We start from the raw sequence: 72,089 nt of genomic DNA, 5'->3' as shown, positions 1-72,089 counted from the left end.
TGGGATTTATAGAGCGTATAATCACGGGCAGGTGTCTTAGCGTTAAGAGAGAGTAGCTATGTACCTCCTCAATGGCTAACTGTTAGTACCCCGGTCAAAGGGTGTTGTGCCCAGGCCTCTGTGAAGACTGAGGGTCTTCAGTTTTTTTTCTGAATGGGAGAAGGGCTGTTTCCTTATGTAGGTTTTCTGGTAGCTTGTTCCAAAACTGCGGGATCAAGACAGAGAAGGCTTGACCCACTTTAGTCATTGTGTTGAACCGTGGACAGGCCAGCCGGCCTGCATCGCATGACCGAAGGGTACGTCCTGGGACATATCTCCCCAGGCGTTTCTTAATATATGTGGAGCATATCCATGAAGGGCTTTGTGGGCGATGCAAAAGCCTTTGAACCTGGCTCGCCGTTTGACGGGGAGCCAGTGCAGCTGCTACAACGAAGATGTGGCTTGTGCGTATCTTGGGAGCATGAAGATCAGCCTGGCTGCATCGTTCATAGATACTTGCAACTTTCCAGGAAACCCAATATACAGAGCATTGCTGTAGTCCAGACGGGACACAATCAACGCAAACACCACCATCCGCAGAGTGGAGAATGAGGATACAGTTTCCTCAGTTGCCTCAGAAGGCCCACGCAGGTCCCAAACACAGTGGACACTTGGTTAGACAAGGCATCTATTTTGATGCTTAGGCTCTTTACAACTGGAAGTAGTGTGGGTGTGGCGCCCATCTCTTGTGGCCAAATGAGGTCAGTCCACGGGTTTCTTCCCGTGGTGATGACTAGGACCTCTGTTTGTCAGGATTGACTTTGAGCGAGTTAGCTGTCATCCAGTTGACGGTGTATCTGAGGATGTTTTGCACGCGTGAGTGGGCTTGAAGGATTAATTGTGTGTCATCTGCGTAGTTGAACACCTGGAAATCCATGCGGGCCAGGGCTGGCACCAGTGGCCGGAGATAGATGTTGAAGAGAAGCGAAGATAGTGCGACCCTTGTGGGACTCTGCAGGTTAGTGCCCCTTTATTGCACATAAATAAAAAAAAAAAGATCTGAAGATTACTCACCCAGGAAGTTCTGATTCAGGTGACTCTTGCCATAGTTATGTCCCATATCGACTATGCTAATTCGCTGTACTTTGGCATCCCCTTATACCTATCAAAATGTCTGCAGCTGGTACAGAACCAAGCCATGAGCTTGATTTTCCATCAACCGAGTATCCATCATGTCACTCCACTCCTGAGGAAGCTATATTGGCTCCCGATTACTCAACTATGTGCCTTCAAGGTTTGCTGTCTCATTCTTAAACCTCTAAATGGAAGAAGTCCTAAATTTCTGAACAGCCTGATCAAACAGCATGCAGCCTACACGCAATCTACTCTCGGCCCACGAGCAATTCTTGTCCACTCCCTAATTTAAATTGAAGCGTTTAGGTGGTGCGAGGTTTGCTATCCTAGCCCCTAAACTCTGGAACTCCCTTCCTTCTGAAATTCGTTTTTGCACCGATCTCCTAGGTTTTAGGAGACTCCTTAAAACCTGGCTGTTTCGACAGGCTATGAGTAATTCCTTAGGGGAGAGGTATCTATTAAAGTAGTGCCATGAAACCATCCCGGTGTATGTGCACTATACAAATCCTTTTTAACATAACATAACATAACGTAACATAACCTTGATCCTGGGGCCCATGTGCCACCTGAGGCGGGTAATCACCGAGCAAGGGCCCTCCTCGCCCCCCCAGCTACAGCAGCAGATGTCTATCGTGGCCTCACCAATGAGGGAAACGTGTAGCACAGCTCAGTGGAGGCTCCTTGCAGCATCCCTTGCCCACGGGCATGCAGGAAGATCTGGGCAACGCAGGGGTTCCTTTCCCTCTGTGGCCTATACCCCATCCCGCACACGCCGCCTCTCACCTTGGGACCCTGGTTCATCAGATCTCCAGGAAAGGCCTCAGTCAGGCAGGTGCTGTGCACCTTGGTTCCATAGGCGCCAATAGCAGGCTGGTTACTTTTCCCATTGGCAGGGCCAAAAGGGTGCCCACTCCTGTGGACCGGCAGGGGCAAGGCCGAAAGTGTGCCTCCAACTGTGGACCGGCAGGGGCAAGGCCGGGGAGGCGGGCCCCAGTCCCGCACGGCCTCGGTGGGACCACGAGCCCTGGCGTGTCCTGCCCGGCAACGATCAAGGGCCTCTCACCCATACATGGTGTGGGCCGAGGTCATTCCTCCCTATTTTCCCACCCCTTTTAAAGAAAGACAGGGAGTCTCAACGTCTTCTGAGGGCCCGTAATCTAACTGGTCACTCCATTCTGCGCAGTCTCTCCTCGGCACCTCAAACACGGCTCTGGCGTTGCAGGCGGGGGGCATCACTCCTGGGCCCCTGGCACCAGGATCTTCACCTCTCTAACGCGTGGGCCTCGGGGGACGTTGCAGTCCGATGTTGCTGTGCAGCTGTCAGCATGCGGGGGCCCGTCCACCAATGCTCTCACAGGCAGCCCCAAGATGGTCTCTGCTCAATTTTGGGCAGCTCCGCCATGCCTTCAGTCCCTGCGCTGTCTATGGGTGCACAGCTCTGCTGGGTTTGGTCATGGCCAATCCTAATATGTCGAAGCACAGGCTGTGGCCCAACAGTGACAACATGCATTCTTATGCCATCATTCTGCCAGTTTTTAGGCACAGATGGCTGCTGATTGTTGGCCTGGCTAGTGGAGCACTACGGAGTTACGTCCACCATCTTGGCTGGCTTAGCCAGGCCCATTGTTGAGTTCCATCTGGTGATGTTTATCTTCCAGTGATTCTGAAGGACATGGCTCTTGTATGGCAGTCATGATGTCCCTCTGCGGGCAGGATTTTTGCAGTTGAACGACAGTGGTAGTGTAGCCCAAGCTGGAGTGGAGCACAGGAAGAGTGCTCACTTGGCAGCCCTACAATAGGTTTCAGCCACAAATTCACCCATTTACTGGAGATGCTGAATGTAAAGTCAATACTGTTAATTTTGTGCCCATTGACTTCTTCCATATTTTTGTGGATGACATGTATCTTATGAAAATTGTGCATCAAACGAAATTTTGAGCCACACAGTTTCGAAGGGAGTTTGATCACTCATTCTAGGGCATATCTGTGCACTCCCACTTCAATTGGGGAGCCAAAAAAGATTTTGACCCTTACAATGCTCATGGGAATAATGAACAAACCAAAAGTACAATCTTACTGGTCATCTCATTACAGTTTAGGCAACACCCAGCTTTCATTGATAATGACCAGAGATTGTGTATTGATTATGCAGACTATGCTAAGTCTGCAGTCTAGCAACAGAACCATCCAGACCACAATAGGCTGTTCAAAAATGTAACACGTTGTGGAACTTTTTTCTGCCAAGTTACAGGATCAACCTACTCATATTGTGCGAGAGATCCTCCGGTTATGTAAACGGCCTGAGAGTGTATACTGGGAAGGGCTCCAGCATAAATCCTGCAGGTTCCCCGTCTGCGTTAAGAATTAGTAAAAACCTTGTATGGTACTTAGCACATTCCCTCCTTCATAAAGGTTACAACTTTTAAGTGAACAGTTTCCACACAGGACTCCCGCATGTACAGTGAGCTGTACAACACTGTGGCTGTGGCTTGATTTACAATTTAAAATTTTCAAATAGGCAAGAAGTAAATGTGCTCACTACAATTCGCAATTAGATCACTTCTCCTGCCATGTTTTGGTCAGTTTGCAGAAGTGCACAACACCAGCTGTATACATGATTACAACAAGTACATGGGGAGAGTGGATAAAAATAACCAGTTACTTCAAAAAAGTAATGCCACTCATAAAACTAGCACATGGAATAAGAAGTTGCCTATCCACCTTATCCAGTTGACAGCATACAATGGTTATGTTGTCTTTTGTCAGACTACTACAGGAAGACTGATGTCCTTCCTTGATTTTGACTTACCGGTTATTGATATTCTTACGGCTGTAAAAGTCGTAGCCATTAGTTCATCTGTTGTGGAGGATAATGAAAGGCTGAGGATCTGCACTTTGCCGATCACATTCCTGCAACAGAGAAAAAAAGTCAACCATGTCGTTGTTGGTGTAGTAACTTTCTTCGGAAGCATAAAAAACATCCATAAAAGCATAGCACAGAAAATCCATCAATATAAAATTCATACCATGTCACCAATACAGAGTTTTTGCTCAGCAAGGAAAGAGACAGGAGTATAGATATTACTGTCTCCAGTGTCCTGGCTGAAGAGGGGTGTAACCCTGAAACCGGTCCTAGGATTCTTGTTTTCAGTCCAGGGAGGACCTGGCTTGGCAGTTAGGGCTGGACTGTTCCCATGAGGCACAGGGCCAAGACTGATTTACATATGGCCAGGTCTAAACTGGAGTGGCATGGTGAGCAAAAGAATGATGGATTTGTTATGTTATGTTATGTTAAAATAAATGTACAAAGCACACATACACCGGGGAGGTTTAATGGCGCTGCTATGCTTAGATCCCAAGTCCAGATGCGCAATTAGAAAGCCTGATGAAATAGCCAAGTTTTAAGACAACTTCTAAAACTGAGGAGAGTTGTAGAGAGGCTTATTTTGGAGGGAAGAGAGTTCCAAACATGGGGGCCAGAATAGTAAACCTGGTACCGCCAGTACGCTTTAATCTGAAGGAGGGAGTAGACAGAAGTAGCTTGTGTGCTGAGCGAAGATTTTCGCGTAGGAACATGCTTGTGAATCAAATTGTTCACAAATTTAGGGCTTTTCCCGTTGAGGGACTTAAAAATGAGGCACCCAACATTGAAGGCGCAACGCTGGATTACTGGAAGCCAATGGAGTTGCTTCAGGAGGGGAGTGACATGAAGATGTCTGGGTTGGTGAACAAGCAAACGGGCCGCCTGGTTTTGAACCAACTGTAAACTTTTGGAAAGATAGAGGGGAATACCAAAGTAAAGTGAATTGGCGTAGTCAATGTGAGACATAACCATAGCAAGAATCACCTGAATCCGAGATTCATGGGTAAGAAACCTACAGATTTTTTTTTATTTTCCTGAGTTGGAAGAAGCAGGTAGAAATCACTCACCATATCTGAGGCTTCATCGTGAGGTCCTGGCTAATGATGACCCCCAGGCTCTTGGCCGAATTCGATGGCGAGGGAGATTGGCGTAATTCCCTGGTCCAAAAACGAGGACCCCATGGATTCTTAGTGATGCTGCCAGTGAGGACTAACTCCGTCTTGTCCGTATTGAGTTTAAGATGATTGCTGTTCATCGGATCACTGACATAATATCGACAGACAAAATTTCGACCTACCAAAGTATCGAGGTAAAAATATAGAATGCCAGAATATCGATTGCCTATCTACAAACAGGTAAGTACAAAAATATCAACTCCAAAATATCGATTGTAAAAAAATATAGACTGTCAAAATATCGAATTTTTTAAATGTCTTAACATTAATTTAAAAGTAATATAATAATAAATATAATTAATTTAAACATACTTAAAATAATAATAAAATAAATGTAAAATCATTAAATAATTAATGTAACTTTAAAATACAATTTTTTTAAATATATATATATATATATACACATATTATTAACAAAACATATACAATATTTTTACCGTAGGATAGCGAGAGGGTTAAATTTAATATAACCACCCCAGTGAGTGCAACAGTAGGGAAAACATTGGATAGCGTAGAGGTAAAAATTACTATTCCAACTCCAAAGAGCGCAACAGTAGGGAAAACGTTGGATAGCGTAGGGGTAAAAATTACCATTCCCACTCCAAAGAGTGCAACAGTAGGGAAAGCATTGGATAGCGTAGGGGTAAAAATTACTATTCCCACTCCAGTGAGTACAACCGTAGGGAAAGGGTTAGATATCGTAGGGGTAAAAATTACTATTCCCACTCCAGTGAGTACAACATTAGGGAAAGTGGTGGATAGCGTAGGGGTAAAAATTACTATTCCAACTCCAGAGAGTGCAACAGTAGGGAAAGCGTTGGATAGTGGAAGGGTAAAAATTACTATTCCTACTCCAGAGAGCGCAACAGTAGGGAAAGCGTTGGATAGCGTAGGGGTAAAAATTACTATTCCCACTCCAGAGAGTGCAACAGAAGGGAAAGCGTTGGATAGTGGGAGGTTAAAAATTACTATTCCCACTCCAGAGAGTGCAACAGTAGGGAAAGCGTTGGATAGCGTAGGGGTAATAAATATTATTCCCACTCCAGAGAATGCAACAGTAGGGAAAGCGTTGGATAGCGTAGGGGTAAAAATTACTATTCCCACTCCAGAGAGTGCAACAGTAGGGAAAAGGTTGGATAGCATAGGGGTAAAAATTACTATTCCCACTCCAGTGAGTACAACAGTAGGGAAACTGTTGGATAGCGTAGGGGTAAAAATTACTATTCCAACTCAAGAGAGTGCAACAGTAGGGAAAGCGTTTGATAGTGGGAGGGTAAAAATTACAATTCCCACTCCAGAGAGCGCAACAGTAGGGAAAGCGTTGGATAGCGTAGGCAAAAAAATTACTATTCCCACTCCAGAGAATGCAACAGTAGGGAAAGCGTTGGATAGTGGGAGGTTAAAAATTACTATTCCCACTCCAGAGAGTGCAACAGTAGGGAAAGCGTTGAATAGCGAAGGGGTAAAAATTACTATTCCCACTCCAGAGAGTGCAACAGTAGGGAAAGCGTTGGATAGAGTAGGAGTAAAAATTACTATTCCCACTCCAGAGAGTGCAACAGTAGAGAAAGCGTTGGATAGTGGGAGGTTAAAAATTACTATTCCCACTCCAGAGAGTGCAACAGTAGGGAAAGCGTTGGATAGCGAAGGGGTAAAAATTACTATTCCCACTCCAGAGAGTGCAACAGTAGGGAAAGAGTTGGATAGTGGGAGGGTAAAAATTACTATTCCTACTCCAGAGAGTGCAATAGTAGGGAAAGCGTTGGATAGCGTAGGAGTAAAAATTACTATTCCCACTCCAGTGAGTACAACCGTAGGGAAAGGGTTAGATATCGTAGGGGTAAAAATTACTATTCCCACTCCAGTGAGTACAACATTAGGGAAAGTGGTGGATAGCGTAGGGGTAAAAATTACTATTCCAACTCCAGAGAGTGCAACAGTAGGGAAAGCGTTGGATAGTGGGAGGGTAAAAATTACTATTCCCACTCCAGAGAGCGCAACAGTAGGGAAAGCGTTGGATAGCGTAGGGGTAAAAATTACTATTCCCACTCCAGAGAGTGCAACAGAAGGGAAAGCGTTGGATAGTGGGAGGTTAAAAATTACTATTCCCACTCCAGAGAGTGCAACAGTAGGGAAAGCGTTGGATAGCGTAGGGGTAATAAATATTATTCCCACTCCAGAGAATGCAACAGTAGGGAAAGCGTTGGATAGCGTAGGGGTAAAAATTACTATTCCCACTCCAGAGAGTGCAACAGTAGGGAAAAGGTTGGATAGCGTAGGGGTAAAAATTACTATTCCCACTCCAGTGAGTACAACAGTAGGGAAACTGTTGGATAGCGTAGGGGTAAAAATTACTATTCCAACTCAAGAGAGTGCAACAGTAGGGAAAGCGTTTGATAGTGGGAGGGTAAAAATTACAATTCCCACTCCAGAGAGCGCAACAGTAGGGAAAGCGTTGGATAGCGTAGGCAAAAAATTTACTATTCCCACTCCAGAGAATGCAACAGTAGGGAAAGCGTTGGATAGTGGGAGGTTAAAAATTACTATTCCCACTCCAGAGAGTGCAACAGTAGGGAAAGCGTTGGATAGCGAAGGGGTAAAAATTACTATTCCCACTCCAGAGAGTGCAACAGTAGGGAAAGCGTTGGATAGAGTAGGAGTAAAAATTACTATTCCCACTCCAGAGAGTGCAACAGTAGAGAAAGCGTTGGATAGTGGGAGGTTAAAAATTACTATTCCCACTCCAGAGAGTGCAACAGTAGGGAAAGCGTTGGATAGCGAAGGGGTAAAAATTACTATTCCCACTCCAGAGAGTGCATTAGTAGGGAAAGAGTTGGATAGCGGGAGGGTAAAAATGGCTATTCCTACTCCAGAGAGTGCAATAGTAGGGAAAGCGTTGGATAGCGTAGGAGTAAAAATTACTATTCCCACTCCAGAGAGTGCAACAGTAGAGAAAACGTTGGATAGCGTGGGGGTAAAAATTACTATTCCCACTCCAGCGAGTACAACAGTAGGGAAAGTGTTGGATAGCGTAGGGGTAAAAATTACTTTTCCAACTCCAGAGAGTGCAACAGTAGGGAAAGTAAATACTTCATATATATTTGAAAATAATTTAAATATTAATACCAATTACAAATTAATTACAATTAATTCCCAATTTAAGATATTATAATAATTATTCAATTTAAGATATTACAATTAATTTAATTACTAAAAAATAATTACCTATTAATACAATATATTTACAAATAACAATTAATTATTAAAACATTTAAAAATAATTAACAATTAATTCAAAATAATACCAATTTATATATTAATAAATGTAATTAATTACAATTAAATGACTTCCCACCCAATTCCCCTATAAACCCACAACCCACTACAAACATTATACACATAAAATTAACAAAATTATCAATTAATCAATTATTAACAATTAATTACCAATTCAAATTAAATATTACCAATTACAAATTAAATTACAATTAAATCTAAATAAATAACTATACAAAAAAATTATTAAATTATTTATAATTAAATTACTTCCCACCCTATTCCCCTATAAACCCACAACCCACTCCAGAAAATAAATGAATACAATTAACATAATTATCAATTAATAAAAATTAATTACCAATTATTTTTTAATTAATTGCCAATTAAAAAATAATAAACAATTAATTGTAAATAAATACAAATACATTAATATATTTATTTAATTATATTTAAATTACTTCCCACCCTATTCCCCTATAAACCCACAACCCGACCAGAAAATAAATAAATAAAATTCACATAATTATCAATTAATCAATTAATAAATATTAATTACCAATTATATTTTAATTAATTTCCAATCAATAATTAATTACCAATTAATTATACATAAATACCAATAAATTAAAATATTTAATTAAATATAATTAAATTACTTCCCACCCTTTTCCCCTATAAACCCACAACCCGCTCCAGAAAACAAATAAATAAAATTCACATAATTATCAATTAATCAATTAATAAAAATGTATTACCAATTATATTTTAATTAATTTCCAATCAATAATTAATTAACAATTAATAGTACATAAATACCAATAACTTTAAATATTTAATTAATTATAATTAAAAGAAATTCCACCCTATTCCCCTATAAACCCACAACCCGCTCCAGAAAATAAATAAATAAAAATCACATAATTATCAATTAATCAATTAATAAAAAATAATTACCAATTATATTTTAATTAATTGCCAATTAATATAAATTAACAATTAATTGTACATAAATACCAATAAATTAAAATATTTAAATAAATATAATTAAATTACTTCCCACCCTATTCCCCTATAAACCCCCAACCCGCTCCAGAATTATATTACGCAAAAATTAAATACCATAAATTGACTTAGTTACTTACCTAAAATACGATATTTTTGTTGTCTATATTCTGTCCCTCGATATTTCTGTTGTCGATATTCTGTCCATTCGATATTCTGTCCATTCTATATTTTTGATTCGATATTATTGTCCTTCTATTCGATATTTTTGTAGTCTATATTCTGTCTTATCGATATTCTGTCTACTCGATATTTTAAACTTGATATTTAACTACCTCGATATTTTTGTTGTCGATATTATGTCTGTATACCCTGCTCATCCACTGACTAATGAACAGCATGGTGGACTGGAAAGTGTGGACCGACTCCGGGGAATTACTGATAGGGAAGAAGAGTTGAAAGTCGTCTGCATAGTTGAAAGTGCAGACTTTGCGTTTTTTAAGGGCTCGGACAAGGCGGGGGAGGTACAAATTAAATAAAAGAGGGGAAATGCTTAGCGATGAACGGCCCTGTACTAACTGCTTGCGACCGGTTCTCCAAAAAGGAGATGATCCAGCCAAGGGCAGGTCCCGTGATTCCAGCGTCTCTGACACGATCGACCAAAAGATTATGGTTGACCGTGTCAAAGGCCGCAGAGAGATCAAGCAGGACAAGAGCCTGCGGAGAACCACCATCTACCTTTTCACGGAGAGTGTCTAGAACTGTGAGAATCACTGCCGCGGTGGAGTGAGCCGGGTGGAACCCTGCCTTATTAGAATCAAGGAATTCAGATTCTTCCAAGAAGTCCGTAAGGCATCTCGTGACATAGGTTTCTAGGACCTTTGCAAGGTAAGGAAGAAGCGAGATTGGGCGATAATTCGTTAACAATTGAGGATCAGCCCCCGACTTCTTCAAGAGGGGAATGACAATGGCCTCCTTGTAGGTGGCGGGGACAGTGCCCTGGAATAATGACTGTTTCAGGAGATGAAGTGCAGGACTGGGAAGGATAGTAAAAATGTCTTACAAAATGCTAAGAGGACAGCAGTCGGTGGTAAAGCCCATTTTGACCTTAGAGAGCAAGTCCGCAAAAGTAGGCTTGTGATTCTAGAGAATTGCGTAAAAGTGCTGTGATTTTGGGTGGAGGTCAGGCTAAACGGCAGATCATTACAAACTGGAATGCTGGCCTTTAATATTGCAATTTTATCAATGAAGAAAGAGTTCAGAGAATTACAAAAATTTGGAGAAGGGTCGGATTTAATAGATATTCTGTCAGGATTGGACAGCTCATTTACTATGGAAAAGATCTCTTTTGTACGATTAGTAGTAGACAACATTTTTGAGGAGAAGTATGCTGCTTTGGCGGTCAAGATGGATTTAACCCAGATCCCTTGACTGGGGGTGAATGTATTGATTGGTTCTGCATTTCCGTCCATCAATTGTGTGTCTTTTGCTTTCTCGCCTTAGGTAGGGATGAGGCAGATGGTCAAGGTAGAAGTGACACACAGATCACTGCACTCTAGGCACCCTTGCATCCCTGTGCAAGGGTGCATGCATCATTATCAGGATTGCTTTGTGTAGGAAGGCAAACTTTCCAGCACAAAAACAATCCCCTGAGGCAGTTCCCTCATTCTATGTGTGCTGCGGAATAAACCACACATAGAAAGAGGAAACAATTAGGAGAAATAAACATATTTCTCCTTGTTACGCCTCCAGTTTTATGGTTTTCCAGGTCTACCACTTATAGTAAATCTGAAAATGCACCAAAATCCATGGGTTTTGTGGGAGAACACCCACGCACCACCCGTGGAACACCTCCCTGGGGCAGAGCAATGCAACGCACTGTCAGTGCACCTCCTGAGGGCTTCTTTGCCTCTGCATCAATGTCGGTAATACGGCACGGCCGCAGAGGAAAAGGGATTCACTCATTTGCATGGGGCAACTCCATGCAAATGAGGGAACTCCCCCTTGAAGATAACGCTGGCGCTTTATGTGCGCCAGAACTATTGTTATTACAGAAGGGACTGCACAAGCATCTGCAGCCTCTTCTGTAATAGCTAAGTGCCCCGGGGGCACGCAAAGTGGGAGCAAACACCTGTTGCACCCCAGGGCACTTTATGTTATACGGCCCCAGACGTCCGCTGGACAGGGCTTTCAATGGGCCAATTCTTGACAGTACTCACACCTTGCAGTAATTTAAAACGGAGTATATTCATGTCCTTAATTTTACCGGCAAAACACTATTTGAATTTTCAACAATGACTGCTAAAACCCTTAAGGCAACCCATGCCAGTCATCCAGTCTCTATTTACATTTCCCCTTTTTTATGCTTCATCTTCTATTTCCTTTTCCAAATTTGTTGGTAAGTCTTGAAGGGCAACTATTGAGACTTCTGGAGCTGAGGATCAAGGCTGTCTGAGTTTCTCACAGTGCCTGTCAGTGGGTCATAACATGTTTAGGCTACATGCTCATAAAATCTTTGTTCTCCCTGAAGAGCACACAGAATGATGGCCAATTTGTATAACAGTTTTATGTGAAAGTATGTGAACAATGTATAGAAAGAAATTGAGCTATTGGCAGAGCGTATGGAAAAGAAAATGCTGTGTTTACAGATGAGAAAACAGAGAGAGGTGGAGGGGGGAGAGAGAGAGGGGAAGAAAAAGGGCGGGGGGAGAGAGAGAGTTGTTTGTGTGTTATATGAGAGAGAGAAATTTAAGCAAGAAAGTATATCCAGAGGGAGATAGTGAAAAGATAGTGAAGAAGAGTAAGAAGATAACTTGTCAGATATGCAGATGGAGAATTTCAGAGAGATGCTTGGAGAATAAGGGTGTGAGTGTTTAACAAAATGACAGACTCAACAGGAAAGTGGTGAGAAGAAGAGAATAGGAATGATCAGGCACCCCAAAGACCCCCAACCCCTCAACAGCTCTTACTAATGTTTTAATCACAGTTTCACAGTTTCAGAATTCAAACATTTTCAACTCTGATCATCACTGTTGTTACTACTGGATCGTACAAGCATTGGCAAAACCAACAGGTCTGGCTTGCTTTTTGTGTATGCTTCTTGTGTGATATGTCTGGATGCAAGAACAGAAAACTCTCAGAGGGGCACTCCAACACTGCTCAGATGGCACCGGATTCTAGATCACAGGTTTTAAGCCACACCCTTAATGACATAGGTCATGTCACTCGGAATGGAGTCTTATTTATCCTTCTTTGCACTCTCTCCTCAAAGACTACCCTGTTTTTTATCCCACTTACAGCACCGCCGGGGGATTGATTCTTTTCTGGTTCCTATTCGGTGGTGAGTTGGTTGTGCGTGGTTTTGACAAATGGTCAGTGAGTGTGAACCGTGAGAAAAGCAAGCAGGCTGCGGGAAATTCGTTTCGTCAAAAGGCATAAATAACACTTTCTTTGAAGGAACAATTGGACCCCACTCACTCACAACTCTGCGTTGCTCTTCCCAGCTGTTAAGACAAAAAACACGAGCTTTAAAGGATGCCTCAAAGGAATTGAACACAGAAATGTACCAGCTAACCGTCTAACAAAGCCCATCCCTGTTTTTGGTTTGCATTCATTCTTTAAAAAAACTACAATAGTTCTTTTGCCAGATGTGTCTGTTGGGGGAGATATTTCACGCTGAATTATGGAGTGTTGCTGTAAGGAGCGTTCACAGGCACAGAAAGTTTCCCACATCTGGAACCCATTAGCATCGTCTGCTTTCAGCTCATATCCTATGTATGAAACAAGATCAGCCTTTGAAAAATGACGCGGTGCTGGCTCCGTCTGCCCTGTTTCTTCCCGCCAAGACATGTTTTGTCGTCGTTATAAAACCTCAGAATCCAGCTGCGTCCATTCGCCTTTGTACGTCATAGTAAAATATTTCTTGAAAATTTGACCTTATGACCTTCTCGGACGAAACTTCTGTTCTTCGTTGCGTAGAAAGATGCACTCGACTCGTAAATACTGAGGGGCAGATTTACAATTACTGGCACATTCCTGCAAATTAGCAGGGATGCGCCAGGAATTGTGCGCCGCAGCTCTGCCACCCATGATGCGCCGCATTTACAATGCGGTGCACCATGGGGCCAAAACGGCACAGATGCGTCACGCAACTGTGCCGTAAAAGCGGCTCATTGCTGGAGTTGCGTCTCAAGCGCGACGCAGCTCCAGCAATGCTCTGGGGGGCCCTATTCTTTCAATGCTGCCTCAAGCCTTACGCCTGCTTCAAGCAGGCGCAGGGTTTTGACGCAGCATTGGCCTAAAAGTGACTGAGTGAAATCTTGTAGATTTCACTCAGCCACTTTTAGGAGGCGTTCCTGCGTCGGAACGCCCCCACTGCGCAGGAACACCTCCTTATGGCGCAGGGCTTTACAACGTGACGCATCTCCCAGATGCGTCACGTTGTTAATACCCCGCACCATGGCGCATCTTTTGCGCCGCCGCTGCGTCACAAAAGAGACGCAACGACGGCGCAAAAGAGGCATAAGGGGCTTGTAAATCTGCCCCTGAGTGTTATTGCAGGCTGTACTTTCTTCTCGTCACAGCCCACCAGGGCATGGACATGGACGAAGACAGCCCTATGATAACGTCCATGTGCACAGAAGGCGGGTGGCAGAGAGGGGAGATCCCGCCTCTCTTGCATGTTATAGGAATGCACATGGTTTCATGACAGATGAGCTGAATCCATTTTTGGTTCTCTAATGTGTGCAAATGTTACCGCTAACTTGAATAATATAGTGCCCGATACACAAAGCTTTTTCCTATGTGTCTTATTCCTCACCAGACTTACTCCTAAATGTCTAGGTGCAAGTCACACCTACGCGTTGAAAAAGCTTTGCGAATCAACTGCGAGCCATGCTTTGGTGACTTCGCTGAGAGATGGTCCTTCATTGTGGCGCTTGGTTTTATCACAGTCACCTGTGCACAGCAGAAGGCTTCGCAATTGGGGCCTTATTATCAGGGATTTATGGCATGAACGCTGAAGGAGAAAGATTGGCTGTGATTGGAAGACGTCTCACTTAACTTGGAAGTCTTGCATTGGGTGGACCTCTGGGCCCAACCTTTACCGTGTAGATGCCTGCACCTGAGAGCGACATCCTTTACCTACTCCCAAGCCATTCCCATGTGGCTAGGCAGTGGGAGAGGACAGCTTGCATTGGACACCTAGAGGGTCTTTCTCTGTGAAGAGCACAATGATTCTGGAAGGTCCACCACCACAGTAATAATGCAAGTTGTACACTAAAGTGCAATCACTATTGACATACAGCTGAGTGTCCTGATGATGTCATTACCCATGCATGGAGAAATCTTCAAAATCAGAAACTCTACTTATTTTCTCCTGGGATGGGGACCCCTGGTGGCTTGAATCTCCAGAAATGATCTCTTGAAATAAGGTGATCATTCATGCCTGATTTTTGATTACAGTCCCATATGCATTGTCCCTGATTGACCTTCTCCCTAAAATTGTCCACAATTCTGGAAACAAGCTTTGGAGAGTGCCAGTGCTTCATCTGTAACAACATTGATGTCATATGTCATTCGTGTCAGGGCTCTTATGAGGAGGCTACTGTAGTTTGCACCACACATTGCCTCTGTTATTTTGCCAATAATAGTAAAAACTATTATTCATCACACTTCTACAAGCATGACAATTCAGACTATTCCAGGCCAACAAAGCTATAAGATTGGCTTGGGCGGCAGGAAATAGTCATTTATATGTATATTGAATTAATAATTAACTGTTGTTGTGGTCATCTCTAAATCAGCCAGAGAGCGCCACCTTGTGGCAGACTGTCACAAGCGCCGCTGATGACAGTTAAGTGCCAGTGCGGAGAACCGAAAACCACTGGCTCAAATTAAGCAATGGAGTTTTCATATAAAAAATGGTATAATGCACAGTAACTTGTAATGTCCTTCAGCATTTTGAGTTCACAGGCAATGATAGAGGCGTGCTACCCAGGAACACGCTCCGTCCGGGCGCCTGAGTATGAATGCGAAAGCTGGAGCCTCGTCAGGTTCCCCAACCCAGGACCCACAGCATTTAGACAGTCAGTGAACTTCAAACATTTTCATCCATTTGAATCGAATTGATTCCAAGTAATCAATAGTAATCCATGAGCACATCCAAACATTTTCAGACCCCAGTCTTTCCATAAGTTTAATGAGTTCATGTACATGGTTTACTCATAGACACATAGAGGTTCAAGATTCCTCCTAATCCAACGTGTAAATTGTAATCCCAAAGCATTTCAGGCACAAACTGCCCTTCCTCAGGGGTAACTGTGTTGGAAAAACCAACATGAAGTTACGTGTTACCAGTGCAACCTTAAAAGGTTTTCGATCGTTTTCCATTTTTGCCAGATGCCATAAGCGCCTGATTTTAAGTATAAAAAATGCTCTAGTGCTGAAGAAAACATGGTGTGCACCATCAAGTGGTATGGGCCATGTAAGCTAGCTTAATATTCATGGTAGGCGTGTTTTACAACTCTATAAATACAATTTTCTAGAGCTGTCCAGGGCCATTGAAAGCACAGGGTTTGACTCATAATTCCCCTTGCTTATGACAGCCCCCCTCACTAGGGCATAAATACGCACCTGTCTGGAAAAGGTAACTGGGGACTTGGAAAACTGTGAACACATTGCTTTAGATTTACACTAACAAAGGAGTAGCACTACCCCACTACGATCCAGAAATTCATTTTGGGAAAACTCAGAATAAAATAAAACATTGTTCATGGATAATGTGCCTACAATAAAGTAATTTCTTTTAACGTCAATGTGAGGTGAAAAAAGCACAAGCCCTTTCACAAAAGTGAACCACTTTTATCTCTAATGTGTCCCAATGGTTTATATCTGGAACATCTTGTGCTTGCGGTTTCCCTGAAAGACTTTTCACTCGTAAAGTTCCCAGGCCTTTATTATACTAGATTCACAACAGATAAAGCGCTCATTCATGTTACTTTACCCGGTAATGGAGTATGAGCAGAGCAAGATGAGGAGGATATGTATTCCAGTGCGTTTGAATCCCAGGTTCACCCTTGAGAAATGTGTGTTTCCAGGCAAATCCCCATTCTGAAGATCCGCAATGCATAGGCCTTAGCTGAGTAAAGATGTATTGCTAAATGTTGCAGCAATGAGGAAATATATATTTTATCACGGTCGCAGGACTCATACCGGACCTCAGCCCTAAATAATTATATAGGAGGAAACAGAGACAAGTGCTTCACGGGGACCAGATCAAGGGCGGAGCCCAAGACTCTGTATTTTCTAGGACCATTTGAAGGTGGTGCGTGGTTGGAAATCCCCCTTGTTCTCACAAGTGAAAGCAGATGATACATTTATGGGGGCTCTTAAGGCAGATATTAATGGAGAACTTTGAAAAGCACATGGCAATGCTTGTAGGTTTGACTTACGATCGAAAGTCCCTTTTATGTCATTGATGCGTTTAGGAACTCAATCGGTCATCATACAGGCACTCTCTCACTCATGTTTGCACTCATGCACCCGTTGACTTATTCTTGCATTTACGCTCTGAAGCAACCACATGAACACGGACACAAACTCAACAAGATATGCAAGAAAACCAAAATAATACAAAAAGAAAAAAAGAAAACATGTTGCAGTGTACACACAGTGGAATATGTTTGCAATAATGAAGCCAAACATAGCAGCGGGTGTCCATCTACCAAAAAGTATTTGAATGGTAAATTTATGACAATAGCATTCCATAATGGAGGGGGAGGAGGAGTGCTACGTGCACTCCACTCCCTAAGTGCTCATGTGTGTTTGGCAGGTCTCAGGCTGACCATAACACACATGCGCACTTAGGTTTTCTCCAGCCCAGCAGCCGGGCTGGAGAAACCCCCCAGACTCCCTGATCTGAGCAGGGAGTCTTCTCAGCCCACTCAAACCAATCCCCGCGCTGCTCTGCAGCACAGGCATTGGCTAGGAGTCTGTCCCAGGGGCTGCTGGGACCCAGGAAGAGGAGAGGCGCTGAACGTGACACGATTGTTCTCAGCCACCAGCTACCAATAGCACATCGAAGGCTCCGGGAGTAATTTCCATTCTCTCCTGGAATGTCGCAGGGTTATCCAATAAAGTAGACACGCCTGATTGGGGGGATCTCATTGAAGGGTACGATGTATGTCTTTTTCAAGAGACATGGGCAAGAGAAAAATATTCCCGGCCGGGTTTTGCTACTTTTGACACCGAAGCAAAATGGGGAGGAAAGGGCCGACCATCAGGAGGACTCTCGACCTGGGTTGGGTCCCACTTGGGTTGCAGGGCCACACACTTGGAAACCAATTCTCTGGACTTCCAGTGTGTCTCCCTTGAATGGCCAGGCGGAGGAAAAGTCACACTGATCAATTTATACTCAAGACCAGTGGGGGTTGCAGCGACTTCGGGACCAGTCGAGGACTTAGCACAGTTTCTCGACTCACTTAATCTCTGCTCCCCATTAATTGTAGGTGGAGACTTTAATCAGCAGTATGAACTGCTCCCCGAGTACCTGGTGGGTATATCTAGTGAAGAGGATGAATTGTGGAACATCCCCACCCTGACAGACTCACTGGTCAGGGCTTGGTCCCCACTTGTCACTCAAATAATGTCCCTCACGCTTAGTCACTCGTTGAGGGCTTGTAATGGCCGGATTAAAGGTGATATCCCGCCTAAAAATACTTTTAATAGACTGGGTTATGAGTCACGAATTGACTACATAATGGTCTCAACTAGGGACTGGGGGAAAGTGAAAGATTTTGGTGTAATTCCCAGACTCGATAGCGACCACAATTTGCTCTCACTAAAATTTGAGATACAGGGCCGACAAATAGATAAGGTTGACGATAATTCCGCACCACAGGTGGACCTTGCACTATCTAGCAATAGGCGCAGAATTAAATGGGCCAAATTGCTGGAAAACCAAAGTAACATCGGGAGACTTTATGCATTAGTCGTTCCCGCCTTGGAAAAGGTAGAGCGCTGCATGCACCACTCAGTTAGTGAATCTGAATTCGATCTCACAGGTAATCCTGGGGTATCCAATCCCCCCTTATACAAGCCGGCACAAATGATCGAACTTGGTACCATTCACTCCGAGTTATGCACTAACCTCGCAGAGGTGCTGAACCCAGTGGCCAGGCCTCATAAGTCCAAGCAGAAAAGAGCTACTTGGTTCAACGCCTCCTGCGGGGCAGCAAAAGCTGCACTATTGAAATCACTCAAAGCGCGAGACACTACAAGTGTAATCAGGGAGAAACGATTAGCCTATAAATCAGCCCTCCGTGTTGCCAAAATAGATTGGGATGAGGTGAATTGGTCTAAAATGACAGCTGCCCTTGCATGTCGAGACGCACGGACTTTCTGGCAGATCGTCAGGCACGGCTCAGCTGAACCACTTGTAGCAGTAGAGGCCAACATAGCACCCTCTGTCTGGGAGGAACATTTTAAAAATCTATATGAATCACATAGCAGCGATCAGGTGACGAACGAACCCGTTGAAGTGTCTTACTCCTCCAACAACAGTGTAATTGACATGAATGGATTTAGTGTGGAGGAAATCACCACGGCAATTACGTCCCTGGCTGCTGGTAAGGCGCCGGGCCTGGACAGGCTTCCAGGCGACCTTTACAAACACGAACCAAAGATATGGGCTCCCTATCTCAGGGTGCTATTTAACTCTATTCTGAAAGGCATGCCAATCCCCCCGACATGGCCGGGGGCTGAGATAGTCCCAATTTTTAAGAAGGGGTCTCCTCTGCTCCCGGCCAACTACAGGCCAATAAGCTTGATTGACGTGTCCCAAAAACTTTTTGCAAAGTTGCTGTTAAATCACCTACACGAGTGGATCAGGGATTTTAACATCCTGAGCCCTTTTCAGGCAGGTTTCAGGGAGAAGGTCTCTACCATTGACCAGGTCTTTCGGCTTGTCCTCATCTATTGGAAAACGGTGCAGTTGGAGGGTGGCACCCTCTATACTGTATTCGTGGACCTGAGGGCAGCGTTCGACCTGGTCCCCCGGAATAAGCTGTGGGAGGTCCTTGCCAAACTGGGGGTTCCTGAAGGCTTGCTGAAAATGCTAATCCGCCTCCACAGCACTAATTTCGCCCAGGTGAGATGTGGCAGGATGGGTGCATTGTCCGAGAGGTTCCCCGTTGGCAGGGGGGTAAGACAGGGTTGTGTGCTTGCACCGACCCTGTTTTGCCTTTATGTCAACGGGGTCATCTCCCACTTAGAGGGGGTACCCAATTCTGATGCCCCAAAACTAGCCGCCGCAAGGGTGCCAGCCATCATGTTTGCCGACGACACTCTGTTGTTATCAAAGTCGGCAAAGGGTATCCAGCGCATCCTTGATGGCTTCGTGGATTTCTGTGAGGCCCATGGATTGGAAATTAACGCCATCAAAACAAAATTCATGGTCCTCAACCCCCCACAGAAATTCCATTTCAGCCCCAGCATTACACACAACAGGCTTGAGAGAGTGAAAACCTTCGAATATCTGGGCATTGTGCTAAATGACAAACTAACCTGGAATACGCACCTGGAGAAGGCTTTTCTCAAAGTGACTCAACATTCGGAGGGCATCATGAAGCTGTTGGCAAACAATAAATCCACAATCAGGCCCATCGGCCCTCCAATGCAGATTTACAAATCCCAGGCCAAGGGTGCTGCCATTTATGGGTCTGAACTCTGGGGCCATGTTGGAACATCAGTCCTCTTGAAAGTGGAAAACAAATTCATCCGAAATCTTGTTGGACTACCACCGAGCACTCCCTTTGTCCCCCTCAGGATGGATCTAGGCTTTTGCCCGCTAGATGATGATCTGGCCCTCCGCCCGCTGGCCTTCTGGCGTAGACTATGGACAACTCCTGAATTGGCCAGCTACAGACAAGGACTCCAGGAGGTCCTTGCTATCCCGGGTGCTGGAAAAATCAAATGGCTCAATTTTATCAAATTGGAACTGGAGGGTTTGGGACTCTCTAAAATGTGGTCCGATCCCTTGACTACGTGCCAACTCATTTCCAAAAAAGAGCTAGCCAAGACATACCGTGATAGTAAATTATCCCTGCTTTTCAATCAACGCAAACTTGGGACTCTGACAGACTCTTTCATGTCCTTCAAGGCCAATTATAACTTCGAACCGATTCTGGATAAAGTATACCCTTCTCTACTTAGGAAATTATACCTACAGTGGAGGCATGGGTCCCTCCCTATCAGAACATTTACATCTAAATGGAGTGACGACGCAAGCAGTACCTGCCCAGCATGTAGAACCTCGGATGAAACTGAACTTCACATCCTCTTTCTTTGCCCCGCCTACAGAGAGATCCGCAAGTACTGGATTGTTCCTTTATGCAGGAATCTGGGATTTGTGAAGTGCATGGCCGCTTTTAGAGTCCTAAAAACTGATTTGACTGACCACATTGTGTTTTCGGTGGCTAAGTACCTGGGCGCTCTCTGGTCCATCAGAAGGAAATGCCTTAGGGCTGGTAACTGACTTTTCTGCACACAGGTTATCCCTGTGCAACTTGGGATTTTGTAAAAGTTGATGTTATAAATTTTACAATTTGCTGTATAAACTTTTTACCAAAACCAGTTTTAAAATGTATGTTATAAACGTCTTTAATGGTAAAATTTTACCGAAATAAAGATATTTTTGAATTGGCTAAGAGTCTGTCCCAGGGGCTGCTGGGACCCAGGAAGAGGAGAGGCGCTGAACGTGACGCGAGGTGGCCGCCGGCTTCAGGTAAGTTTCTTTTTTTAAACATTTATTATTGCTATCCTCGCCCCCTCCCATGTGACCCCCCCTGTTATCTCCCTCCCACACTCCCCCACCCGCCCCATCACCCTTCTTTTGTGGCAGTCGCTACTGTGAAAGGGAACAGTGAAAAGAAATTGAAAACTAAACACTTGTCAACCAGCCCTGACACTGAAGTGCACTCATTTGCAGGTGGATGTGCGGATGTGACCAGAAAAAACGTTTACAGTGCAAGAGAGACAATGACTGATGCAAAGTGAACCATTACCTGACACAGTGTGCTTTCATGGATGGAAGCAGAGTGTAAATGACAATCGGAGAGACCAATGGCAGAAATTATCTGACCAAAAGGCCCTCTATGTATTAATATGGATGTATATACATATAGATGTATGCATTATTTAATGTTTTTTTTGTTTAATAGAAGATCCTGGCAGACAGCTGAGAAGAGATTCTAACAAAAATTATTACAGTGCAAATCTTCTACCCCTAGGGTTTCTCAAAGACAATAACCAACATCATAATACTTCCCTACAAATGTAATCAGAGAGATTACATGTAAAAAAATACCTATCCACTGGCTTTAATGCAGAGCGATAACAATCCACCCTTAAATGTGTATTGACTTTTTTTTTTTAACGTTTTATTATTGAAGTTCTTGTATCATAATTTCAGTTAGTAAAAAGAAAATACCAATATTGACAACCAAGGAGTACAAAATCATAGTTTACAGAATACAATTTCCAATATTACTCAAAATACGATTTCCAAATTTTGTCAAATTTCCTTATCCCCCCAATTCGCTGTGCATAACGAAATTCACTTATTCTAACATTTCTCATTTTCTGAAGCCAGGTATTAAACGAAGGAGCTTGTGTTAATTTCCAATTCTGGAGCACCAGAGACCTCGCTACTGCCATCACAATAAATAATAGTTTAACCATCTGTTCTAACAATCCAAGATCAGAATCATATCCATAAAGTATTAATTTGATGTTATAAGCAATCTGAATCCCACAATACTTTTGTAAATATTCGAAAATCTTATTCCAGAAAGGCTCAATTTTGGCACAGTGAGCTATAGTGTGGGACCAATTAGCAGGACTGTATTTCTGACATCTAAAACAGATGGCACTAACATTCACATACATTTTAGAGATGACGGCAGGAGTTCGATAAAGGAGCCATTTACTAAAAAAAAAATTCTCCTCCAATTAGAGCCTCGAAGAACACTAAAATTCAACTTATTTATACATTTCCAGGTATTCATAGTAAGAACATGATTTTCTTGTTCCTGCCATTTTTTAATGACTCTTATACTGAGATCTAATTCAATATGTTGAGCTAAACAACGTTTCCATGCTCCTGGCTTCTTACTCTGAGGAGTCAAAAACAAATCGTCCCATAGCTGACAAGGAGAGTCAATCATTCTTGGCTCAACTTGTCCCAGTGTTTTAAAAATCGAAACATAGGAATTTGATAACATAAAATTCCCTGAGATTAATTGCTGCATCTCTCCTGGTAACAGCCAGGCCCCTTCTCTTAAAAAATCTGATAGAGTACAAAACCCAGCCCGTTCCCATTGAAAAACAATATCTGCTCCGATTTTGATTCCCATAAAAATGAGAGCATTCCTTAGAGGAGTTCTAGAATTGAACTGCGGGAGAGAATACCTTTTTAGAAAAACGTCGCGACATTTAAAAAAACAATACATCATTTTATACCAGGTAAGTTTTGGCGATTTAGGGATGTGCAGAGGAACTGGGGTTTGAACCTCTTGACTAATTTGGTCAAAAAAGAAATTGATAAATAATTTTGGACTCTGCGTTCCTGATTTAAATCATTCTAAATATTGGGCGAAATATCCATATTAATAATCTCTAAGGTTAGGAACAGATAAGCCTCCCAGTTCGGTATCCACGTAGAGTGTCTTCATTGCTTCAATTTTGGCACAGTGAGCTATAGTGTGGGACCAATTAGCAGGACTGTATTTCTGACATCTAAAACAGATGGCACTAACATTCACATACATTTTAGAGATGACGGCAGGAGTTCGATAAAGGAGCCATTTACTAAAAAAAAAATTCTCCTCCAATTAGAGCCTCGAAGAACACTAAAATTCAACTTATTTATACATTTCCAGGTATTCATAGTAAGAACATGATTTTCTTGTTCCTGCCATTTTTTAATGACTCTTATACTGAGATCTAATTCAATATGTTGAGCTAAACAACGTTTCCATGCTCCTGGCTTCTTACTCTGAGGAGTCAAAAACAAATCGTCCCATAGCTGACAAGGAGAGTCAATCATTCTTGGCTCAACTTGTCCCAGTGTTTTAAAAATCGAAACATAGGAATTTGATAACATAAAATTCCCTGAGATTAATTGCTGCATCTCTCCTGGTAACAGCCAGGCCCCTTCTCTTAAAAAATCTGATAGAGTACAAAACCCAGCCCGTTCCCATTGAAAAACAATATCTGCTCCGATTTTGATTCCCATAAAAATGAGAGCATTCCTTAGAGGAGTTCTAGAATTGAACTGCGGGAGAGAATACCTTTTTAGAAAAACGTCGCGACATTTAAAAAAACAATACATCATTTTATACCAGGTAAGTTTTGGCGATTTAGGGATGTGCAGAGGAACTGGGGTTTGAACCTCTTGACTAATTTGGTCAAAAAAGAAATTGATAAATAATTTTGGACTCTGCGTTCCTGATTTAAATCATTCTAAATATTGGGCGAAATATCCATATTAATAATCTCTAAGGTTAGGAACAGATAAGCCTCCCAGTTCGGTATCCACGTAGAGTGTCTTCATTGCTATCCTAGGGCATTTTTTAGCCCATATAAAGCTTGAAAATAATGATTCTACTTTTGAAAAAAAGCTACTAGGTAAGAAGCACGGAATAGCTGAAAATAAAAAATTAAATAGTGGAAGTATAGATATCTTTATAAGTGCCACCCGTCCCATAATAGTAAATGGCAGTGAATCCCATCTAGTAAATAAGGATTGTACCTTCCGTAAAAGTGGGTCAAAATTCAGCTTAACTAAATCGGATACCAAAGTAGAAAACATAACCCCTAAATACCGTTTTGGTCTTAAATTAATAGAACCAACTAAATCCGCATGTAAATCCACCCCCCCCCCCCCCACCACACACTAATATTTCAGTCTTTTTTTATTAATTCAATTCGGTAACCTCCTAAGGCCTCGAATTCTTCAAAAAGCTGTAAAACAGCAGTCTGAGATTGGATATCCATCTTAGTTATTAGCATGATATCATCGGCATAAAGTTTAATTTTTGCCATAGATGCAATCGGTGGAGGGATATTTACAGATTCACGGATTGCTGTGGCTAACGGTTCAATAAAAAAAGCAAAAAGAATAGGGGATAAGGGGCAACCCTGCCTGGTGCCCCGTTGGACCGATACTGTGCCTGCCATAACAGAATTAATAGTTATATTAGCTCTGGCACCCGTGTATAAATTTTGAATTAAACTAATAATTTGTGAAGGGATACCAAAGTGTTTTAAAATAGCAAATAAAGTTGTCCACACCACTAAATCAAAAGCTCTCTCTGCGTCTAATAATAAAATTAAAGCCGGGATATTTTTAACCTGAAAATAATCTAGCGCTTCCGTGAGAAAATGGGTATTGGTAACTAACTGCTGGCCTGCCACAAAGCCATTCTGATCTAAGTGAATAAGATCCGTTGCAATCAAATTAAAACGTATTGCAAGTAATTTAGTGAGGATCTTATAATCAGTATTAAGTAATGTGATAGGCCTGTACGAGTTAGGGTCTTTTGAATCTTTACCTTTCTTTGGAAAACTAACAACAGTCCCCTCCCCAAAAGAATCCGAAACTTGGCCACCCATTAACATATAATTAAATAATTCTAATAATAATTCAGAAAAAGCGCTAAAGAAGCTCTTAAAGAATTCAGCCGGAAGGCCATCCGGACCACATGCTTTACCAATTGGTAAATTCTTAACCACTAATTCTATTTTGAAAATAAACGCCTCATTGAATCACTATCTACCTGAGTTAGGGAGGGCACACTATATCTGGATAGAAAATTTGAGAGCCTGGAATGATCTATTATTTGCTGTTGACTGTAAATCTGTTTATAATGGGACAGCATAATAGTGCCAATAGCATCCGTCTGTGATACTTCAACTTGAGTGACAGGGCACTTTAAAGAGTGGATTACATTTGCGGCAACTTGCTCTTTTGCCTGCCATGCGAGAAGTTTACCAGAGAAATTACTCTCCTCGTAAATCCTCTGAGATTTTATCGAGAATTGCTGTTCACTCTGTGTAAAAAGAAATGTATTAAGTTCACGTTTAGCCTCATTTAATCTTTTTTGTACATCACTGGAAGGATTAAATTGCCGCAGCAGAGTAAGTGAATGGATTTTTTGGTAAAGTGAGGTCTTAGTTTGTTTAATAGTACGCCATTCTTCTGCATCTTTACTAATTATGATACCACGATTAAAAGCTTTTAATGAGTCTCACACAATATGGAGTGGGGCTGTATCTAAATTACGTGTTATAAACTCGGCAATTTCAATTTTTAAAAAAGAGATCCAATTATTGTCCTGCAGATACATTTTATTAAATCTCCATCTTTTAGAAGACTTAATTTCTTCGCCTACTTCAAATTCAATTAACAACATTGCGTGGTCTGAAAAACCATTGTGGAAAAATTTTTGATAGGAAAATTTTAATAACCTTGAAGCCAGAAAAAAATCTAATCGGGACGAGGATCTGTGTCTCCCGGACTAACAAGTAAATTCTTTTTTCCGTGGAAATTTAGTACGCCATGGGTCAAAGAAATCTAATAAAGATATATTCTGCATGATGGACCTTCTTGATTTTGGTTTAGATTGTTTCCTCGACACACCAGTAGAATCTAATTTTATATCCATAAGGATATTAAAATCACCACCTATCACTATGTCCCCCCTAACTAACAACAAAGATTGTAATAACTCATCATAGATTGGGGCACGGTCTTCCACTGGGGCATAAAAACTGACAAGAGTAATTGGTCTTTTCCTATCTTTTATTAAGCACGTGACCCAGCGCCACCGCCCTGCCCCTCCATCTTCAAACTGGATAATTTCTGCATCTAGATTCTGATTTAGAAAAATAGCGACCCCACTTTTAGATTCTTGAGCGCATGAAAACCCTCTATATAACGACCAGGTTTTAAACATAGAAAAGGAGTTATTTTTGGCGGCAGAAATATGGGTTTCTTGGAGCAATACAACAGCTGGTCGCTCTGACTTAGTCCAGAGCTCGATTGCTCGCATTTCTTTCCGATTATTCAGCCCATTAACGTTAAAGGAAATCACTCTAAGCCCCCCAATAGACATATATATAAATCATTAATAATTCATTAAAACACACATCTTGCCAACTTATTTTTCCATCAAAATGCAACAAGAACTTCAATTTTTTCCTTTTTTTCCCCTCCCCCCAACCCACTCCCCGCCTCAGGTGCTCCCTCCAGCACCTAGCCCTGTGGCCTTGCACTACACCTTCACCTCCTCCCCACGCTGGCCACCTGACACTCACCCCTCTCATGAAGGCGCCTTGTTGTTGCGCCCCTGACCCTGTGATTCCCCTGTTCCTCACCTACCCTCCCCCCACAATCATATCTAGTTATATCAATGTCTTATTTGGGCTTAACTCTGCGCCAGCTGGTTAAGCATCTCACGTGCCTCATCAACATCAGTGAACAAGTAGAATTTGCCTTTTATCAAAACTTTTAACTTTGCCTGCTGTGCCATTGAAGTTTGGATGCCCTTGTCCTTGAATAATTGCAGAATCTTTACAAAGTCATTTCTCCATCTGTGGAAAAAGGGTACGGCGATGACCTTTTTCAAGATTTGCCCAGCGCTAACCGCCTTTGTACCATTCAAATTACCAAGCAATGAGGCAGGCGCCGGAGACCAGAAGGCAGGAAACAGAAGTTTTATTCCGACGGAGCAGAACACATCAGATCAGACAACAAGGTATCGTCTCGAGGTGCTCTAACAGCCTCTCTGAGGCCTGGCCTCTTATACACTGGTTTATGGCATGTGACCTTTCTTTATTATAATCAAGACATTGTGAAGTAAGGAAAAAGACATCCCCGTAATCCTTGTGTCAATCCCACCCCCCTATACCTCCACAATAGAGGTCCTCAACCTGCTGATAAGAGGAGGGGGTCATCACGCAGCTGAGTGTTCCGCCGAGTCTTAGGATGTGTGCGCCTGATCATATCCCAGGGGGTGGGGAGGCCCTGATCAATAGTGGGTCTTTTGAAGAGGAGTGACTTCATACAATAAGGGGCAGTAAATGGTATCTCCCGGCTTAGGCGATGGCCTCGGACCTGTGTGGACAGCCGGGCTCGGGGGAAGGGGTCATCAAAGGAGTGGTATTCATGCCGCGGGGACAATCAAGCGTGGAGGGATGGTTTATCAACAGAGGGGTATTCATAGAAGGGGAGGAGGTGCTGGTCAGGCGCGGGTGTGACTTCCAAGGACAGGGTCATGCAGGAGGAGAAGGGTTATGCTTATGTGGGGGAGGGAGGGGGAGCCAGGGTGCGCGGAGGATGCTTGCAGGGTCAGAGGAGCGCGCTGGCGGCCGATCGTGGACAGGGAGACCATGATACCTAAAATGGCGGTCGTGCACGTTGTACGTGGGTGACAAGCTGGCGCAGATGATGTTTAGCTCGCAAAGTAAAATTCCACAGTCCTCCCTTTTAACATGTCTCGCCAACTTGTCAGTTCGGATTTATCCCCATGAGGCCACGTATTTCTACTTCGTAGAGGGGACTCATGTGCTCAGTTCGGAAGTCCAAAGTCTTTGGGCACATACAGTTAGAAACGAAGCTGCACAAGGAGGGCAGACATTGAATACCTAAACAACACCCACATAATATCACAACAGGTATCAGCACGAAGGAAAACAACCTCCAACCCCAGTTCTTCAAAGTGTCCCAAAACCAGCTCCCAAGCGCCCATCCTTCTTGTTCTTGGTGAACCTCCGAGGAAAGTCTGTGGAGGTGCTCAATTGCTTTGTAGACTGAAGGCGAGGTATCTGGCACGTAGGTGCAGCAGCTAGATCCGATGATGCGGCATGCTCCTCCTCGATCGGCTAGGACCACATCTAGAACAAGGCGGTTTTGAAGGGCCACAAGGCGGACCGCTTGAAGCTCAGCCGTGTTGTTAGCGAGGATGCCAGCCGTGATGTTGATCGTCGTTTCTACTGCCTGGGTCAGGTGTCGGATAGCGCGGCTGTTTGCCATTGGGCCCCACAGTGGAACGAGTCCCTTTGCGGCATCCAGGAATTGTGCTCCAGTGGAGTCGGCTTGTTCAATGTCATTTGCGCGCCTCTGCCGGTGATGGTTAGCAGGGGCGACATACGTGGGAGGGAGAACGAAGGCGATGTAGCAGGTGCCCTTCCAGCCTTTCGGGAGCCAGGTGTAAGCTTTTGTGCCACAAACAAAGTACATATTTGGAGAAGCAACAAAGGAAGGGGGGTCAACTGAGTCCAATGTTCTGGTGACTCGGCAGGAACTGTGACCCACCAGCTGTGTTCCCTGGCCTTCGAGACACACAAGACCTGTGACATTGACAACAGACAGAGCCACAGTCAGAGTGGCGGTAGTTTGTTTTCGCAGATGAGAGAAGGTGGACCTAGCTGGATTGTGGAGCACCTGTACCTCGACACGTTCTTTGGCTGGAATGTCTTTAAGGAAGGTGGCGCCTGTGAGCGCAGGACACAGGGGAGCAGAGGTCTTTCTGGTTTTGTTCAGCCAGAACCCAGAGTAGAAGTGCAACACTGTCTGGCTGGAAGTGGCATTGTCCTTGTGGCTCTCTTGCATGAGGATCAACCAGGCGAGGCAGGAGCCGTGAACTGAGAAAGGAGAAGGGATGAAGGGGATGGAGTGTCCAGTGGCATGCGGGAGCAACCCGCAGATCCAGCAGTTCGTAGCATTTGCAGCCAGGTTGTGTTGGTGCAACAGTTGCACGAAGGAATTGTTCCAGAATTCCCTGCGCCTTTCTCGGAGCTGAGGCGACAGGGAGATTAGGTGATGCTCTTTCATGGGGGTTGGTTGTGCAGTGGGCAGCAATGCCTCATGAGCCGGTGTGCTTTCCTCCAGGATCCAGAAGGAGGTCATGAGGAGGAGGCAGAAGAGGAAGACAATAAAGAGGGCGATTGTCTTTGATTTGTGCAAATTGTCAGTCTTTGGGTTTCTATAGTGGGTATTTCCTGTTGCTTCCATCATCTTCTTATCTGGCGCTTCCATCATCTTCTTATCTGGTGCTTCCATCATCTTCAAGGGGCTCGGTAGCGGGCAGAACCACAGACTTCGTTTAGCTTCTCTCCCGGTAACCCTTGGTTGTGTTTAGGTCACCGTTCTGAGATTCAACTTAGTCCGTGGTCTACTTAGCCGAAGCTCCCTCCTTTCGACGCAGGAAATACCCTTCTCTGGATGGCACAGTGGGATCAGAGAATTTTGCAAGTTCGAGTGCCTCAGTATCGGGATAACAGTTCAATGTCGGTCGGTCTTTGTTCAGGAGCTCTTCTTGGGTGTTGACGTTTTCTGTCGTGGCCAGGTTCGCAGAGACCTTCCGGCAGTGATGTGCGTGCAGCCAGTGCCTCTTCCCCTCCACTCGAAGCGCCGTCCGTGTGGTAATCAGTACTTGCCAGGGGCCCGTCCACCGGGGTTCCAGACTCTTGGTCCGTTGGAAGTTTCGTATTAGAACGAAATCTCCCGGTTGGATGTCGTGGCCGGGGCCCCTGGAAGCATCGGGGATGGCCTGCTGCACCTGTTGATGAATGACAGACAACGTCTTAGTTAACTTGCACAAATAATCAGACAGTAGGACGTCCGAGACGTCATGAATGGAGGTTGGTTTGGGAGCAGTCCAGAGGTTCATCGGTCGCCCGAATACAACCTCGTAGGGGGTCAAATGGTGTTTGGTGGGAGTAGAGCGCATCGATAGCAAGGCCAAAGGGAGAGCGTCTGGCCATTTAAGTCCGGTGGTTGCCACTATTTTTGACAATTTCAACTTCAGTGTGGCATTATGGCGTTCCACCAGGCCGGCGGATTGGGGGTGGAAGACTGCGTGAAATCTCTGTTTCACCCCCAATCCCTTTAGGATTAGTTGGATAACCTCAGCTATGAAGTGGGGGCCATTGTCGCTCCATAAAATTCGACAAAGGCCATAGCGAGGGAAGAATTCTTTCAGTAGTACTTTGGCAGTAGTCATGGGAGTGTTGTCACGGGTTGGATAGGCCTCTACCCATTTGCTGAAGGCACATACGATGACTAGTACATACTTCAAGCTTTGGCATCTCTCTAGTTGGATGTAGTCCATCTGAAGGACCTCAAAGGGGTGATTGGGGGTCCCAAACCCTCCCCGGGGTACCACAGTTCCTTTCCCGGGGTTGTGTTGCAGACAGATAAGGCACTGCTGGACTAGGCGTCTGGCTGAGTCGGGGATTTTGTCGTTGTGCCAGACTTTGGAAATGAGTTCGATCATGGGTGCAGATCCTATGTGTGCGGGGGAATGAGCCATTGTCAGTATGGGGATCAGGTATGAGTCAGGCAGCAACCACTTGTTTGCATCTTTTGTTCGCCAGCAGCCCTCATAATCCTTCAAACCCACCCCCGCCCACTTAGTCAGTTCGTGAGGGGTGCTGGCCGACTGGATGTCTCTGATCATTTCCCTTGCGTCAGTCCATTTCTCTGCTTGTGACCTGGTCACATACATGCGTGTCACCGTCCTATTCTCAGCTGTGGTTCGTGCAGTGATGTCGGCTAGTGCGTTCCCTTGTCCGACTAAGTCTGTCACCTTCTTGTGTGCCTGGCATTTGATCACCGCTAGTCGTTTGGGGAGGAGAACCGCTTCAATCAAAGCAGAGACCAGATCTCCGTGAAGGATGGGGGTGCCGTGGGACGTCAGGAATCCCCTTTCCCTCCACAGGAGCCCAAAATGGTGAACCACCCCGAAGGCATACTGGCTGTCTGTATATACGTTCGCGGTGGTTCCCGTGGCTATGATGCATGCTCGTGTGAGGGCTATCAGTTCCGCTGCCTGTGCAGATCGTTGTGTGATGCGGGCTGTCTCAACTACTGTCCGGGCTGTCGTGACTGCATAGGCAGCTGAAGTGGTGCCATCTGGGAGCTTGATGCATGAGCCGTCTACCCATAGTTCTCCATCGGGGTTTGCGAAAGCAGTGTCTCGGAGGTCAACTCTACTCCTCGTCTGTTCGTCAGTGAGGGTCACACAGTCGTGTATGGGAGGAACGTCGGGGTCATTTTCAGGCAGGGGCAACAATGTGGCAGGATTCAAAGTTGTGCATCTCTTTAGTGTGATGTGGGGTGCGAGTAGCGTCAATTCGTACCCAGTCAGCCGTGCGCTAGTCAAATGTTGAGTCTTGGTTTGGTTCAGAAGGGTGTCGACAGCATGGGGTACTAACACGGTGAGGGAGTTTGAAAGTACGATTCCCTCACTCTGACGGATAGAGACAGCAGCGGCAGCTACTGCTCGAAGGCAGGCAGGTAATGCTCTGGCTACAGGATCAAGAGTGGCGGAGAAGTAGGCACAAGGGCGCTGCTTAGGACCAATGGACTGAGTCAGGACAGACAATGCACACCCCTCCCTTTCGTGAGTGAAGAGGGAGAAGGGTTTGGAGTAATCCGGGGTTCCTAAGACGGGTGCTGAACAGAGGGCATCCCGTAATTCCTTAAAGGATGCTTGACACTCAGGGGTCCAAGGGAGCGGGAAGGGGGCATCTTTGGTCAACAAGGCAAGTAGGGGTTTTACAATGAGGCTGAAATTAGGTAACCACTGTCTGCAAAAAGAGGTAAGGCCAACCAAAGAGCGGACTTGCTTTTGTGTTTTCGGGACGGGGGTGTCTAGGATGGTTTGGATTCGGTCGGGTGTGAGTTTCCTCCCGTCTTTGGACAGGAGATGGCCTAGGTATGTCACTTGTGGCTGGCAGAACTGTAATTTCTTTTTGGAAACTTTATGGCCATTTTCTGCGAGAAACTGTAGGAGTTGAACAGTGGCTGTGATCGCAAGTGGGGTGGTGTCGGCCGCCAAAAGGATATCATCGACATATTGGATCAACACCACTCCATCCGGTAGCTGGACGGCGTCCAGCTGTCTTTTGAGGGCCTGGCTGTAAATACTGGGACTTTCAGTGTACCCCTGGGGAGCTCTACAAAATCGGTACGAGCGGGATTTTAGGGTGAAGCCGAAGAGATAACGGCTGTCTGGATGGATGGGGATAGAGAAAAACGCATTCTTGAGGTCGATAACAGTGAAGGTGGTGGCAGTGGACGGGATGAGGGTCAGAATGGTGGTGATATCTGAGACTACGGGGTATTGGGGTACAACCACTTTGTTAATCTCTCGCAGGTCGATGATGAAGCGGTACGCCTTCTCATCTCCTTCACCTTGCTTCTTAACAATAGGTAGGATTGGGCTGTTGCAGACATTGCTAACCACTTCTTCAACCACTCCTGCATCTACCAGAGATTGAATGATTGCTACCAGTGCCTTCTCGCCCTCGGGCGATATCCGATACTGCGGGAGTTTCGGGAGCATAGCGTCCTGTCTTACAGTTATATGAATGGGGTCAATCATCATTCGTCCCACATCAGAGTCATTTTTGGCCCATAGGTACGGAGGCAGGGTATCGAGCAAGGACAGGTCAGCATCAGTTATGGAGCACATGTGTCGTGCAGGGCAGGATTTGGGTATGTCTGGGTTGTCGTACAGGATGACTCGGATTCCATCTGGGGAACACCTAATGGTAGCTCGAAAATGTTTCAGTAAGTCAATGCCCATAATGGCGTCAGGGGAGTTGGAGGAGAGCAGAAACGTTGTGTCAGTGGTGTTACTTTCTAGGTCAAAGGTGATAGGCACGGACAGGGGGTTAGTGGAGGGCGTCCCATCGAAACCTATCGATGTAATGTGTGAGCCAGACAAGGGTGCCCTTGGAATCAGTCGTTTCGATAACACACTACGTGTCGCCCCAGTGTCTACCAAAAATGGAGACTCTGTACCCAGGACCTTAGCAGTGACGTAAGGACCTTGCTGGTCAACACAGAGCTCGACTGGATCCCTCCCTTGCCCCTGGCAGTCCTATGCAAAATCAGGGGCATTCTCACCGTCGGATAGTTGATACTGGTTCTGTCGGGGGGGTCAAATGTGTTCGATCTCCCTGATCTGTCATTGTCGGTGTCGTTTGTGTGCCCTCGTCCTTGCCCCCTATTTCTCGGTCCACCCGCTACATCCTTGGGGTCCCTATTTCTGTTCATCTCTAGCAGAACCGGACACTGGGATTTCCAATGGCCGAATCCTTTGCAGAAGGCACATTGGTCATTGCTAATGTCTCTACGTCCAGTGTGGGGTGTTGGGGTGTGATCTTTAGGAGGTGGATTTCTGGGGATGGTCGATTGGTAGTTCCCCCTTTGGGGTTCCCGTCCGACCGCTATACCTTGTATCTGGGCTATCATCACCCTTTCTTTCAAATCTTTCTTCTTTTTCTCAGACGCCCTGTCATTCTCATTTTTCTGATGCTCGTAATACTGAGCCATCTGGAGGATAGCTGCAGGTTTGGAGGCCCCCCAACTACTCTCACTCGTCTGCAGTTTTTGGGAGACCTCTTGTGATAGGCCCTTCACATAGTTTTGTACAAACAGGTGTTGTCCGGTTGCGGTGGTCATGTCTTGGCCACTGTAGTCGGAGAACACTGTCTCGAATCGGGAGAAGTATTCTGATACATCTTCCTGGGGTTTCTGACGACAGGCCGTGACTATCGACCAATCTACCTTTTTCTCTGGGATCAGTGTCTTTAATTTCTGAACTAATTTGTCTGGGAGCTCTAATATGTCCTTTACTGGTTTCCTTCCAGGCTCCCGCTGTCTATCTAGTTCACTGAGTTGGTTCCAGGTATGCCCAAACAGATCCGTGTGGTCAGCCTTCCGGATTTGCTTCCACACATCAGCTGGCAGGCATAACCCGAAAAACAAATCAATGTCCGCTAAAGTCATTATCGTCGAACCCAAGGCTGTGGCCAATTCGGTATAGAATGCTGTCGGGTTCTTTCTTAAATCGGGCAGAGTTTGTCTAAAAGTTAGGATATCTTGTCGGTCCCATGGTTGGTAAACCCAATTGTACACAACTCTCCCTTTTGCATCTGCGTGATTAATATCATCGTTTGTTCCCAGACCACGTGGCGGAATCCAGTAAGGGGCCGCTTATCTGATGGGCATCATAGTATTGGCTACTTCTACTGAGGTTGCTTCAGGGACTGTAACCTTGTCTTCTAGTTTTTGTTCCGTGAGGTGGCGGAAGACCTCAAGCATCTGCCTGAAGAGCTCCGTCGCCTCACATTCAGTCCCATCTCCAACATCAACCTTCCTATATAGCGTTGTCAGGTTAGCGGGGCCCTTGCTTTGATACCTATCCTCATATGCGTTCAGGGTGTGGTAGCTGAATCGCAAAATGAAATGCCGTCTGTGGCTGTCGGCATGCGAGTTATACATGTTCATTGTGTATTCTTCGCTCTCCCTTCGTTCTACTAGTGTCTTTGCTATTTTGTCAATCCCATCCCGCTCATCTTTGCTCAACCTATTTGGTCTGGCTGGTGGGTGCTTGCTAGCCTCGGGTCATTTATTGGTGCTGCTAATGAGGCTGGTGCGGAGGCCGCGAGGGCTGGTGCACTAGCGCTAAGGTTGCTCTCGCTCGCACTCAGGGCTTGCAGGTGCTGTTGGCAGGGGGCATATGGAGGGGGCATGTAGATGATTGGGGGACCTAGCAGTAACTCATCGTTCGCCCGCTGTTTGGAGGGCAAGGCAGGGTAAAGCGCAGAGGGGGTCCTAACGGGACATTGACCTGTCGACCCTGATTCTTGGTTTTGTGCAGCTTCTTTTCTTTCTTTTATTTCTTCTTCTAGTTGCTTAGCGGCTAGGTGGGCTGCCTTTCGTAATTTTTTCCCTATTTTTGCTTCTTCTCTTTTTCTTCGTTGTTCCGTTTCTTTGCGCCACATGCCGATACTATCGAGCATAGTGGGCGTAGTCTTATTTTTCTGGAGCGCTATTTCTAATGTTTTTATTTTATGATCATCAAAGGAACCTATCAGTGGCCACTGACTTTCAGGGTTCTTCTTCGTATATTTATGCCATAGCTTAGTATAAGCTATAGCGACTAGTCCATGCTTAGTGAACATGTCCTTATTAGGGGTGCCCTCCAGTGGAGCTGGATGGTTCATCTCTAATAAGCGGTCCGGGCTGAACAGGCTACCAATCAGTGGGGAGAACATAGGCATGACGGGTTACAACGGGGACAAAGGTCTGCACTACCTATCTTATCACGGCGGGCAAAGACTAGACAGAATATTTCTATTCTCCGTTGTTTGCCGGCGGTGAATACCTCAAAAGAACCAATACCGAACAATCAGTGTTCGGTCAATCAAACAATCAGTGGGGAGAATAAGTGGGTACGACGTGTTAAAGGTTTGCGTTACCCACTCTTTCTCTACCTGCAAAGAGAGACCTTGTTCTTCCCTGTTTGCAGACAGAGAATCTCCAGACAACAATCCACGAACGGTAGTTCGGGAAAACAGTGGGGGAGGAAGATAGGCACGACGGATTACAATGGGGACAAAAGTCTGCGTTACCTATCCTTCACTGTTTGCAAAGAGAGAGCCTGTTGTTTCTCCGTTTGCAGACGGTGAATCTCCAGAAGACTCAACAAAAGCGTAATACTAGTATTATCCAAATCAAACAATCATTTCTTAATTTGTCGTGTTTACACGACCTTACCCGGACCGCATGGACGGTTTCCTGTCTTCCGAATCCAGCGCCCGATCGTCCTCTATTCTTCGTGATGTTCGTGGCACTCCTGATGGTTCCCAGTCAGGACCGTAGATCACTCGAGAGAGGTCTGTTCGGAACTAGTGAAGGTCGGATGATCGGCTGTCAGACGAGGGTCTATCGGACACGAGCTCTCCCGATCGTTGCAGTCGTTCACTCTGTCGTCGGGACCTCTCCCACTGGATCCACGTGTCGCTGATGGGCCCCACGCTTTGGGACGCCAATTGTGGAAAAAGGGTATGGCGATGACCTTTTTCAAGATTTGCCCGGCGCTAACCGCCTTTGTACCATTCAAATTACCAAGCAATGAGGCAGGCGCCGGAGACCAGAAGGCAGGAAACAGAAGTTTTATTCCGACGGAGCAGAACACATCAGATCAGACAACAAGGTATCGTCTCGAGGTGCTCTAACAGCCTCTCTGAGGCCTGGCCTCTTATACACTGGTTTATGGCATGTGACCTTTCTTTATTATAATCAAGACATTGTGAAGTAAGGAAAAAGACATCCCCGTAATCCTCGTGTCAATCCCACCCCCCTATACCTCCACAATAGAGGTCCTCAACCTGCTGATAAGAGGAGGGGGTCATCACGCAGCTGAGTGTTCCGCCGAGTCTTAGGATGTGTGCGCCTGATCATATCCCAGGGGGTGGGGAGGCCCTGATCAATAGTGGGTCTTTTGAAGAGGAGTGACTTCATACAATAAGGGGCAGTAAATGGTATCTCCCGGCTTAGGCGATGGCCTCGGACCTGTGTGGACAGCCGGGCTCGGGGGAAGGGGTCATCAAAGGAGTGGTATTCATGCCGCGGGGACAATCAAGCGTGGAGGGATGGTTTATCAACAGAGGGGTATTCATAGAAGGGGAGGAGGTGCTGGTCAGGCGCGGGTGTGACTTCCAAGGACAGGGTCATGCAGGAGGAGAAGGGTTATGCTTATGTGGGGGAGGGAGGGGGAGCCAGGGTGCGCGGAGGATGCTTGCAGGGTCAGAGGAGCGCGCTGGCGGCCGATCGTGGACAGGGAGACCATGATACCTAAAATGGCGGTCGTGCACGTTGTACGTGGGTGACAAGCTGGCGCAGATGATGTTTAGCTCGCAAACTAAAATTCCACACGTCTAGCAGCAGCAGCCGACATATCAGAGAAAATCCGACATTTAGTAGTTGGATTGGCATGAAATTGTCTTTTGCTTAAAGGCCTGTGATAGGATTGTTTCTTTGACACGTACATCAGCAAAGTTAACAATAATTGTCAGAGGAAATGGGGAGTTAGGAAATGGACGAGCTGGAACTCGGTGAGCGCGTGTGATTGTTAGGTCTCCCTTGAACTCAGGGATTACCTCATGAGAAAAGAAGGAAGTAATCCATTGCATCATGTCCGAGCCTTCAATATTCTCTGGCACACACACCACTCGAAGGTTTGACCTTCTATTGTAATTTTCTAACTCATCCAATTTAATTTCAAAGGCTTTTGAAGATTTGCAAATAGTAGACATCTCCTTCTGCATAGTAGTCATATTGTCCTCCAGCCCTGAAATTCTAGTCTCGGATTCTTGAAATCAAGTTGTAAAAGAAGCCATTGAGTCTTCTATTTTGTCCAAACGATTACTAATTACTGCCAATTCAGCCTTTTGAAATTGCTTCATCTCTCTTATTTCACCTAGTATCAGGTTTAACATGTCTTTCACTGAGATTTGGAAGTCCCCAGTAGTCTTAGTGTCCATCTCCAAAATCGGGCTCTGTGCCATTGCATGTGCCATAGCATCGTCATTCGGATCTAGTTTAGATTGTGGCAAGGTAGAAGATACGACAGAAGGAACAACCGTAGAAGAAAAAGTTGAGACTTCATTCTCACTCAAAAATGCAGTTTTTATATCTAAAGACGGAGAATCTATTAAGTTGACTACATTACTTGTTGACGTCGTTGAATCTGTAGGATTTAAGGGGGTTGGGGCCCCTGGCGAAGTTGCCCGGGTCCCGACTGTATTAGTAGTAATATGCACTGTGCCCTTCCGCTCGAATAACGGAAATTGTTTAGAGACCTTAGAAGTAGAAATTGCCAGGGCATCTTTAGGTACCTGTGGATCATGCACCACTGTAGAATTCGCACCTTGTACCATTCCTGGTGATTTTACTGCTAAACTTGACAAGGCCTTATCCAATCCAACCACGGGCAACTCTAATACCTCCTTCACCTCCTTCTCCTTGCTAGTAATGGGTTACCGGGATCTTGTTGATGAGCCTGTGTTATGTTATCACTCGGGAGATTGTTTTCACCCTCTTCAGAGCTCTCTGAATTTTCAGCAGAAGAGTTTTCCTTCTCTGTAACAGATCCTGCCAGTTTAGCTTTTTCTGATTTATCTTTCAGTTGTTGACGTCTTTTTATCGCCCTGGTCCTAGCCGTCAATCGCTTGCCCATAATCAGAAAACAAGGCGAAGTATTTGCACCTCAAAGTCTCTATCCTTCAATCTTTAACCAGAGCAGAATCGATCTAGTAGATACCAAGGAAAGCCAGGGCGTCAAAAATGCTAGGACCTATGATTCACGATAATTCACAATATTTCCAATCACTGGCAGGACCCCAAATTATTCGAAGCCTTGACCACACAGCAGTTTCAGCACAAAACTATATACTGGAAGCAGCGGGGCAGAGTAATCAAAATCAGAAGGTCCAATAACCTCTCAGATCACTGGGAATGCTGGGACTTGTAGTTTTTTTTTTTTCGACCGACTCCTAAATACTTGCTACTCCACTCCGAGATTATACTGTTTCCAAACCCAGCCTCTGAAAAAGCTTTAAGTCGCTGCAGCGCTGAAAAGCGTTTTTCCAGGAATAGCAAACAGGTCTCAATAAAGATACCGTGCGCAGCGTTGACTAATTACAGGTTCAACACTTCTTATCAAAGATGCCCCCGACTATCGCGTTGCTTCCAATGATGTGAGCACCTCTGAAAGCTTCTAGCGTCTTAATTTTAGCAAGAATGTCTCTCTTCGATAAATTCACGGCTTCCCCACGGCATGCACTTTCCAAGCGACTTCTTTTGAGGGCATATACCTTTGGGAGAGCACGTCCTTCCTTCGTGATTTTGCTACCTCCGCATCTCCTGCAGCGACCCGTTCCACAGCGGTTACAGCGCGTCAGAAACCCAGGCGCCTATCCTGCACTTCAATCTACTCGGACACCGCAGACACCGCTGAGAATGCCATGAATCACCTCCAGCGCCATCACCCTCAAGGAGCCGAATGGGGGGGAGGAGCAAGGAACAGGAAGCCCAGGTGCTACGTGGAGGCGTGGAGCTCCACCGTAGCGGCCCACCCTCAATGCGTATTGACTTTAACATACGCTTTTCACAATCAATATGTCAGGCCTACTGCATTTGTTGTAACTATTCATAATATGTATATCAGACCTATATCTTTTTCTAGAGAACCAATTCATTTGGTACTCTTTCTGCTACCATTGGCTTGTTGTCGCTTGTCACCATACCCAAATCATACCTACTATGTTCGTCATAAGCCTTTCCATAAGGCAACCACCAGGTATACCGTAATAAATGTACAAATATGTACAAAATTACTGTTGTCAAAACTATATAAAATCCCCACTAATAGAGCCTAATAAGGATTACCATAATGCAAACTGTCTATCCCTATGGTTTGTTATGTGGGTCATTAACACCAAAACCCTTGCCTACTACCATAACCCGTGTGATTCAGCGTAAGAGAATAGCTGCCTAAAGGCTTCAGCACAGTGAAAAAACAAGCTATCATTGTATTGCCTTTAACACTTGCTTTTTACAATTAGTAAGTAAGGCCTATTTGCTTTGTCATGACGTTTCATTGTAAACAAATCACACCTTAGGAGTCTGAAATACCATTTGTCAGTGAACCAATAAGGCCTATAGTCTTTACCACTGGGTTTACATTAAACCAAACCTAGGACTGTGCATATAACCTAGCAACCATCAGGGTATATAGTTATAAAATGACAAATATGTACAAAATCACAATTAGAAAAACAATAAACAACCACTCTCAGTAGGCTCTCTGAAGGATCCTTACAGTGAAAACTTACTCTCAGGGTTTATCAGAGTGGATGACCAACACCCAGTGCTTAACTTGTAAAATATGAAGTGCAGGTGCTCAAATGTTTGTCGGAGGCCACGCCCACTTTATCTGGCTCCACCCACTTTCCACTGGCCCCACCCACTTACCATATTAGCTCCACCCACGTCATCAACTGGCACTGCAAAACGTCAGAAGTAATATATACCTGATCTGAATTCCTGCAAGGGAGCCTTCCTCATAGTAAGGTTTTGATTGGAGGTTCCCTAATCCCCTGCTCTATGAACATTTTGAAAAAGATTCAATCAAAAGTGCATTTAAAGCACAATTTTGGAATAAATTAGCTAAAATCACTAATGCATTGAAAAAGGACAATTTCAGTGCTGTATGTGCTGATTGACAATACTGGGGTAGGGTATGCCATTTTTGCCAGAGTCTATGAGTTCAAAGGTACAATTTATACATAGCTTATGTGGCAAAATAAACCAAAATGTTGTGAAAACACTCTGAACAGATAAACTGAATAAAACCATTCAATACACTTTACTGTGGTGAGCGAGTATAGCGAGCGACCCTGAACCCCCTACAGGGGGTTAAGGGTGGTTCTCCAAGAAAATTTTGAAAAAAGAGAAGGCAAATGGTGCATTTTCAAGCAAATTTGAGAATGACACTATCCCATAAGTGCTGCAGGCTGTGCTCAAAATAGTTAGTAAATTAGCAAGGATATTAGGCGCCAGTGGGTCTTCCGGTCACTTTATGTCAGGGGGGTTCTGGGCAGAGGGGACAGTGGAGTCAAAGGGAGCCAGAGGCACCGGGGTTCAGGGTATCAGTTAAGGGCAAGCTACGAGGAATGGCGACACTGAGTTATATGGCCCTAGGGTGTATTCATTTATTTCTACAAAAGAAGTACTGTTTAAAGATTATGCCTTGATGAAGACAAGGGTCTGAAAATGATGATCGTTTGAGTGCTATAAAGCAAACACCACAAAACAACACAGGCAAATAACAAAAGGGGTGACAGTCCGAGTACAAGGTACACTGTACAAGTTATGTAAGGGAGCAAAAACACCCAGGAATGAGCACACACAGGCTTAAATTAAAGGCAACAAAAAGAGAACACCTACTGATGCACACACCTTAGACGTTCCACCTTCCAATGTTAATAAATGTGCACCACTGAGGTGGGTGAAAACGGCTGCTACGATTTACAGCAATGAAACGATTCATTTTGTAAAGTCAGAATTCTTATCCAAGTCCCATTCTCAAACAATGCAGTAGGCAATTACAGAAAAACAATTGCACTAACAGTGTTAACAATCTGATTGGCAAAAAATATTTTGGTTCATATGTATTCGTTTAGATTAGCAAAAAATGGGCAATTAAAAAAATATGAACTACAGTATTGTGGAACGACGCACAACATTGACACTGAATACTTTTAACATATCCTAAACATTAGGACTAGCAGTATACAATAGTAATTAGTTGCGGGAGCACCTACAGCTTTCTCACTTCCGCCTTCATTGTGTTTCCTTACTTTGAGTTTTCAGTGCATGACGGCACCGGCACCAGGCTAGCGACAAACAAGTTATGCAGCTTCTTATTCATAATGGGAGAAGCGAACCACAAGCACCGGCACAAATTAAGCACTGGAGCGAACACTGATGCGTTGCACTGTTGGAGAATGATCAGATCAATAGCCTGGTGAAGTTGGGGTCTTTTGACAGCACCAATGAACAAACTCCATTATATAACACGTAACAAAGGGCAAGAGGCTTCCACTGAAGTGCAAAGTAAACAAAACGCTGCCTGCCAGCCTCCCCCTCATCTTCAGTCTAATTCAGGAGGGTGACCCCATCTTCGAGGTAGAAACCACCATTCCGGCACTAAACTCTCCTACAATTGGATTCGCACGCGCTTCTTAAGTATCAGTGCCCTTCTGTGGCCTGGTGAAGCCCCCTCTGTGGGTGACTGGTAAATAAAACACAAGGATAAAACAGGTGTATGGCTTTTGAACGCTGACTTCCCTCCTGAATTATAAACTTTATGCCCCATGAATGATTCCCTTAATTTGAATATGATACTGCATTCTTATCTTTTATTAGAGTTAGCCCAATGCGGAGCTTCTTTTTCCGCCACATTTTCTGTCTGGAAGCTTTCGTCCCTCACAGTATTCGGGAGCCGCGCGCCCTGCAGCTCCAGTAATACAAGTCGAGGTAACAGGCTCTTTTGTATTTCAGAAATTGTTCCCCTAGTGTTTGGCTGCACGCGGCCTCGGAGCCCATGAGCGGCCCCTACACGTATTCCAAGACCCGAGCACTGATTTAGACTTACATGGATACTTTGGCTGCCCAGCTCTGCACTTAAAGTCGTCGTCGGTCGGGCCGGGCTGACTAAACTTCGACAATTACGATGACTCTTGGGGAGCTGCGCCTGCGGTGCGTTGGTTGTGCTGGGGCGTGGCAAGGCAAAGTAAAAAAAACCTGCGTGCGCTGCCGCGCGCACAGCCCCTATCAACAGAACACCCAGCCTGACCCCACGGCCCGCCCAAATAGTGTGTTGATGTTGACTTCCACGGCCCGCCCACGGTGGCAAACAGTCAACATTGCATCTCTGCTGCAGTAGAAGGGCCGCGTGGGCCTGCGGCCGCCATGATAATGGCATGGATTTTATATTTACGGCGGGATAATACGTGTATCAGAGTAGTAAGGTGCATTTTAAAAAACATAAATGTGGGCGTGCGCAGCAGATGCGTAGACCCGGCCCTGATAATTAAGTGCCGGTGCTAAGCACCGGCAAGCACCGGCACAAATTAAGCACTGCCAACACCAATCCCTTTCCTATTATGGTAATCTCTGAGATTACATGTAACCAAATACCTGTCTGCAACTTGTAACATAGTGGGATAGCAATCCTCTGTAGAGGACTATTGGCTTTAACACATGATTTTCACAATAAATAAGCTAGACATATGTCTTTTGTCAGAATTCTTCATGATAAACAGACCCAACCTACAGTTTGCAAGATATCTTTACCTTGCACACTAACCTGGCCCATAACTCTTATCATTAGCTTGTCACCATAATAAACTCATTGCTACTGTACTGATCATATTTTCCATTGGACATACAGTCATACAATTACAAATTTGCATAAAATTACATTTGGCAAAGCAAATGACTACCTCTCCTAAGATACAGCCTAATAAGGATTATCGTAATGCGCATCTGCTCTCCTCATGGTTTTCTTGGGTGGGTCACCAACACTAGAACCCTAGTCTAGAATTGTAATCTGGGGCATTCTATGAAACAAAAACTTGCTACAGGCTTTAGTAGAGTATAAAAACAATTCATTTTTAAAAAACTATTGCCTTTAACAGGTGTTTCATGATTAGTAGGTCAGGACTACTGACTCGCAAAAAACACAGTTGATGGACAGAATGTAGAACAATGTTATACATTCACCCCAGTACAAGGATCTGGGCCTAAATCCATCGTTTTTTTGTACTCCACACCACCCTGGGTTAGACACTGGCTATATGCAAATCAGCTCTGACCCTGTGCCTCATGGGAACAGTCCAGTCCGAACTACCAAGCCATGTCTTTCCCAGACCGGAATCAAGCATCCAAGGACCGGTTTCTGGCTATCAGCCTTCATCAGCCTGGATAGCTTGACTCCAGTGGTGTGGAGAGCCTGGGACTCACGTCTGAGTATACCCAGCACCCTTGGGGTGAAAATTGCAAAAAACACAGTTGATGGACAGAATGTAGAACAATGTCATACATTCACCCCAGTACAAGGATCTGGGCCTAAATCCATCGTTTCTTTGCACTCCACACCACCCTGGGTTAGACACTGGCTATATGCAAATCAGCTCTGACCCTGTGCCTCATGGGAACAGTCCAGTCCGAACTACCAAGCCATGTCTTTCCCAGACCGGAATCAAGCATCCAAGGACCGGTTTCTGGCTATCAGCCTTCATCAGCCTGGATAGCTTGACTCCAGTGGTGTGGAGAGCCTGGGACTCACGTCTGAGTATACCCAGCACCCTTGGGGTGAAAATTGAAAAAAACACAGTTGATGGACAGAATGTAGAACAATGTCATACATTCACCCCAGTACAAGGATCTGGGCCTAAATCCATCGTTTTTTTGCACTCCACACCACCCTGGGTTAGACACTGGCTATATGCAAATCAGCTCTGACCCTGTGCCTCATGGGAACAGTCCAGTCCGAACTACCAAGCCATGTCTTTCCCAGACCGGAATCGAGCATCCAAGGACCGGTTTCTGGCTATCAGCCTTCATCAGCCTGGATAGCTTGACTCCAGTGGGAGAGCCTGGGACTCACGTCTGAGTATACCCAGCACACTCGGGGTGAAAATTGCAAAAAACACAGTTGATGGACAGAATGTAGAACAATGTCATACATTCACCCCAGTACAAGGGTCTGGGCCTAAATCCATCGTTTTTTTGCACTCCACACCACCCTGGGTTAGACACTGTGTAATAATCCAAGGAGAGGTTGATCTTTAAAGTAGATTTATTAACAGCACAGCATCTGGTCCAGGTACATGGATGTCCAGGTTACAACTGACAATAGCAGCAGAATGCTGCATGAGGAAAACTCTGTTAAGAATATGGAACACCTTAGGAAACATAACATGGCTCATGCACTTAAAGATACATGGTGATAAAGCATATTGAATTGAACTATACAGAATGTAACACATCTCCCCTATTAAAAGAAAGAAAAGAAATATGTTTAAACATAATCATGTAACGAAGTAGGCTTTCTTCTGATACGCACATCATCCTTGACTCTAAAAGCCACAGAATCAGGAGAAGGACCAGGAAGGGAACAGCTGTCAGAATTATCACGTTGGTCTGGTTGGAAAACAGAATGTGTGGGGCATTTGGCAACTTTACTTAAGTTCCAAACTTTGCCATCTTGAGTGATTACTGAATTATCAAAAACTCTTTTAATTTGAATGGGTCTACTATACTTGCTGGAACCTTTGTTGACCATAAAAGGTTTCAGAATCCTAACCCAATCCCCAACACAGAAATTAGACTTTATTGCCTTCCATTATTTATTATACCACAGAGCAGACTTACTCTGTTTACAATCAACCCTATTTGCCACACTCTGGATATCTACCTCATCTTCTCCTAACTCTTTACATTTCTCCTTAAACCACCAAGGACAAATGTTGGACGCAGGATTCCTGCCTTTGAGCAGTTTAAAAGGACTAACTTCTGTCGTGGTATGAGGAGTTATACGATAGGTCCACAGTTTTTCCCTAATAACATTCAACCAATTACTCCTTTCTTTAATAGCATCAACAACAAAACTCTTCAAAACTCGGTTGAAGCGTTCAACCTGCCCATTCTCATGTGGTTCATAAAGCGATGTACGTAAATGCTTGATGTTACAACTTTGCAAGAAGGATTGCATCTCCGAGGACACCAACTGTACCCCATTGTCAGACACTAATACAGATGGGCAACCTTCTCTTGCAAAAACTTCCTTAAAAAATGTGATAACTACCTCAGAAGTAACTCTGGCTACAAATTTCACTTCAGGCCATTTAGAGTGGTAGTCAATCATGACCAGCGCATAACGTGAGGTTTCAGGTAATATCTGAAACGGACCTGAGATGTCAAAAGCTATTTTACTCCAAGGAAGTTCAGGCCACTTGACGGGTTTAAGTGGGGGAACATGCAACTTTAACATTTTGTCCTTAGTACAACATTCACTACATTCCCTGACAGTGCGATCAATATACCTGTCCATCCCTGGCCACCAAAAATTTAACCTTATTAGACGCTTCATGGCCGAAATCCCAGGATGTGTTTTATGTGCCAGTTTGAGAATGATCTCCTGAATACCTACAGGTGGAATGCACTTTCCAGATTTAAAAACCAATTCCCCTTCACAAAACAGCTCCTCAGAAACATTATAGAACGGGAGCAAATCATCTCTGACTTTTGTCTTATTGGGCCAGCCCTTAAAAATATAATCCTTAAGAATGCCAAATTTTTCATCTTCCTCTTGACACTTTAACCATAACTGTTCTGTGATGTCCTGATATTGGGGAGTAACAACATCAGACAAATTTAAAACAAAATCCACCTCACTGACCTTATTAACTTTGTCTTCGTGATCTTTGCAAGGAAGACGTGAAAGACAGTCAGCCGTGACATTTTTTTTTCCCGGAATGTACTCCACAGTAAAATGGTATTCTTGTAACTTGGATGCCAAACGCGCAATCCTAGCAGTAGAGTTCCAACCTCCACCAACCGATAAGATGTGTACTAAAGGCTTGTGGTCGGTTCTCAATACAAACTCACTGCCCCAAATGTAAATTCTGTAGTGCTCAATTGCCCACACACAGGAAAGTAGTTCCCGTTCAATCACGGCATATCTACGTTCTGTCTCATTTAATGTTCTAGATGAGAAAGCCACATTCCATTCTATAGCACCATCAGTTTGAGATAATACACAACCAAGACCATACAAGCTAGCATCAGTGGTAATAATACATTTTTTCCCAATTCTAAAGGGTTTAAGAGTAGGTGAATTGACAATATCACACTTAATATCAGCAAAAGCTTTTTCTTGTTCAGCTTCCCAAACAAACTTTAACCTCCTCAAAGGTTCCATTTTGGTGGCAAAATTAACCACAAACTTACTGTAGTATTCACACATGCCCGAGAAAGATAATAATTGTTCCTTATTACTCGGGGCAGGGGCATTAAGAATAGCTTCAACGTTTGACTTTTTGGGAACTAAACCCTCTCCAGATAATGTATGTCCCAAGTATTCTACAGATTTTCTGAAAAGTTTGCATTTGTGTGCCTTTAGTGTAAGACCATATTTCTCTAACCTGCAACATACTTCGTTCAAATGTGTAGAATGTTCAACTTCATCTTTGGAGAAGATTAATATATCATCTTGAAAACACTTCACGAATACGTCAAGATCCCTGAAAATTTGAAACATGACACGTTGAAAGACAGAAGCTGCCGACGCTAAGCCAAAAGGCATTCTTCTGTATTGAAATAGGCCCATGGGAGTGATAAATGCAGTGTACTTTTTAGAGTCCTCAGTAAGTTCAATTTGATGGTACGCAGATCTCAGGTCTAGAGTGGAAAAAATCTGCGCACCATCAAAAAGAGACACCAGTTCATTGATATTAGGTAAGGGATGGCAATCAAAGATAATGTTGGAATTGAGTGCTCTTAAATCAATGCAAACTCTCAATTTTTGGTCGGGTTTGCGCACCAAAACTATGGGCGAAACCCATTCGGATGATTCAATGGGCTCTATGATATTGTCCTTTAGTAAATCATTCAACATTTCTTTCAGTTCTTCTCTCACATTCAGGGGAACCCCTCTTAACTTTTGCTTAACAGGTACAGCACCTTCCTTTAACACGATCTTATGTGAAAAACCTTCTAATTTGCCTAAACGTTCACAAAAGACATTATTAAATTTATTGCTCCAACAGGAAACAACATCTTCCTTTCCATCATTGGAACAAATAGAGTTAATCATATCCTGTTCACTGCATAGGGAAATAGGATCTTTGGCTCTAGGATTTAAAGTGATCCCAAGCTCCCATTGGTCATGCCATCCTAGTACATTAACTCCTTTAATAGCAATATATAACTTAATGAAAGCAGATCTTCCTCTAAAATTCAATGGAACATTAAAAAATCCCTCAATGTCAATCTTATTTCCATTAAAACCTTCCGCAAAAATATCTGAAGGTTGTAGAGAAGTAATATCACATACAGACTGTAGTTTTTCATCAAAATAAGCTTTGGTAATAATAGTCCATGGGGACCCAGAGTCTACCATAAGCTCAATATCAGTAGTAAAGACTTGAAATAAACATTTTGGAGATTTTTTGCACGTAAATAGTATAAAACCAGTTTGAATAATGGAGACAACATACCCACGATCCAAATCTTGTATATTCTCACTACCCACATTGAGTGCAGATACTTTAGTGGCAGCATTATTGTTAGGAACTATTTGTTGCCCTGAACGAGATTGAGAATTAAAACGTCTTTCTCTACAGACATTACTAAAATGCCCTACTTTATTACAAATATTGCAAGTTTTTCCTATAGCAGGGCAACCTTGGAAAGACGCAATGTGTAACTTGCTGCCACATCTGTAACATGAAGGAGAAGTATTGTAATTAGGGCTATCAGTTCTCCTAAAATTTTTATTTCTAAATTGAGTGGATGTCGAATTCTTAGAATCAAACTTAGGTTTAACTATGCACACTTCTTCATCAGTATTATTTTTACTGGGATGAGAACCTTGTTTATCAACAATGTCCATCCATTTTTCAGACATTTCAGTTGATTTGGCAATGGCTATAGTTTCTTCTAAATTAGGATCACCTATACACCTCAATTTGTCCTGTACTTTTTTGTTCTTAACATGTACTATGATTTGGTCACGAATCATTTCGTCACACATGGCCCCAAAATTACAATGAATGCTTAAAGCTCTCAATGAAGTTAGAAAATCATCAAATGATTCTTCTTGCTTTTGCGCCCTAGTATAAAATTTAAAGCGATTTAAGGCAATGTTGGCCGTAGGTTTAAATCTTTTTTCTAAACGAGTAAGAGCTTCTGTGTAAACGTTCATAGTATCACCACTACCAGAAGCAACAGGTACATGAGGTAAAGTTCTAAAGATTTCTTGACCTTCAGATCCTAAACAATGTAATAAAATACTCTTCTTCCTCTCAGAACCCATACGCTCTCCATCAATAGCACGCATGTAGTTAAAGAATTCCTCCTTCCACCTTGACCATGGAATGGGAGGATCACCCTTGACCTGTAAGAATTTAGCTGGAGGATCAAACTGCATGTTAAGAAAATGTAAAATATACAATAAAATAAAAGAATAAATGAATAGGTTAAAAATAAAACAAATGTTAATAAATGAAAATCCAATCACAGTACTTGAATTGGAGAGTGACTGAAAATGTACATCTGCAGTAGCAGGAAATGGTTGAAAAATTGTTGGTTGGCCGATGTACAGATCCTCAGGATGTAGGAAATTGTTAATAATCCAAGCGCTGAGAAAGTTTTACTAAAACGAGAAATATTGTTGAGAAAATGAAGCGCTGTGAAAAATATTGCCAAACGAAGGCTCAGGACGGCTTCGCGTGTGATGGTTGCTAAGTAACTGGAAACAAAAACATTCAAAATGGAGTCACGTTGCGTGAGTAGTAGCGCAATGACGTTTTTATAGTTGCGCGATGACGCAATACGTTGCGTGGTGACGTCCAATGGCTTCTGCACTGTTTATTTTTATTCCGGCGGTAACGTGGCAGTGTCTGTCTACGCAATGCAAATACCGTAGCAGTGTCTGTCCACGTAGTGCGCGAAACAAAAGCAGTGACGTGTTTGAAGAACACGAGGCAGAAACAATACGTAGGACGATTCGTCAAAGCGATGACAGGCAACGTAGAACACAACAGGAGGTTGCTAGGAAACAGCGTCAATGCCAACGCGCGAGCAAATTCATCAACGAAGGTAGGGTAAATCCAAAAGATGCAAATGAAGAAAGTACAGAAAAGTAATAGTTTCAAATGTTTCCAGAAGAACGGAATAAAGGCAGAGATAAATCCAATATGGTAGATGAGATGGAGAGTGTTCAGGGTTTTCTTGAAATAAACAAAATGCAAATAGTTACCAAAGTATCAAAAATTGAAGAAAATGGGTTCAAACTCCGCTCCTGTGCTGAAGATGGCTGGAGTAGGTTATCCTTGTCGCCAAATTTTGTAATAATCCAAGGAGAGGTTGATCTTTAAAGTAGATTTATTAACAGCACAGCATCTGGTCCAGGTACATGGATGTCCAGGTTACAACTGACAATAGCAGCAGAATGCTGCATGAGGAAAACTCTGTTAAGAATATGGAACACCTTAGGAAACATAACATGGCTCATGCACTTAAAGATACATGGTGATAAAGCATATTGAATTGAACTATACAGAATGTAACACACTGGCTATATGCAAATCAGCTCTGACCCTGTGCCTCATGGGAACAGTCCAGTCCGAACTACCAAGCCATGTCTTTCCCAGACCAGAATCAAGCATCCAAGGACCAGTTTCTGGCTATCAGCCTTCATCAGCCTGGATAGCTTGACTCCAGTGGTGTGGAGAGCCTGGGACTCCCGTCTGAGTATACCCAGCACACTCGGGGTGAAAATTGCAAAAAACACAGTTGATGGACAGAATGTAGAACAATGTCATACATTCACCCCAGTACAAGGATCTGGGCCTAAATCCATCGTTTTTTTTGCACTCCACACCACCCTGGGTTAGACACTGGCTATATGCAAATCAGACTACTGACTCTGCAATAACGTTTTCTATTAAACAGTTCAACACTGTGGAATCTAGAATTCAGAGAAGGCAGTGGTCCAGAAGACCACTGCCTTCTCTTAAAACAAATGTCTCTGCTAATCACAAAGGAAAAGGGGTATCTTGGGGACCCCTTCTTTTTTGGAACTGGCTTACCACCAATTTGAAATTGGTGGTAAATGTGATTGTTTTGTGACAGCATTTGCGGTTATAAAACAATCTTAAATTCCCCTGCAACTCGCTATTAGGAAGGGACACCCTTGGCACACCCCTTCCTAATCACGTCTTGCAAAACCTATTTTGCAACTCGGTTAAAGCTTACCAACTCTCAAAATTGGTTTGGTACATGCTACAACCCTTAATAGTGGTTGCAAAAGGGACAATTTCCTGCTTACGACAGCTACAAACGGTTGTACATCTGGTCCACCGCCCCTTTGTTAAATAGTAGTCTATAAAAAAAATCCCCTTACTGTTACATCAGAAAATATTTGCATTGTATGGTGTGCAAAAGGGCAGAATGGGGCCTGGTCAGTCATACAATGTGTGCGAACGAGAACTGAAAATGAAACAAATAGAAAGCACAATTAGGCAAGATGCAGGGCAGATACAGTGAGCTACGTGCACTTGGGCCTGATTATTATTATTTTTTTTTAAATGACAACTACTACTTTAGCTTTCCTCCTATTTTTCTTTTCAAACAATAATATATCTGGAATAAATTTCAGATTTTTGGGGGTTCACAAAAGTTTTCAAGAGTACACCAAGGAAGCTCGTGGTGGGCAAGAAGGGCAGAAATACTATTTTGGAGAATACTATTTATCCAGTTACATTGTCAGAGGATGCATTGCCATTAAAAATGTGGGCTGCTCTGGGGTAAACCGGCGAACTTGTTGATATCTCATGATGCTGGAATAGCTCAGCACATTTGAACAAATTTTACTGAAAAGAAATTGATAAAACTGTAGTATACCAACTAGCCGCACGGGGGCACCAAAATCAAAGCAAACATGTTTACACAAAATGCCTTTCTACATCCGTGCGCACAGAGATTAGTGACATCATAGTGAATGCATCAGTACAGTTTACTGCATTTTTAGCGTATAGTGCAAGTTAAGGCGCCGATTCTGGTCGGTGCTGCAGTGCTGAACATTTTCCCACCGTTTTATGGACCTTTCGTCAAGAAGATATGGAGAGCACATATAGGGTCAAATATACCCCTCAAGTTACAAAATAATTTTCTTCCATGTATCCTCTTAAAGGACTTGGTAAACTTTTACGGACTTGTACAATGGAATTCTGATTGGTTATTGAATGGAAATGTGTTACAGGTGTCTGTGCGGGATAGGAAATATATGCGTCAACGTTTTGCTGCTGGAATTCCAGTCGCAAACCATTGAAAAGTTTGGGTGGTAAAGCATTCACAAAAGGGAAGCCCCTCCCCCACCCCCAGCCCCCCACCCCTTGGGTAGTGTCGAGAAAGTTTCAGGTGGGTAGGCAGCGGTGCAGCAGACCACTCAGAGAAACTTAATAAAAAAGTTTTTATGCTTTTGCTTTATGGATATCAGGCTGATTTAAAGCAAAACATTCTTAATTGAAAAAACTATCACAGACATGTTTGTCTGCTGGCCCTTGCAGGCCACCATCTCTGTGATAGTGACCAATCAGAGTGAGTCACGAATTGCGACCTGAATATTACACTCCAATTCAGAGTTTAGTGAATTGACCTGTTAGTACATACGCCAGTTCGCAAAATTCTACACTGGACGCAAAAACACTGATCGCAAATTGTAACCAGATTTTGGGACCAGTTCAGTGATACAACTGGCCTTTATTTGTTTTATTTAGCATTTAAAATGTATTTACACTGTTTCATTCAGTAAGGAGAATGATTTTTCAACAATGAAAGGAAAGGTATGTTGCTTTATTCTGAAATGAAAAGTAATAGCTGTAATAATAGAGTGAGCAAAGGTTTATCTCTGTATCGGAACGGAGTGGGACCTGATGTATTTAGGACTGGAAAGGAATGTCCAATGCATTGCTCCAGAGTTAGGAAGAAATGTGTATTGTTTTATACAGGATGTAAATCTGTGGTGATGAGTTAGTGACTGTGGTCGTAACAGTCTCTCTGTTGTAACTACTAAATGCACCCTATTTAATACATTACACAACAAGATTCATGCATATGCACCCAGTACTTACCCATTGGTCTAAGGGCGACATGTATCAAATAAGCATTTTCAGCCAGATGCATCAACCAAAATTGCAATCGCAATAGGTGCGAATTAGCTATTGCGATCGCAAATAAAAGAAAAGCTATTCATGATGCGAAAAAAGCCCAAATTGCGATTTTCGCAAAATCGAATATGCAAAATGGCTAAATAAATCGCAGAATCTAGGTGGAACCCCCTTAGCGAATCGGAATTGGCGAGAATCCATGGATACTGCGAAATATTTTGCGAATTCGTAAATTCGATTTTGCAAAATCGCTAAATAATCGCAAACACAAATCATGAAAAATCGCAAATAGCGAATACATCAAAAATCGCAAATTTGCGATAGCAGTTTAAAGGGAATCACAATAAGGTGGTAAAAAAAAAAAACTTTACTCACCTGCTTTCCATCTGAAGCCTATTTAAACATACCCATGAGGCCATAGTGGCCTTCCACAATGGCAGCACTTTTCATTTTTGCGAGGAGGAGGAGGATACTTGCAGCAGACCAGCCCAGAAAGAGAATCCAGGAGAGAATCTTCCGCCTGCGCATCACTTTGTTGGGACAGACTCCTGAGCAAATATATGACAAGTACAGGCTGAATGCTGCAATGATTCACTACTTAATAGATGAATTGGACCCACTATTGCAGCGCCAAACACTTAGGACCCAGGCCATCCCAACTCATGTCCAGGTGCTATATTGCCTGCATCTGCTTGCGTCAGGTAGCTTCCAGGATGTAGTGGCAGAAGCTAGAGGGGTATCACAGAGTAACCTTTCGCGGTTCTTCAAATCCTTCCTGGCCGCCATGATGTCTTTGATCAACAACCACATCACCTTCCCCACAACCCAACAGGAATTGACCCAAACAAAACAGGACTTCTACCAAGTTGCCCAGTTTCCACACGTGATCGGATGCATAGATTGCACCACCGTAGCCATATGTCCCCCTGCCGTAAATGAGTATATCTTCCGCAACCGGAAAGCATATCACTCAATAAATGTCCAAGCAGTGTGCAATGCAAAAACATCATTACCGACCTCGTAGCACAATACTCTGGGAGCACCCACGATTCCTACATCTTCTGCCATAGTGGCATGCACACACGTCTGCTCAGGGGCGATTTTGGCGACGGACACCTGCTAGGTAAATTTAATACAATGCTCATCACTGAAGTGTGTAATGGCAATGTATACCTGAAACTAACACATTGCTTGTAACCCTGTAGGTGACATACGGGGTGAGGCATTACATCATGACTCCATACTTGAACCCAGCCCGCCCACAACAACAGAGGTACAACGCAGCCCACATCAGGACACGTAATATAATCGAACGGACATTTGGATTGCTCAAGAGTCGCTTTCGCATTCTGCATAAAACTGGAGGACCAATGCTGTACCATCCGGAAACATGCTGCAGGATAGTGGCGGCATGTGCTATGTTGCACAATATAGCAACAAGGAGAGGTATCCCCATTGAGGAATCCGATACTGAGGGCAACCAGCCCCCAGCACACCCACGCCGGGCCCATCTTGCGAGTTCAGCGGAGGGGCAAAGAAAACGTACAGACATCACCCAGCATTATTTCTAAGGTATGTCATGATGACACACAACACTTATTTGCATTAGAAGAAAAATATTTATTAGCACGTGAAGCGGTAGGGGTGTATAATTGAACATAGCTGGTGTCCATTAGCACATTAACTGCATGCACTGAAGGACATATGAGACACACAAAGGACTTGAAATGCAGTCACAAAGAATGTCTTGGACATGGTTACGTCACAATGATGAATTCCACCCTTATGATTATGTTTAGCGTTTCCTCCCTCTCACACCCAAACGTCTTTCACCTGCATCTGCATTTACATTCCCGGATGCAGCGGGATGTGTTTGTCTACGGCTACTGCTCCTCCTGACAGTGGTGAGTGGCGCAGCAGGTGCTGCTTAGGCTGGATGCCTCACTACCCTCTTCCCCTGTAACATTGCCGTGCTCACCAGTGCTAGACTGCATCAGTTCAACGGCAGTGGTAAATTGGCCAAGTGCTTTGGGCACATCCCCACAACAATGGCCGATATCAATCTGCATTTCCACCGACCGACGTGACAGCAGTGCTATGCTGTTGCAAATCTTGTTGTTGGACCTGGTATAGCCAGGCATGCAGGTCACAAACTGGTGATGCCTACTCCTCTGTGTGGTGTGTCCCTCCTGCATCACAAGCGCCACCTCCTGCAGTGTGTTGTTTGATTGTCTGTCTGCTTCCACAAGTGCAGTAGTTAGTTCCCTCACACTCTCTGCCATGACTGATATGTTTTTGTTCATTTTCGTCATCTGCAGGTTGATGGCTCCCATATGCCTCACTTGCAGGCGCTGCACCCGCAACATCTGTGACTCCACGCCACCCCACTCATTGGGAGTTCCTGCCTCCTGTGCCCAGATATGGGTCCTTGGCCTGCATCTTGTTTCTGGACGGACATGTGCCTGGGGTAAAGTTGTGTGGCTCGCACTTGGACGGCTTGTCCCAGGAGCAGTTTCAGGTTCCTGTTCTGTCTCCATTGGCTGCAGTGGTGTAACTGTGGCCCTGCGTTTTGCTGGTGCATTGGATTTGGGTGGTGGTGTCACAGGTTTTGACACGGCAGCCTCTTCAATGACCTGTGTGCTGTCTCCACATTCACTGTCATCAGTGTGTATTTCTGCTGCATCTGTGAGGTGAAACAGTGCAATGTTATTTTATGTTGTTGCAAAAGTTGTGCAACATTAACATTTCTTTACATTTATGCTCTCACTGTCTCTCATCAATGACTGTACTGCATTTTGGTAGCATTTGGGCTTACAATGTTGGATTGTGACAAGCAATTAGGTTCTACAGCCTACAGGTCCCATAATGCATTAGTGTCCCTATGTAAACTGTGGACTGGACTGTTTCTACTGTGATTTTGCTGGTTGATTACAGTTTGGGCACAATCAGTATGTACATTGATAAATTGATTATCATGCATCTTACCTTGTGTGCTACTGGCCGCCCCGGATGTATCCAGCTGCATTACTCCCACCACTGCTTCAGGCTGGATTGTGCCCTCAACCATGTCCTCCAGGGCTGTGTTGTCTGGGACTGTTGAGCCTTCGCCTCCTTCAGCCTTTACCGCTATCCGCTCCTTGGCATGGTTACGCAGGTCGTACCATTGTTTATTTAAGTCATCTATGCTTCGGTGGGTGACCCCCACATAATTCACTTTGTTTTTGATCCTGTTCCAGATCTTTTTTTTCAGCCTCTGGTACTTTAAGGGAGAGCTTCCCAAAAAGCTTCTCATGGTTGTTTGCCACCTCCTCGATGAGGTTCTCAAGTTCACTCTCACTGAACTTGATTTTTCTCTTCCTGGCCACAGCACCCTTCTCTGTAGCTGTTTGGGACATTTTGGCTGTCTTCACCTGTCAGCAAACAACAGTTTGTGTTTTCTGCTCTCTCCCCCAGCACTCTGCTTCTGCCTCTCTGTTCCTCTGTGCACAGGTGGCAGCATGGGCTGATTGACTTCCTGATTGTGATGTCATCAACCTGCTCCCAATGCGACTCTGTAGTTTTCACAATGTTGCAATTTGCGATCTCGCAATTTGCAATCTCGCAAATAGCGGGATCGCAAAATGCGATAATAGACGTTTTTCACAATAGCGATTCCTTAACATGGAATCGCTATTGTATTTAGCGATTTTTAGCGAATCTTTATTTTTTCGCTATCCTCATCATTCATAGCTAACAGCGAGTGCTTATTTGCGATTCCTTAATAATCGCAAATTAGGAATCGCTATTTCTTTGCTTGATGCATCTGGCCCTTGGTGATTTTCGAATAGCGATTTTTACTGAATCGCTATTTGGGAATCGCAAATTGCTATGGTTGTAAGAAATTGGCAAAGATTTTGTGATTCCCTAATATTATCTAATAGCGATTCGGTAAATAGCGACTCACTATTAGGTAATATTACTCCATTAGTTCCTATGTGCCGAAAGGCCGATAGGTGCAAATGGTTTTGCATTAGTGAATTTGTGATTACCTAATTGGTAATCGCAAATTAGATAATTGAAAGCCAAGGGTGCCCGGGGGCCAAAGGTCCCCCTGAAGCAACACCCAAAAAATAAATGTGGTCATGTAAATCGCACACATGCCCAAGAGGCATGTGTACGCTACATGGCACTTTGAAAAATTAGTTTTGTGCATTTATCAAAGTTTGCACATGGTTACTATCGACTTGAAGTTGATGGCATTTGCATTTCCTAAATGCACAGTTTGCATTTGGAAAATGCTTCATACGTGTGTTAAAGGAATCATGATTCCCTATTTGCAGCTGTAATTTTAGGTATAAAATTGTGACTACAAAGCCTTTCATATATCCTGAAAGGCTATTTTGCATTTGCAAACGGACGATTTTACCTAATCGCACCATTTACAAACGCAAAAATCTTTCTTATATGTGCCCCTAAATTACTCCCATAGCAGACCTCCTCGCTCAGCCACACATATGCCCCTTGAAAAGTGCTCTGATACCCTAACTGGTCAAGTTTGTGCTCTATAAAACACTAAATAAATAAATAAAAACACATAAATAACAACTAAGTGGTGTCAGAGTAAGCACTACCTAATGTCTGCAGTACCACTTTACTACGTGCGAAAATTAAGCTGCGTAATGCAAACCAACAACTCCCTTATTGGTTGTGTACAACAAAAATAGAGGAACAAGCCTGACACCAATTCTATCAAATAACATAGGAATACCATGTCAAACAAAACTAGCACCGAGGACCTGAGTGTGATGGAAGCAGTATGCTGGTTTTACCTCTTTTCTCTATTTTCTTATGTTCCCAGCAATTTTGTTCCTCACCTGAAAAAGGGGGTTATTCTCGGCAATGGTTGGCTATTTAATTCCCCCCCCCCGAGTCATTAATGCCATGGCAAACGGTGGTATGTGCATGGATACCGAATGCTTTGAGATTCTGGTGTTCAGGTTATGGTTTTGGTAGGCTATTTTGGTGGTAGTGATTTATGTCACTTTTTTGATATCTCATAGGCTCCAATAATGAGTTGTAGGGAACGTGTGCATGGCTGCAATCATCTGAGAGTCACCAGAGACGTTTCATGCCATGGGCAAAGTGGACAATTACACAGGTCCCCCCACCTTCCAATGGGTCCGTGCAGGGGCTGCTCCTCCATGTGGGCGGAGGAGGCTCGCCCCACTGCTTTCTCTCAGTGCGAGAAGCAGAGACATAAAATGGTATTACAAATACCATTTTACGTTTCTGCTTCTCACACTGCGAGAAAGCCAAAGGTTTGGTTGGGGCCAGGCGGGTGGGCCGTCCTGCTATAGGGCAGGGAAGGAGTGGCTTGCCCACTCTGAGGGCGCTGACTGTTAGTTCGGCCCCAGGGTGAATCAAACCAGTCATAAGCACTCTCCCTTTTATCCATGTAGGCTGCATGCAGCCTACATGGATAAAATGGCCACCCCATAGATGCCTGTGTGGTCGGCGTCCCAGCCGATCAAAGTGCTGCCATTACAGCGTTGTGCTTGGCTTAGGGTAGGGAAGCTGCCTGTGGCTGCTTCCTGGTGCAGAGAGGACGACACAGACGGACGATGCGGGACCGGCCGGCGAAGGTGGGTTTACTTAAAAAACTTATAATAATAATTAAAGCTCTGCCCCACGTGACCCCCTGCCCGCCACCTGCAAGTCATACCGGCTGCGACTTGGTCCGTAGCAAGGCTAACACTCTCTACTTGATCTCAGTGAGTCATATTTCTATAAATCTTTATCTCTCTTTCTGCCCACCTCTAACCTCTGACTGCCCTTCTCTTTGTGGTCCTTGAGAAATGAGTAAAACATGTAAAGTTGTGCTAAGCTGGCCCCCCAATATGCCTTCCGCAGGGCCCCTACAATCTTTAAGATGATGCTGGCAGTACAATGCATCAGGGGAGAGGATGTGGTCCGTCAGCTAGACTGCCAACTTTGGTGCTGGAAACCTGGGTTCAAGCCTCGGGGTCACGTCCACATCCTGTGATTCTGGGAAAATTACTTAATCTCCCTGTGCCTGAATGTGTAATGTAAATACGGTGCTCATGTAAAGCACACCAATACCTTTGGGTCGAGTTCGCGCTTTATAAAAATGCAACAACAAAAAATGCTGATGCCTAATAGTGAGCGGCTGCCAAATTGTGAGCCTCTGCCAAATAGTGAGTTGCTGCAAAACTGTGATCTGCTGTCAAAGAGTGAGCCGCTGCCAAATAGTGAGCCCCTGCCAAAAAATGAGCTCTTGCCAAATAGTGAGCTCCTGCCAAATAGTGAGCTCCTGCCAAATAGTGTGCTCCTGCCAAATAGTAAAGCGCTGCCAAATAGTAAACCTCTGCCAAATAGTAAACCGCTACCAAATAGTGAGCTTTTGCTAAATAGTGAGCCACCGCCAAATAGTGAGCCACTGACAAATAGTATGCCGCTTCAAATAGTGAGTTGCTGCCAAATTGTGATCTACTGTCAAATAGTGAGGCTCTGCAAAATAGTGAGCCGCTGCCAAATAGTGATCCATTGTTAAATAGTGAGCCACTGCCAAATAGGGAGCCGCTTTCAAATTGTGAGCTCCTGCCAAATAGTAAACCGCTGCCAAATAGTAAACCGCTACCAAATAGTGAGCCACTACCAAATAGTGAGCCGCTGCCAAATAGTGAGCTCTAGCCAAATGGTAAGCTCTAGCCAAATTGTGAGCCACTGCCAAATTGTGAGCCACTGCCAAATAGTGAGCTGCTCCAAATAGTGAGCTGCTGCCAAATAGTGAGCCACTATCAAATAGTGAGCCGCTGCCAAATAGTTAGCTCTAGCCAAATAGTGGGCTCTAGCCAAATAGCGAGCCACTGCCAAATAGTGAGCTGCTACCAAATAGTGAGCCGATGCCAAATAGTGAGCCAATGCCAAATAGGGAGCTGCTGCCAAATAGTGAGCTCTAGACAAATAGTGAGCTCTAGCTAAATTGTGAGCTACGGCCAAATTTTGAGCCACCTCCAAATAGTGAGCCACTGCCAAATAGTGAGCTGCTGCCAAATAGTGAGCTGTTGCCAAATAGTTAGTCTCCGCCAAATAGTGAGCTCTCGCCAAATAGTGAGCGATAGCCAAGTAGTGAGCCACCGTCAAATAGTGAGCCACCGCCAAATAGTGAGCCACCACCAAATAGTGAGCCGCTGCCAAATAGTGAGCCACTTCCAAATAATGAGCAGCTGCCAAATAGTGAGCCACTTCCAAATAGTGAGCTGTTGCCAAATAGTGAGCCGCTGCCAAATAGTGAGCCACTGCCAAATAGTGAGCCACCGCCGTAGAGTGAGCTCTTGCCAAATTGTGAGCTCCTGCCAAATAGTGAGCCACTGCCAAATAGTGAGCTGCTGCCAAACAGTAAGCCATAGCCAAATAGTGAACCATTGCCAAATAGTGAGCCCCCGCTAAATAAAGAGCCACCACCAAAAAGTGAGCCACTGCCAAATAGCTGCTGCCAAATAGTCAGCCGCTGCCAAATTGTGAGTTCCTGTCAAATTGTGTGCCGCTGCCAAATAATTAGCCACTGCCAAATAGTGGACCACTTCCAAATAGTCAATCAATCAATCAATCAGAACATATGTAAAGCTCACTACTCACCCGTGAGGGTCTCAAGGCGCTGGGGGGGATGCTGCTACTGCTTGAACAGCCAGGTCTTAAGTAGTCTCCTGAAGGTCAGTAGGTCCTGGGTCTGTCGTAGGAGGAGGGGGAGGGTGTTCGAGGTCTTGGCGGTGAGGTGGGAGAACAATCTGAAACCGGAGGTCGCTCTTTGGATGCGGGGGACTGTGGTGAGGGCGAGGTCAGCTGAGCGGAACTGTGCAGTTGGGGTGTAGAAGGTGAGACGTCTGTTGAGGTATGCCAGTTCGGTGTTGTGCAGTGCCTTGGGTGCGTGGGTTAGGAGCTTGAAGGTGATCCTCTTGTTGATGGGAAGCCAGCGCAGGTCTCTCAGGTGGGGTGTGATGTGGCGAGGGACGTCGAGGATCAAGTGTGCAGAGGTGTTCTGTATGCGTTGAGGTGGTTTCAGGAGTTTGGTCGAGGATCCTGCGTAGAAGGTGTTTCCGTAGTCAAGCCTGCTGCGGACGAGGACCCCTGCATGCTTCCAGCTCTCTGGGAAGGTTCCAGTCTCGAAGGAGATGTTGATGGCCTTGCGGAGTTGGGGTGCGATGATGGCGCTGGCTTTGTTGAAGATGTGGTGTGGGCATGGGTCTGACGGAGAGCCGGAGTGGATGGTATTCATGATTTTGATGGTGTTGTCATAGTTTATGTTGGTCCAGGTGAGAAGGGGATCGGTGTGGATGGTGGCTTAGTGGTTGGAGGTCTCAGTGGTTGTTGGGGTGGTTGTGGTTTTGTGGCTGTCGTGGATGTCTGCGGTCTTGCGGCAGAAGAAAGTGGCGAGGGAGTCGCACAGGTCTTGTGAGGGTGGGATATCGTTGGTGTTTGAGCTGGGGTTGGAGAGTTCCTTCACGATGTTGAAGAGCTCTTTGCTGCTGTATGCACTCTTGTCTAAGCGGTCTTTGAAGGTGGCCCTTTTGGCGGATCTGATGAGGTGATGGTGTCTGCGGGTAGCGCTCTTGTGGGCTGCATAGCTGTCCAGTGTCTGTTCGGGTGCCATTTCTTCTCTAGTTTTCGGCAGTTTTGTTTGAAGGCCTGGAGGTCCTCAGTGAAACAGCCGACTTTCTTGTTGGTGTGTCTATTGGAGGGTTTCTTGATCGGGGTGAGAGAGTTGGTGCAGTCATCAATCCACTGTCTGAGGTTGCGGGCGATGGTATCGGGGTCAGTGAGGTCGGCAGGGGGGCTGCGGGCGAGGGTGGTGGTTAGCTGGTCTTCGGTGACTTTGCTCCAGCAGCAGCAAGGGATCTGTTGGGTGTGGTGGTGTGTGGTGGGTTTCCAGAAGGTAAAGTGGATGCAGCGATGGTCGGTCCAATGGTGTTCGGTGGTGTGGCTGAAGGAGACGTGGGAGCTTGCGGAGAAGATGGGGTGAAGAATGTGGCCGGTAGAGTGGTTGGGTGTTGTGACAAGATGTCTGAGGTTGACGAGGTTGTCAATCAGGGTGGTGGAGTTGGTGTTATTGTTGTTCTCGAGGTGGAAGTTCAGGTCCCCGAGGAGGATGTAGTATGTGGAGGCGAGGGCGTGTGCACTGATGAAGTCGGTGATGGAATCGCTGAACTGTGGCTGGGGTCCGGGGGATCTGTAGACAAGGGTTCCTCTGAGGGTGGTGTTGGGATCGGTGTGGATCTGGAAGTGCAGGTGTTTGGCGTTGCTGAGATTGTTTTCGGTGCTGTTTGAGACTCTGAATGTTTTCCTGTGGATGATGCCGATTTCTCCTCCTGTACCGTTGGTGCGGTCCCTGTGGGTGATCTTGTAATCGTCAGGCAAGGCAATGGCGATGTCGGGTGCCAAGAAGGGGTTCCTCCAGGTCTCCGTCAGGAAGGCGACGTCTGGGAAGGTGGAGTCAAGTTGGTCCCAGAGTACGAGGGCGTGTTTGCGGGCAGAGCGGGTGTTGAGTAGAATGCATCTGAGGTGGTTGCGATCTATCTCGGTGGGTGGGTTGAATGAAATGAATGAATGAAAATTGCACTTGTATTGCGCTAACTACCCGGAGGCCTCGTAGCGCTTGATCAGGGTTGGCGGATCAGATGCTGGTAAAGCTGCAGTTTCGGCAGGAGAAGGGTCCTTGGGTGCGCTTCGGTACGACCTAGAAGCAGGTGTGTGATCGTCCGATGTTGAGTTCAAGGAGGGGGCTGGCATCGTAGCAGAGGCGGTCTTTGTGGTGTACGTGGGGGCCAGCAGTGCTGGTGCTGGGCGCGGTCCAGGCACGGACGGGCTCAGACGGGCTTGCCTTAGGTGAGCCTTTGGCACGTCAGCGGCGTGCCCACGTAGCGGCTGCCATATAAGGGATGGTAGGAGGGAGGAGCAGCTGGGAGGCGGGAGTGGGGCGGTGAATCGGCGAGCAGGGGTTGGCGCTGCAAGGAAGCAGCTGAGAGAAAACAAGGCTACAGAAGACAAAAGAGGAGTGGGAAGAGTGGAAAAAATACAAGAGAAATGGGAAAAACAACAGAAATGACAGTAAGACAAACAGTGAATTAGACAGAAATGCAGCAGAAGAAAGAGCTATAAAACAGGAGCAGGCACTGATAGAGGAGCAGCGAACTCACAGCAGAGGTGGCAGCAAGACTGGTGGCATGGACACACAGGTGGTGCTGTGCGGAGCGGCCTAACCTGAGGGCTGGGTCAAGAGTCAAGGGTCGCTCTCCATACTGCGCAGCGGCCGATATATAAGGGGAGGTGGGAGGGAGTAGCAGCTGGGTGGCGGGAGTGGGGCAGCATATTGGCGAGCGGGGGGTATTATGCAGGGAAGCAGCAGCGGAAAAACAGGGATACAGAAGGCAAAATGGGAGCGGAAAGAGTGAAAAAAAAAGTGGAAATCAATTGATTGATTGATTGATTCATTAAATAGTGAGCCACCGACAAATAGTGAGCAGAAGCCAAATAGTGAGCTATTGCCAAATAGTGAGCCACCACCAAATACTTAGTCACTGCCTAATAGTTAGCCGTTACCAAATAGTGAGCCACTGCCAAATAGTGAGACAATCCCAAATACTGACTCGCTGCCTAATATTGAGCTGCTGCCAAATAATGAGCCACTGCCAAATAGTGAGCCGCAATCAAATAGTGAGCCGCTGCCAAATATTGAGCTGCTGCCAAATAGTGAGCTGTTTCCAAATAGTGAGCCACTGCCAAATAGTGAGACACTGCCAAATAGTGAGCCACCGCCAAATAGTGAGTAGTTGCCAAATAGTGAGCCACTGCCAAATAGTGAGCCACTGCCAAATAGTGAGCTGTTGCCAAATAGTGAGTCCCTGCCAAATAGTGAGCCACTCCCAAATTGTAAGCTGTTGCCAAATAGTGAGTTGCTGCCAAATAGTGAGCCACCTCCAAAAAATGAACCACTGCCAAATAGTGAGCCGCTGCCAAATAGTGAGCTGTTGCCAAATAGTGAGGGACTGCCAAATAGTTAGCCATTGCCAAATAGTGAGCCACTGCCAAGTAGTGAGCCACTGCCAAATAGTGAGACAGTGTCAAATAGTGAGCTGTTGCCAAATAGTGAGCCAATGCCAAATAGTTAGCCATTGCCAAATAGTGAGCCACTGCCAAGTAGTGAGCCACTGCCAAGTAGTGAACTGCTGCCAAATAATGAGCCGCTGCCAAATAGTGAACCACTGCCAAATAGTGAGCCACTGCCAAATTGTGAGCTATTACCAAATAGTGAGTTGCTGCCAAATAGTCAGCCACCTCCAAAAAATGAACCGCTGCCAAATAGTGGGCGACTGCCAAATAGTGATCCAAATAGTGAGCGATTGCCAAATAGTGATCCATTGCCAAATAGTGAGCTTCTGTCAAGTCGTGAGCCACTGCCAAATAGTGAGCTGTTGCCAAATAGTGAGTTGCTGCCAAATAGTGAGCCACCTCCAAAAAATGAACCACTGCCAAATAGTTAGCCGCTGCCAAATAGTGAGCTGTTGCCAAATAGTGAGGGACTGCCAGATAGTTAGCCATTGCCAAATAGTGAGCCACTGCCAAGTAGTGAGCCACTGCCAAATAGTGAGACAGTGCCAAATAGTGAGCTGTTGCCAAATAGTGAGCCAGTGCCAAATAGTGAGCCATTGCCAAATAGTGAGCCACTGCCAAGTAGTGAGCCAGTGCCAAGTAGTGAACTGCTGCCAAATAGTGAGCCGCTGCCAAATAGTGAGCCACTGCCAAATAGTGAGCCACTGCCAAATTGTGAGCTATTACCAAATAGTGAGTTGCTGCCAAATAGTCAGCCACCTCCAAAAAATGAACCGCTGCCAAATAGTGAGACACTGCCAAATAGTGAGATATTGCCAAATAGTGAGCGACGGCCAAATAGTGAGCCTATGCCAAATAGTGAGCTACTGCCAAGTCGTGAGCCACTGGCAAATAGTGAGCCAGTGCCAAATAGTGAGCTGTTGCCAAATAGTGAGCCACTGCCAAATAGTGAGCCATTGCCAAATAGTCAGTCACTGCCAAGTAGTGAGCCAGTGCCAAATAGTGAACCGCTGCCAAATAGTGAGCCGCTGCCAAATAGTGAGCCACTGCCAAATAGTGAACCTCTGCCAAATAGTGAACCGCTGTCAAATAGTGAGCTCTTGCCAAATAGTGACCCACTGCCAAACAGTGACCCACTGCCAAATAGTGAGCTGTTGCCAAATAGTGAGCCACCTCCAAATAGTGAGCTCTTGTCAAATAGTGAGCCACTGCCAAACAGTGAGCCACTGTCAAACAGTGAGCCACTGCCAAATAGTTAGCCACTGCCAAATAGTGGACCGCTGCCAAATAGTGAGCCACTGCCAAATAGTGAATAACTGCCAGATAGTGAACCGCTGCCAAATAGTGAGCTCTTACCAAACAGTGAGCCACTGCCAAATAGTGCGTCACTACCAAATATTGAGTCGTTGCCAAATAGTGAGCCAATGCCAAATAGTTAGCCACTACCGAATAGTGAGCTGTTGCCAAATAGTGAGTCCGTGCCAAATAGTGAGCCACCTTCAAATAGTGAGCTCTTGCCAAATAGTGAGCCACTGCCAAATAGTGGGCCACTGCCAAGTAGTAAGCCAGTGCCAAATGGTGAGCCACTGCCAAATAGTGAGCCTCTGCCAAATAGTGAGCTATTGCCAAATAGTGAGCCACTGCCAAATATTGAGCCAATGCCAAATAGTGAGCCACTGCCAAGTAGTGAGCCAGTGCCAAATAGTGAATCACTGCCAAATAGAGCCGCTGCCAAATAGTGAGCCACAGCCAAATAGTGAACCGCTGCAATATAGTGAGCTCTTGCCAAATAGTGAGCCAATGCCAAATAGTGAGCCACCACCAAATACTGAGCCGCTGCCAAATTATGAGCTGTTGCCAAATAGTAAGCGCCTGCCAAATAGTGATCCAATGCCAAACAGTGAGCCACTGCCAAATAGTGAGCCAAGACCAAATAGTGAGCTGCTGCCAAATAGTGAGCAGCTGCCAAATAGTGAGCCACTGCCAAATAGTGAACCACTGCCAAATAGTGAGATACTGCCAAATAGTGAACCACTGCCAAATAGTGTGCCACCGCCAAATAGTGAGCCACCACCAAATACTGAGTCGCTGCCAAATTGTTAGCTCCTGCCAAATAGTGAGCCACTGCCAAATAGTGAGCCAAGGCCACATAGTGTGCTACTGCCAAATAGTCGGCAACTGCCAAATAGTGAACCACAGCCAAATACTAAGCCGCTGCCAAATTGTTCACTCCTGCCAAACAGTGATCCGATCCCAAATAGGGAGCAAATGCCAAATAGTGAGCCCCTGTCAATTAGTGAGCCAACACCAAATAGTGAGCCAGCACCAAATAGTTGACAACTGCCAAATAGAGCCGCTGCCAAATAGTGAGCCACAGCCAAATAGTGAACCGCTGCAATATAGTGAGCTCTTGCCAAATAGTGAACCACTGCCAAATAGTGAGCCACCACCAAATACTGAGCCGCTGCCAAATTGTTAGCTCCTGCCAAACAGCGAACCACTGCCAAATAGTGAGCTGTTGCCAAATAGTGAGCGCCTGCCAAATAGTGATCCATTGACAAACAGTGAGCCACTGCCAAATAGTGAGCCAACACCAAATAGTGAGCTGCTGCCAAATAGTGAGCAGCTGCCAAATAGTGCGCCACTGCCAAATAGTGAACCACTGCCAAATAGTGAGATACTGCCAAATAGTGAACCACTGCCAAATAGTGTGCCACCACCAAATAGTGAGCCACCACCAAATACTGAGCCGCTGCCAAAATGTTAGCTCCTGCCAAACAGTGAGCCACTGCCAAATAGTGAGCCAAGGCCACATAGTGTGCTACTGCCAAATAGTCAGCAACTGCCAAATAGTGAACCACGGCCAAATACTAAGCCGCTGCCAAATTGTTCGCTCCTGCCAAACAGTGATCCGCTCCCAAATAGTGAGCAAATGCCAAATAGTGAGGCCCTGCCAAATAGTGAGACAACAGCAAATAGTGAGCCAGCGCCAAATAGTTGACCACTGCCAAATAGTGAGTCACCCCCAAATAATGAGCAATTTTCCAAATAGTGAGCCACTCCCAAATTGTGAGCTTCTGAATCTGCCCTCCTTGCCATCTGGGATGACCTGAAGAATACAGTTGACCGCAGCTAGGTTGCTGCGCTACTCCTCGTGGGCCTCTCGGCTGCAGTTGACACAGTTGACCATGACACTCTGAAACAATGACTCTATGAAGTCATATCATCCCAGGCTCCAGGATGGGGTCGCGCGCCCCCCTCCCATCATTGACGAAGCCCCAAGGGGTGGTGGTCCCTGGGGCTCGGGGGTCCATTACGGATCCCCGTGCCCCCCCCAACACAGGAATATATATTTTTTTTTTAAAGCTCCGAGGGGGGCACCCGGAGCAGCGGGGGTTTGTGCGCCCCCACTAATTAATTAATTTAAACCCCGGGGTGGCGGTCCCCGGGGCTTGGGGGAGGCCTTAGAGTCCCCCTCAGCCTAAAAAAAGAGCCCTGGGGGTGGTGGTCCCCGCGGCAGTGTGGGGGGAATTGGGGGGCCCCCATACATTTTTTAACTGCCCCTGGGACCTGGCCCACCCAGGGGCTTAAATTAAACGAAGCACGGAAATCTGCGCTTCATTTTTTTTATTTTCGAGGCCAGATCAGTGGATCCTCCGCGCACCTCGTGATTTTTTTACTTTTTTTTAAAGCTTTTTTTGGCCCTGGGGGTCCTTGTGGAACCCCCTGAATAGGCCTAGGGGGTCAGGGTATTTCTACCCTGCCCCTTTTCCTTGTTTTGCGCCTTAGTTTTTCTGTTTTCTTCCTGGTTTGGAGTGTTGACAGCTAGTTGGCATAAAGTTTGTGATCAGGAGTGTGCGCGGAACCTTCGCGCCTCTATATATCAAAACTTTTATTTTTTGATTTTCTCAGCAACTACTGAACGGATTTACACAATTTAAGAAAAAGAGTTCTTTCTGAGGCAAGGGCTACCTTCATGCCAAATTTGGTGCAATTCAGTTCAGCAGTTCGAGCCACAGCCGTGTCTAAAGTTTGCTATGGAAAATGCATTTTTTTACCTCTCTTTTTTTGTTTCTCAGGAACTACTGAACGGATTTACACAATTTAAGAAAAAGAGTTCTTTCTGAACCAAGGGCTACCTTTTTACCAAATTTGGTGCAATTCAGTTCAGCAGTTCGGGCTGTAGCCGTGTCTAAAGTTTCCTATGGGAATTAACATGGAGAGAACATGTTTTGGGACCCCCCTTTTTTCTCAGTCCCCGCTTGCCGAATCAGCCCGGAACTTTCAAGATAGGAGCGGACCGGAACAGACCCAACGTTTTGAAGATTTCACGATGATTCATCGACCGGCGCCAGAGTTATTTTGAAAAGAAGAAAAGCTTTTTTAATAGAAACAAGGTCCTAACTATAACTACCTAGGTAATATATTTATACACATACACACCCACACACACACACACACACACATCAAGGTATGGAGATGTGAAAAGTAAATCCTTACCTCCCTCCGTGGGATATTTGGGATTCGATTTTCCCTACTACAATCGACAGAACAAGTTGGACTACCGGTTCTTGGCAGCAGTTAGCTGCGCCTACCTCCTATGAAAATCTTTGGGCCTGGCACCTTCATACTGACAAATTAATCCCTGGCCACACCTGTCCACTCTTGCTTGGCAACCAATGCCAAAACATTAAACAACAGCCTTGATTTTACCGGCTCCTATTAGCCCACTCTGAGGAGCGCGCGCCGCGCGCGAGCCCCCTCCTCCGCTCCCGCTCCCCCTCACGCGGACTCGGGGTCGCTCTCTCCGCGCTCTCGCGCCGCCAGGGAGGCCCCGTCATTTTCCCACGTGCTGATTGTATCTCACGTTTGAAATGCAGAGCGTTAAAGGCCTGCCTCGTGGCCGTCACGTAATGTCTACATTCACCTTCTCGTGTAATGGGCTGTAATTAGTATGTAGGTCACACTTCAAAACAAGGTCACTGGTGTAAACCGTTTACGATTTAACCAGCCAGCACCAGCACACTTTTACCTTGGTTTTTTCTTCAAAGCAGCAAAGCGTTCCGTTTAGTCCGTTTAATCTTGCATGCACTGTATTTTCTTTTGTCGCAACTCGTCAAACTAATTTCTTATTCAAATATTTTTGTTCCTCAATAGAAACCCACATTAATACAAGTGTGAACAGACATACTGTTATGTGCAGGCAAGGTAAACACGCTTCTATCTTATAATTCCATGCAATAAGTCCCCCCTGTAGAAGTCAATGGCCCTGATGTTACTCTGATTTATAGTAAGGGTGGGCAGAATATTTCGCACAATTCTTAATACTGCACTCCTTGAAACTGGAAAATGTCGATGGGTTGTTTTTAAGAACGTTTGCAGCTGTGGTGGTCCTTCTTCTAGTCCTCATTGTGTTTCCCTTCTCTCCCAAGCTCCATAGTCGCCTGATTTGCCTTTTGTTTATTATGTCGGCTTGTTTTGTGTGTAGTGCTTTGATGAGCAGTGAATGGATGCTGGCCTGATAAATGACTTAAGTTAGCATTTGTGTAATTAACACATAAATGTGGTGAATCATTTGGTAACTTTACTTGTATGTTTAGTCATGCTAGGAAAGTGTTTCACTGCTTGGAAATGTGACGTAGATCGCATGACGCCTCCTGTCATGCATGAGTGTCCATCTCACCTGCTCAGGAGTGCACAGGAGAAGTCCACACTCTGTGTCCATTCAGACATTGGCCTCTTTGCTGAGACTGCAAACAGCAGCATCGCACCCCTGAAGCATAGCAACCCTGCTGAGAAGTTCAGGTATTTTCAAATAAAATAAAAAAAAATAGACAGCGCTGCTGAGAGCCTCTGGTGCTGTTCCATTAGGAATGTAACTTTTCTTCTGAAAAGTTCTGCCACTTTGAGAGCCTATTGGGCATGTGGAGAAGTTCACGTACTGTCCTATTGCATGTTCAGCATCACTCATGAAAAGTGCCAGGACTGTCTGAAACAGCATTGCTGAGGGGTGTTGCTAATGTCCCACTGTGGGTCTTATTTTGACTTAAGGGCTCTCTGGAATCGATATTATGGCTTTTGTGATAATTACCACAGCATCGCAGTTTCCAGTGATTGATTCCAGCATGTCAAAAAGAATGACATTTATTGGGAGTAAAGTTTGTTCCCGCAAATATTATGTGAAGTATTGTCCACCACTCAACATATATCACAATATATTTATATGTTCAATTCAATAGATAAGGAACACATCACGACATATTTCTATAGTGCCATCTTCAAAGAATATTATGATGACCCACAGTTATCATTAATAAGTTATCCATTATTGACATATTATATTAATGGATACGGTGGATCGTCTTGATATTCTTTGAAGATTGCACTATAGAAATATGACGCGATGTGTTCCTCGTCTATGTGTGCTGTCATATGTATTAATAGTGCTCGACCATACTACACACAATATTTGAAAAAAAGTTTTTTCAATTAAGTGTAATGTGCAATGTCTGCTTTTACCAGTCCAAATACACCTAATGTAAACTTAGATGACTGACTTGAGCGGGTTGTCCTCCCAGGGCCTCGGCCATTCATTGTAAATCATTTATTGGGAGAAAAGGCCTGCGAAAAAGGCGAAACACGCAGAATTCAGGCTGTTAAATTCCTAGGGGCTTATTTACAAGCCTCTTGCACCATGTTTGCGTCATTTTTAACATGGGAAAAGTGACGTACAGGTGGCGCAAGGGGGTCGTAAATTAGCCCCTATTCTGCAAGTTATGTCTCGTTTTCAAGTTGAACACACAGAATAGGAGGAATTTATCACTTGCGGTAAGTACCTCACCCTGGGGTAATGGCTCTTACAATCTATGATAAATACCCCACCCTATTCTGCCCAACTTGTAATAAGAGGCTAAAAGCATTGCAGTTGTTTTGGACATTCTAAAACTGATTCATTAAACCATTAATTTCTTGTTGAAAATAGTTGGACCTGTCCCATCAAATAAGCAGCAGCGTTGCTGGGAAATTCCCTTGTTGTGTCCCTTAAAATACACCAGAAGCGTGCATAATCTCACAATTACAGAACAACAGAATTCCCAAGAAGTGCACTTGGTGCCTCATTAAACCTCTAGCAGCCCTTTTGAGAAGTGCTCATTCTATCTGATTCGAAGCATGGCAGCCATGCTAAGAAGTGCTCACTCTGTCTGGTTCAAAGCATGGCAGCCATGCTAAGAAGTGCTCACTCTGTCTGATTCAAAGCATAGCAGCCATGCTAAGAAGTGCTCATTCTGTCAGGTAAAATGCATGGCAGCCATGCTGAGAAGTGCTCATTCTGTCTGATTCAAAGTACGGCTGCACTGCTGAGAATTGTTCATCCCGTATGGTAAAAAGTACATCAGCCCTGCTGAGAAGTGCTCATTCTGTCTGGTTCAAAGTATGGCAGCCCTGCCGAGAGGTGCTCATCCTGTCTGATTCAAAGTACGGCAGCCCTGTAGAGAGGAGCTCACTCTGTCTGATTCAAAGCATGGCAGCCACGCTGAGAAGTGCTCATTCTATCTGATTCGAAGCATAGCAGCCCTGCTGAGAAGTGCTCATTCTGTCTGGTTCAAAGTACGGCAGCCCTGCTGAGAAGTGCCCATTCTATCTGATTCGAAGCATGGCAGCCCTGCTGATAAGTGCTCATTCTGTCTGATTCAAAGGATGGCAGCCACGCTGAGAAGTGCTCATTCTATCTGATTCGAAGCATGGCAGCCCTGCTGAGAAGTGCTCATTCTGTCTGGTTCAAAGCATGGCAGCCATGCTAAGAAGTGCTCATTCTATCTGATTCGAAGCATGGTAGCCCTGCTGAGAAGTGCTCATTCTGTCTGGTTCGAAGCATGGCAGCCCTGCTGAGAAGTGCTCATTCTGTCTGGTTCAAAGCATGGCAGCCATGCTAAGAAGTGCTTATTCTATCTGATTCGAAGCATGGTAGCCCTGCTGAGAAGTGCTCCTTCTGTCTGATTCAAAGCATGGCAGCCATGCTAAGAAGTGCTCATTCTATCTGATTCGAAGCATGGTAGCCCTGCTGAGAAGTGCTTATTCTGTCTGGTTCAAAGCATGGCAGCCATGCTAAGAAGTGCTCATTCTGTCTGGTTCAAAGCATGGCAGCCCTGCTGAGAAGTGTTCATCCC

This window comes from Lissotriton vulgaris, chromosome 12 (assembly GCF_964263255.1).
Source record: "Lissotriton vulgaris chromosome 12, aLisVul1.2, whole genome shotgun sequence".
Lineage (NCBI taxonomy): Eukaryota > Metazoa > Chordata > Amphibia > Caudata > Salamandridae > Lissotriton > Lissotriton vulgaris.
This window is presented reverse-complemented; position numbering follows the sequence as displayed.